A 60,948-nucleotide genomic window follows, 5' to 3' on the forward strand; every position below is an offset into this window, starting at 1 on the left:
AGCAAGCCTGCAGAAGATAGGAGCTCCTTATACACCAGAGGGCTGGGTTGCCACTCAGAAGGACCTCAGCAGAAACGGGCTCACAGGAACCTCATGGAATTCAACAAGAGGAAACGTGGAGTCTTGTACCTGGAGAGTAAATAACCTTAGGCACCAGACCAAGTGGTGAAAAGCACCTAGGCAGAAAATGCCCTGGGGGCTGTGGTGAGCACCAAGCTGAGTCAGCACTGCACCCTTGTGGCCTCACTAAAAGCTTCGTGGCCTGCAGTGAAGGGTGCTGCCAGCAGGCACCGGGAGGTGACCCTTCTCCCCTGTGCTGCTGTGACACATCTCAATGCTGTGTCCTGTGCTGAGCTCCTCAGTGCAGGAGGCATAGAGGTACTGGAGTGTATCCAGCAAGGGACCAGGGAGATGATAATAGGACTGAAGACGATAATAGGACTGAAGACTGAAGCAAGTGTGGGGGGGCTGAGAGCTGGCATTATTTAGGCTCAGAGGTGATCTTCTCAGTGTATAAGCATCTGGTGAGGCACTAAAGAAGAGAGAACTGGATTTTTGTCTAGTGGTGCCCCAATGAAAAGAGAGAAGGCAATGGGTGCAAGCTGGAATGTGGGAGATTCCATTTAAATTGAGGGAAAAGGCTCACTGGTCATCTCCAAGTTGTCCTTTTGGATTTTTCTGAACCTGTGTGATTTTTATTTTATTTTTTGTTTTCCCCTAGGCACCAGGGATTTTGATCTCTGGCTTTTCAAAGATCATGGAGAATGGCCTTGCAAGGACACTGGATGCAGACTGCTGGGTTCAGTTGTTGCAAGTAGTCCCTGACTTGATATTCACCCACTGGAGAAACTGGTTGACAAAATAACTGGCAGTGATGAAAAGGAATTTGTGCAACAAAGCATCCACCTTCCCAGAGCGAGCACTGAGTAAACCCTGTCCTTTTCAAAGGCAGATTTTGTGACCTGTACATTTATCAGAGCAGCAAGCCTGTGCTGAGAGCTGTACAGGACTCTGCAGAAGAAAGTTCAGCTAATTACGCCTCTAGAAGCTTACCCTTACAGATAAGCTAATGTAGCTCCACTGATAGTCTTCCTTCTGGGGGTGCTTAGTTCAGACTTCATGCAGCTTTTAAATTTAGGTTGGACATTTTCCAAACCCTCCTGAACTAGAGCTTTTTAAAAAATTCTCAGTGCCAAAGCAAAACATTCCTCTAGAGGGTCCATACTGACTGAAATCAGTGTGACCATACTGACTGAAATCCTCACCCTAACAATCCAAACCCCAAACCATAATGGCCTAACCCTAAAATCTAACCCTAAACCTAATGGCCTCACCCTAACCTTAATGACCTAACCCTAATAACCTAACCCTACCCCAAACACTATTCCTAAACCTAATTTTGTCACTAACCTTAGCCTTAAACCATACCTCTAGCCCTAACCTTAGTGGCCTAATAACCTAACCATACCCCAAACCCTAATCCTCACCCTAATGTTGTCACTAACCCTAACCCCAAGCCTAACTGGGACCTTAAAACCTAACACTAGCCCTAACCCTTAACAGTGTAACCTTAATGGCTTAACCCTAATGGCATAACCATACCCCAAACCTTAATGTTGTCCCCATCCCTAACCCTAAACCCTAATGCTATCCCTAACCCCTAACACTAATGTCCTAACAATAACATTAATGGCCAAACCCTAAAAACCTAACCATACCCCAAACCCTAATCCTAACCCTAACGTTTTCACTAACCCTAACCTTAAATCCTAATACTAGCCCAAACCCCAATGGCCTAACCCTAACTTTAATGGCATAACCCTAATAAACTAACCATACCCTAAGCCCTAATTCTAACACTAATGTTGTCACTTACCCTAACTCCAACCCTAATTCTGACCTTAAACCTGAATACTAGCCCTAACCTTACTGGTCTAACCCTAACAACTCATCCATACATCAAACCCTAATCCTAAACCCAATGCTGTCACTAAACCTAACTTTAAACCTTAATACTAGCCCTAGCCATAACCCTAATGGCTTAACTCTACCCCAAACCCTAACTTTAATGGCCTAACCCTAAAGCCTAACCATAACCCCTAACTCCTCATGGTTAGAAACCATGAGGAAGGTGCATCTTGTTATTTCTTTGAGCTGCAGCCAGGAGATCCAACACATGGGCAGATGAAGGTAGACCCAAAGCCTGGCTGTTAGTCACTGGTGCTACTTGTACTGCAGAGATGCTGTCCTTACCCAGGGTGTGGCTGTGGGCTTTGCTCAGGAGATCAACCCTAAGGTTGTGCTTTAAAGGTGAAGACCTTTGGTGTGTGGAATGTGGGAGTGTAAGTGTTCATGTACAGGAAAGGCTGTGGATCTCTGACAGGACATGGATAAGGTGTTTCTTGCATAGAAGAACTTCCAGGATAAGCCAAGCCAAGGCTTATGCCAAATTCCTTACTGCTGGGGAAGGTACATCATCTCCAGCAGACAGAAAGAGGATACTCAGAAGAGCCAGGAGGACACAGTCCCTTGGTTTGCTTCATGACTCCTGGGGAGTGATGGCATCTAGAGAATGCAGCTTAAAAGGTTGGTAACTCACTCTCAGGTCAGGAAGGACCTCAGGGAACTGCTTGAGAGAGTCCAGCACAGAGCCACAAAGATGATGAAGGCAGTGGAACATCTTCCTTATGAGGAGAGCCTGAGGGAGCTGAGGGCTCTGGAGCTTGGAGAGGAGCAGCCTGAGGGTGACCTCATTGCTGTTGATAAAGATGTGCAGGGGGAGTGCCCAGAGGCTGGAGCCAGGCTCTGCTGGGTGATGCCCAATGCCAGCACAAGGGGCAGTGGTGGAAGTTGAGGCATAGGAAGTTCCATGGAAACAGGAGGAAGAATTATTTCCTGTGAGGGTGACAGAGCCCTGGAACAGGCTGCCCAGAGGGGTTGTGGGAGTCTCCCTCTCTGGAGATATTCAAAACCTGCCTGCATGTGTTCCTGTGTGACCTGCTCTGGGTGCTCCTGCTCTGGCTGGGGGGTGGGACTGGATGATCTCTGGAGGCCCCTTCCAGTCCCTAACATTCTGTGTTTCTGTGATTCTGCTTCTCCCTGGCTCTGTTTTAAAAGCCAAAGGAGAAATCCTTGTGTCATGCTACATGATTGTGGGCCTGACCCTGCAGACTGTAAGGGAACCATTAATTTACTCTTGACCTCTACTCAATGTTTTCTTCCTCTGTTATAAACTGTTGGAACTGTTTTATCTGATCTGATTATCATACAGGCTGCTTATCATTGCCTATGCTCTCTGTTGCTGACATTAACCTTAGAAAGACATATTCCCATGCTTGTGACTAAAAGATTTACTCTGTGTTATATTTTACCTAACAGGTTCTTAATAACTAATGTAGGCTCTCTCCACAGCAAATCAGAAAACAGCCCCCAAATTAGTCACTCTTGTAAGGTGTTCAAAATATTAATGCATCTTAACTGGACCATGCCTTTGTTTCAAAAAGTTTCTGAAATGAAACAAGTAGGAAGGTAGCAGAATATTATAGGTTTTAATAGAAAACAAAGGGTTTGAACTCTCAGAATCCCAAGTTATCCCATGCTGTTCAACAACAACAACAACAAATATATATATAAAAAGTTTGGGAAGGGTGCACCTTCCTCTTTAGCAGGGGTATAAAGCTTTAATAGTGCTTTGCTTAGGCTGTGTAGCTGGAGCCATTCTGCAATAAATAGGCTTAAAACTCCTCTGCATTGTTTTTACAACGAGGGGCTCACAGAATCACAGAAACATTCAGGTGGGAAAAGCCCCTCAGGATCACCAAGTCCAACCATCAACCCTACTCTACAAGGGTCACCCCTAAACCACATCCCCAAGCACCACATCCAAACCACCTTTAAACACATCCAGGCTTGGGGACTCCACCACCTCCTTGGGCAGCTCATTCCACTCTTCCAGCCTGACCACTCTTTCCATGAAAAAATTTTCCTACTGTCCAGTCTAAACCTCCCCAGTCATAGCTTGAGGCCATTCCCTCTTGTTCTGTCACTGTGAGAAGAGACCAGCACCAACCTCTCCACAAGGTCCTTTCAGGTAGTTGCAGAGAGCCATGAGGTCTGCCCTCAGCCTCTTCTTTTTCACTCTAACCATTCCCCAGTTCCTTCAGTCTCTCTTGATCAGATTTCTTCTCCAGGCCCTTCACAGCTTCCTTGCCCTCCTCTGCACTCACTCCAGCACCTCCACATCTCTCTTGTACTGAGGTGCCCAAAACTGGACACAATACTCGAGGTGTGGCTTCACCAGAGCTGTTCACCCTGGAGCAAGCCTTACCCTAAGCCACAGAACAGCTCTGACAACATGGCTGTGACTCAAAAGGACAAAGCCTAGCAGCACAAGCAAACAACCATAGCAAAATATTTACTGCAACAAGGTAAGAGTACAGAGTGTGATCTTCTGCGCTATTTTGTACCTGGATCACAGTTGAGCTGTGTTGCAAATGTTTATGCTGCTGCTTTCCCTGGGAACAGCCAGGTGGATGCAGAAACTCTGGGAGAAGGGCAGTATGAAGTACACTCAGTAACTGGATTGATTGGTTTTAGGTTGGACTTGATGATCTCAAAGGTCTTTTCCAACCTAGTTAATTTGGTGGTTCTGTGATCCTCATGGCTTTCAGTCTATGCTTTATAGATCCCTGATAGATTCTGGGTTACTTCACAGGGGTCCATGACAGGATAACCAAGAATCATAGAATTGTTAGGGTTGGAAGGGACCTCAAGGATTGGCCAGTCCCAGCCCCCCTGCCATGGGCAGGGACACCTCACACTACAGCAGGTTGCTCACAGCCACATCCAGCCTGGCTGCAAAAACCTCCAGGCATGAGGCTTCCACCACCTCCCTGGGCAACCTCTGCCAGCATCTTACCACCTTCATGGTGAGGAATTTCTTCCTAACATCCACTTTGAATCTCCCCATTTCTAGTTTTGCTCCATTCCCCCCCAGTCCTATCACTCCCTGACACCCTCCAAAGTCCCTCCCCAGCTTTCTTGTAGCCCCCTTCAGATACTGGAAGGCCACAAGAAGGTCTCCTGGGAGCTTTCTCTTCTCCAGACTGAACAACCCCAACTCTCTCAGTCTGTCCTCATAGGACCTCAGCTGTGTAAATGTGTAAGGAAGGCTCTGTAATTCCCACCTTTTTTCTCTGGAATATATCTAAGAGTGGTAATTACAAAAAAAGGGAGCAAACTAAAAACAAAATAAAACAACCAAAGAAGCCCCAAAACCACCACCAACAACCAACTAACGAGACAAAACCAAAAAAATGAGATCCATTGCTCTAAAAGAACTTACTAGATTCCATCCCAAATACTGCTCAGCAGTTGTAGTATGTTTTTAGGAGCTTTAAAAACAAACTCCCTTTTGCACTCATCCCCCCTAAGGAGGCATCCACATGATGGAAGAAGATGTCCTGTGTGTTAACTCAGTTGGAAGTGTCTTGGTGTGGACTAAGTCACTTCAATTTTATCACCATATCAAAAGGTCAGCATGCTAGTTTGAATGAAAATCATAATTTCATTGTCTGCAGCAGAGTTTTATTGCACACTAGCTTCTTGGTATTTGTTTTTAATTATTTTTTTCTGTGCTGCTGACAATTTATGGAAGTTGCTGTCAGAGCAAAGAAGACTTGTGGGACCTGCTGCATTTTCCAGCTCTGAGGCAAAAACCCCACAAAACCCAGTGGCACACAACCTGCAGCAGCTCACATCAAAAGTTGTGGAAAAATGAGCAGTGTGCAGCCCTTGTGCTGGGATCTATTCATGGCAGACCTGATGCCTTCAGGTTTTAGGCTACTGTTTTGGCTTTGCAATATTTTCCTTTCACAGTGTGCACCTTCCATGCATCTGAAGGACGAAAAAAAAAGAGGGGGAAGTAAAGCTCTTTTTTTTTAACTAAAGGATGACAATGTGGCTATTTAAAAACATTCACAAAGGGCTTTTCAAGGTTGAAACAAATGGTGAAACAGAAAGCCTACACAGTGAGGAGGGTTCTGGAAGACCCAAGGGTGCATAAAGGATCCTTAGCATTGGGTTGAGGCTCATCTTGTGTCCAGAGCAAAAAGCTTTTCCCATGAAGTTCATGACTTGTCTGCTATCTTGGCACAAATCTGGAGGGAGAATGCAAAAATAAAGCTAACTCATGTCCTGCTGTTTCAGCTCCAAGTGGGAGCACTAAGCGTGAGCCATACAGACTCATGGCTCAGGCTGCACTTCAAAGTCTGAAGTTTCCAAGGTCACAGCGAGGCAAACCTAGTTGTAAATGAACTTAGTCTCTTCATACTCAAGAGTTATTTTTGCATGTGTCACCCTAGAATATGTCACATCTTTGTCTATAAACTGCTTTCACTTCTTTTTTGGCACAATAGCTTGCTCTTCAATTTAGAAATAGCATCGTAGTGCCCAGTCCTAGTGCTGCAGGTCTGGGCTGTATCTCAGGACTGCTCCTCAGACGTTATTAGCACAGGTATTTGCGTTTATAAGGACATTTTGCTCTGGTCTAGTAAGTCACCAAGTAAGGATTTGCCAGGCATCTGTTGGGTGGAGGTTTTCTAGAGAAAAAAAGGATGCTTTGTCTCTCCTCTCTTGCTAGTCCCTTCAGGAAGTTCCAGTTCTTTTTACAACGTTGGCTTATGGCAGGCTTTCAGCTTCAGCAAGTGAGTTCAAGGCCTGAGATTAAAGTTAGGTCAGGTTTGCTCAAATTCAGGACATCACCTTCTCTCTGTAGCAGGTGGTAAGGGAGGGAAATGCAGTTCCAGGCAACAGGATGTGTTTTGCTGGTGGGCTTCAGTGAAGATCAACTAAGAGAGCTACCTGCACATCTACTTTATGCATCTTGAACTGTGAGATAGATTTCTTGCATGAGCTGGTGCAATATAAGCAATTGACAAAGATTGTTTCTAAGTGCCAGTGGGCTTGAACAGCTGACTGGTTTGTGGTGGTTTGGTTTTTGTGGGTTTTTTGTTTGTTTGTTTGTTTGTTTGTTTGTTTTTTCCCATCTCTTTTTTAGCCACAACTTCTTTGTGACAGGACTGGAATGGGTGTTTTGCAGAGCTGGGGAGGCTGGGTAGCTGCAGTGTCCATCTTGCACAATCTCTGTGCAGGAAGTTTGCATTATTTGATTCTGTCCTGTACTTGGGCACTGGGGAGGCCTCACCTGGAGCACTGTGTGCAGCTCTGGGCACTCACTGCAGGAAGGATCTTGAGGTGCTGGAGCAGGTCCAGAGGAGAACAACTAGACTGGGGAGGGGGCTGGAGGGAAAGGCTGATGAGGAGAGGCTGAGGGAGCTAGGGGGGTTCAGCCTGGAGAAGAGGAGACTCAGGGGGGACCTTATCACTCTCTACAGCTACCTGAAGGGAAGCTGTAGTCAGGTGGGGATCAGGCTCTGCTCCCAGGCAACTTGTGACAGGATGAGAGGGCATGGCCTGAAGCTGTGCCAGGGGAGATTTAGGTTGGATGTTGGGAAGTACTCCCTCATGGAAAGGCTGATTAGGCACTGGGGTGGACTGCCCAGGGAGGTGGTGGAGTCACCATCCCTGGAGGTGTTTAAGGAGAGATTGGCTGTGGCACTCAGTGCCATGGTCTGGTTGGTGTGGTGGTGTCAGGTCATAGGCTGGACTGGATAATCTCAGAGGTCTATCCCAGCCTCAATAATTCTGTGATTCAGTCATTGCCCCCAGTCCATCAGGTTCTGTAAATATCCATGGTTAAGAGATGGCCCTTGCTGGCCAAACCGTGTGACCTATTAAACAACTGTTAGTGACCCTACAATAACATCTCTGCCTTTGGAAGTCTGTGTTGCCTTTTCTCTTGCCTTTTAAAATGGCAAAGCTATGAGAAGGTAATCACCCAAACCTAGTTTTTCATGCTTAATTACTATAATACATATTTGGAGGAGAAAAAAAAAATGTTTACATTTTAATAGCATTACATTTGGGAAAAGAAAAAGCAGAACTGAAAAAAAAAAAGAAAACACAACAGTGAGAGAGGTAAATTTACTTGAAGGCAGCTGTGGCTTCTCATGGTGCTGTTTTGCAGCACTGTGCCCTGCACTGCAGGAGAGAAGAGGGAGTAGAAGTTGTTTCTCATCAGCAAAGCAGCTGCAGGTGCCCTGTGTTGAGGTGAGGACCTAGCTGCCTGCCTCCATGTGGGCGTTGTAAAGAAATCAAGTGTGTGCCGGCAGCATTTTAAGTGCGTGGTGCTGCGGGGTTGTGTTGTGTTTGGGTAGCGTGGATTTGTTTTTTCACTTTTTAGGACATTTATTAAGCAAACTCCACATGACCCTTGATCTAGTCAAGGATGCCCCTGCTTACTCCAGAGGATGTTGGGCTAGATGACCCTTGGAGGTCCCTTCCAACCCAGACCGTTCTATGATGTTATTGGTGACCAAGAGGTGTGCCTGGCACTTTGGGTAAGCTTCATCATCCTCTCTTGATAGACAAAGGGAATGTGAGGCAGTGGGTACTACTGCCCTGGGGCCCAGAGGTGTGGCTGTGGGCATGGCTGACAGGTGTTGAAAGCTACTGGGCAGGAGACTGGGCCACCCATGGGAGGCTATGGAGGCTGTGCTCGAGGGAGGCTTGTTTTCTACTGGGATGAATTTGTTTGGTTAAATATGCTGCAAAAACGGAGGCGGAAGGAGGGAGCTCAGAGAAGGTTTTGGCGCAGAGCTGGGCGCCTTTGTGGGCCGTCCTTGTGCGCAGAGCTGTGTGACACCCATCAGCCGGCGGGCTGACGCGGGATGTCACGGAACTGCTCCCACAGCAGTGGGACGTGGGGAGGTCAGGAGGCCGGTGCCCCAGGGTACAAACGGGATGGCAGCGAGGGGCTGAGGGCCGACACCCGCGACCGGCAGGTGTAGCGGTGGGGGAGGGAGGTCCCGGCGGCCGGGGGGAGGGCGACTGTCCGGAGCCGGCCCCCGCTGGAGCCGCGGCGGGCGCGGGGCGGGGCGCGCGCGCAGCTGGGCCGTGTTTACATTCCGCCGCCCGCTGCACGTTGCCGCGGAGTGGCGGGCTCCCATTGGCGGCGGCGGCCGCTGGCCACGCCCCGGGGCGGGCGAGCGGGGCTCTGCCGGGCGAGCGGCGTGCGCGGCTGCCCCCGGCGGAGCGTGGTCCTGCGGCTTGATGCAGCGGGTCGGGATGAGGGTGCCGGAGGTGGTCCGCTGGCGAGGGGACGGTGGTGAGGGGAGAGCGGCCGGCAGCGCTCTTGCCGGCACTGCTCGCCGCTCTCTCGGGACGCCTCCACCAAGGAAACCTGGGTGGGCAGGTGGGACAAGGCATGTGTCCGGTAGCGGGCGGGATTGCCGGTTTCTCTAGGGCGGCCCCGCGGCGAAGGGGCGGCGCTGGGGCGAGCGGGGCGCGGGCGCCGGCGGAGGGCGGGCAGGGGAGCTGTCTGCCGCCCTCGCACATGCGCAGGGCGGGCCCGGGCCGCGGTATATAGCGACTTGGCGCCGGCGCCAGCTGAGCAGCGCGGCCCGGGCGGCAGAGGTGCGCTGGGGTGGCGGGAGAGGGTCCTGTTAATGAGAAGGGGGGGGGGGGGAGGGGCGGTGGTGGTGGTAGTAGTAGTAGTAGTAGTAGTAGTAGTAGTAGTAGCAGCAGCAGCGATGGTAGCGATAATGATGATGGTAGCAGTAGCGGTATTGGCAGTGGCGATGATGATGATGATGGTGGTGGTGGCAGTACCGGCAGATTCGTTGCCGGTATGAGGGGTGCAGTCGTGGTGAGTTATGAGGTGGCGCGGGACGGCGGGCGGGAGCGGTGAGGCCGGCTGCCCGCCCTGGCGGTTTTGGAGGGAGAGCGGCCGAGGAGGGCTGTGGGTGAGTGTCCGTGCCCAACTTCATCCGTCCCTGCGGTGCCCTCCCGCCCGGGGCAGAGAGCTGTGCGGGAAGCCGCTGCGAGGGGAGATGGCCCGGGCGGGTACCGCTGGCGGGAGGCAGCACGGCGGACTGGGGTGTCGGCGGGAACCTGCTATCGCCTCCCCCTCTATCCTGCCTCCCCACCTCGGGGCCGCCCGGCGGCCGGCAGCCCCGTGGGGATGGCAGGGGGCGGGCTGCCGGGTTTTGGAGGGAGCCGGGCGCGATGGGGGTGGGGAAGCTGGGGCTGAGCCGCTTGGCGGGCTGACCCCGATTGCCGGCCCGCGCTCACCCCACCCCGGCGGGTCCCGGCTGCCCCCGCCCCGGTCCTCAGGGCAGGGGCTTGATGAGGAGGGTGCCTCGTGTGGACCCCCCAGTCCTCGATCCTTGCGCTGTCCCTGTCCCGGTCCCAGCCCGCGCTGGAGGGAGTCTCCTGTTGCGGGATTGCTCCCAAGTGAGGGATGGTGTCCCTGTGTGCCAGGGTTCCCCCGCGCCTTTTCCCTCAGGTTTTGGAGGGAGGCTGGCTCGCAGCAAGGCGGGAGCGCGGGAGAGGGGGCGCCGCGGTCCTGCCCTGCTCCCTGCCCCCTCACGCATCCCCTCAGCACCCCTCAGCACCCCTCAACCGTGAAGGGGAGGGAGGCAGGCGGCTGTTCGGCCTCTGTTGGAAAGTAGAGCGAGGGCGGGCAGCGGCGCTGCCCCCCAGCCCAGGCTGACCTCCGTTGCGCCCCGAGGCGTCCCGCCGGCCCGGGCGCAGCGCAGGCCGCCGCCTCCCCGCTCTCTGCAAATTGGCGCGGAACCCGCGCGGCGGGAGCGCGGGCGGCGGCGGGCGGCCCGGCTCGGCTCGGCTCGGCACGGCCCATCCCGGCAGGTGTGGGGGGCTGCCCGCCAAATCCCCCCAGAAGGAGCTGCTGCACTAGGAAAACGCGTGTCTCTGCGGGTGACTGCTGGCTGCGGTGTGCTGGATGTAGAGGGAGTGTGTGTGGGGTTACAGCCCTAGGGGACCCCCCCACACCCCACGTCTTCTTGCTTGGGAAATCTCCCACCACAGCTTCCCCCCAGCCCCCTCACTGTTCCCCTCTTGGCCTAGGTGAGCCCAGCTACCTGTGACCACTAGCATACATCTCTCTGGAGTCCACTTTAGCAGTGTAAACCCCCAGAGGACATGGAGCTGTCTGTGGCTGTGAACCACAGACGTCCTCTGCTCAGGTGTTCCTCACACCAGTAAAATACCTGTGCCCTTCTGTTTCAGCTGTGTAAACCATGCTGCTCTTCGTGGTGTCTCACGATGCCAAGTGCAGAACTTGGTTCTAACTTCTTGAGAGTACATTAACTGAGCTTATCTTTATTCCTTTGATCCAGGTAGAGCTCTTGCAACCCGAAGATGTCAAGGCGCAGGTGAGCTGTTAGCATCATCATACTCTAAGCTTATCTGTACACAGCTAACAACTGCTGCTCTCCTCATGCCCAGTGTTGTGTTGCTCTTTGCAGTAGCCGTTTGCAAGCCAAGCAGCAGCAGCAGCCACTGTCATGTCAAGAAGAGTCTCCACAAGAGCTGCAGGCACCAGAACACCTCCAAACCAGAAAAAAGAGAACGGCAGAGGTGATCAGTTTGGGCAACTTGAAAAGTTTAATGACATGGAAAGTTCTCCAGTGTATTTGGGTGGCAGATGATTTATTCTGCTGAGTTAGAAAGTGGGGGGGGGGGCCAGGAGTAGCAACAGTTTGCCTTAGCTTCAGAGGTGAGTGTGCTGGTCACTGTCAGTGTACTGATGTGTTTCTCTCTTCTCAGCAGGAGATTAAGAAAAGAGAAGATGGGAAAATAGCTAAAAAACATCAATATGAGATTAAGGTAATTCAATCCTGCATACTGGCTCAAACTAGGTGAGAGGAGTCTGGTTTATGCTGATAGGTGTGAAGTGGTGCATTCCAATCTAGAAAGTATTGACTAGGGGAAGTGTCTACCTTTGGGCAGTAAAAACTATGGGAGCTCAACATTTGAGCATCTTTTTATGTTTCTGCTTTTTTACACATGGCTTTGTTGCAGATAAAGGGTCTCTTCCCTGTGGAAACCACTGCAGAGTAAGGCTAGGTATAAAAATATGAATAAACCTAAGTATTTCAGAATAATTCCATGTACAGAGCAGGTGAGGCCTAGAGGCAAGTTTAAACAAGATCATTGCACTTGTTATAACTGAAGGTGTGGTTTCACAGCCATTTCGCTAAGATGACTCTTAACTGTGCAGGCCCTCTTTCATTTAACAGTCCTTTTGATTATTTAAATTGATTTTGGAATCTGTTTTAACTGACATAGGCGGCTTCTAAACCAAGTGAGGGCTTTTACAGTTGTTTATTTTAGTGTGGATTTGTAAAATAATGTGACTTTCTTTTGCAAGCAATCTTGCTTGCAGTTTTTCTGTTTGTAAAGCAAATGAGAGTATCAGCTGTGGCGAAGCAAAACTCTCCTGATTGTGAAGTTAGTTGGCTTTGCAAACTTTGTGTAGGGGAAGAATGCCTTGTAAGTCAGTCAGCAGCTGTGCTTGGGGTGAAGCTGTGTCTCACAACTTAGCTTTTGCTGAAAGGGAGGAACCCTGCTCCTCTCTCTTCCCTTCCTTGATAGCAGGCCACGCACTCTATGCCCGGTGTTGTTCCAGTTTTGGTTCCCATCCAGTGAAGCAGTATGCAGGTTCAACATGTTGTAGTGCCAAATTAGCAAAAGTTAATGTTCTGCCAGGTTAGTGAGTTGAATCAACCCAGCAGAAGGTCCAACAGGCATCAAAGCTGACAAAAGCAGTGAGGAGTGGGACTTGGGTAGTGAGGATTAAAGGGGAGGAGCAAGGTCTTTTTCTCCTAGGTGTGTGCTGTTAAGATCAGTTCTTCTGGAACATCTAACATCAGTCTTGGGGTACTTTATTTTGGCTATAAATTGGTTTGGATACACTAAGGAAATCATTAATAGTTTACCTTGTGGAGCAGATAAAAGAAGAATTTCTGTGTTCAGGGGCAGATGTTGCCATTTGTGGCATTGAGTGCACCCTCAGCAAGTTTGCTGATGACACCAAGCTGTGTGGTGCAGCAGACAGGCTGGAGGGAAGGGATCCATCCAGAGGGACCTGGACAGGCTGTAGAGCTGAGCCCAAGCCAACCTCATGAGGTTCAACAAGACCAAGTGCAAGGTCCTGCATCTGGGTCGAGGCAATCCCAAGCACAAATCCAGGCTGGGCAGGGACTGGCTGGAGAGCAGCCTTGAGGAGAGGGACTTGGGGGTGCTGGGGGAGGAGAAGCTCAACATGAGCTGTAAGTGTGCACTTGCAGCCCAGAGAACCAAGCAGAGCCTGGGCTGCATCAAGAGAAGTGTGGTCAAAGCAGGTCAAAGGTGATTCTCCCACTCTACTCTGCTCTGGTGAGACCACACCTGGAGTACTGCATCCAGTTCTGGAGCCTCTATTACAAGAAGGATCTGGACATGCTGGAAGGTGTCCAGAGAAGGGCCACCAGGATGAGCAGAGGGCTGGAGCACCTCTCCTATGAGGACAGACTGAAGGAGTTGGGGCTGTTCAGTCTGGAGAAGAGAAGGCTCTGAGGTGACCTTCTTGTGCCCTTCCAGTATCTGAAGGGGGCTACAAGAAAACTGGGGAGGGACATTTTAGGCTATCAGGTAGTGACAGGACTGGGGGGAATGGAATAAAGCTGGAAGTGGAGAGATTCAGACTGGACATGAGGAAGAAGTTCTTCCCCCTGAGAGTGGTGAGAGCCTGGAATGGGTTGTCCAGGGAGGTGGTTGAGGCCCCATCCCTGGAGGTGTTTAAGGCCAGGCTGGATGAGGCTCTGGCCAGCCTGCTGTAGTGTGAGGTGTCCCTGCCCATGACAGGAGGGTTGGAACTGGATGATCCTTGTGGTCCCTTCCAACCCTGACTGATTCTAGGATTCTTTGTGAATGGGATTCCCCCTCTGACTCCACAGAACATAAAGTTCTGTGTCACCATTTTGAAGGCTGGCAGCCATTACAGCATTGCATATGCTGCATGCATTTGATACCTCCTTACATGTGTTGGTTATGTACAGCCAAACGAGTGTTAGCAAAACAAGTTGCAGAGTAAAGTAAAATCATCTAGAATTCCTTCTCTGAAGCTTTCTGCATGAATAACTTTGTGCACTTCTCCTTTTGAGTCATTGCATCCCATATGCCATTGCATTGGCAAGCTGAGAGAGAGTTCACAGCTGTTGCTCAGTGGGTATCTAGCTCTGGAGCTGAGCTGGGTGGCTCCTCTCTGGGGTGCTTAGCTGGAAGATAACAAGTTGCTGAATTTCCACTGAGATACAGCAGAACCTCCACCCTCTCCTTTCTTTTCCCTTTAAGTAGATAAGTAGATAGGACCAGCAACCTAGTGTCCTGTGGTGTGGTGGTGATGAGGAGGACCTTTGCTCTATGTACTGTAACTGAGCAGCTCAAACAGTGAATAGGTTACTTGTGGCCTCATAATGACAGTTGCTTTCCTCAAAGCTGAGTTTTCCAGGTTTATCAAATTTGTTTCTCCCTGCTCCATCTTGACTGCAGAAGGCTTTGCTGTCTTGGTTTCAGTACTTGAATAGGTGCTGAGGTCCAGAAAGACTCTCACAGGTTACATTTGCTGTTGTTACTGTATTCCCCTTCTTGCCTTTCTTGTTCTCTTAATAAAAATCAGCATTTAAGAGATACTTTGTTTTTGTTGCAGAGCTGTTGGCCACCCACGATAACAGGAGGCATCTCACCTTGCATCATTATTGAAACACCTCACAAAGAATCAGTCACCACTGACTTTTCCAGGTTCAAAAAATACAGGTTCAGAAACCTCTTCATAAATCCATCACCTTTGCCAGAACTCAAGTAAGTTTACCAGGTGCAGCAGTTGTTTATGTTTTATCAGATATGCTGAACTACTGTAGTCAAATCTGAGGTTGTACTGAGTTTAAGTGTGCAGTACTCTGCTTGGCTCTGCATCCCACACAATTTGATGTCCCAAAAAAGATGCAAGTACTATGGGTTCCCCCTGCCCCAATCTTATTAAACACACCACAGAATCACAGAAGGTTAGGGGTTGGAAGGGACTTCTAGAGATCATTGGGTCCAACCTCCAGCCAGAGCAGGATCACCCAGGGCAGGCCACACAGGAATGTATCCAGGTGGGTTTTGAAAGTCTCCAGAGGAGACTCCACAACCTCTCTGGGCAGCCTGCTCCAGGGCTCTGTCACCCTCACAGTAAAGAAGTCTCTCCTCCCAACTGAGGTGGAGCTTCCTCTGGTCCAGCTTGTACCTGTTCTGTTGTTCCTTGTCCTGTCAGTGGATACCACCAATAAGAGACCATCACCTTCATCCTGACACCCACCCCTTAGATACTTACAGATATTGATCAGATCCCCTCTTAGCCTTCTCTTCTCTGGGCTCTCCGTCTCTCTTCACAGGACGGAAGCTCAAGACCCCTGATCATCCTCATAGCTCTCTGTTGGACTCTTTCCAGCAGGTCTCTGTCTTTCTCGAATTGGGAAGCCCCAAACTGGACACAGTATTCCAGGAGTGGTCTGACCAGGGCAGAGCAGAGGGGCAGCAGAACCTCCCTAGCCCTGCTGGCCACACTTTCCTTGCTGCACCCCAGGATCCCATTGGCTCTCTTGGCCACCAGGGCACATTGCTGTCCCATGCAGAACTTGCTGCCCACCAGCACTCCAAGGTCTTTCTCCATGGAGCTGCTCTCCAGCAAATAATTCTTGCTTTTCAGACCTGCTCTTTTATGGTGGAGACCTCTTAAGTGGTTAAGAGGTTAAACTAAAAACATCTTTCAGTGCTATTAGCAGTAAGTGCCCAAAAAAAACAGAAAGCAAAGTTTTCTGTGAGAACATAGAAGTGTACAAATAGGCAAATAAGAGTGTGGTGATCTTGCAGTGCAGGTAACTTACTGACACCAACATGGTGTGCTTGGTGCAGCCACACTTGGAGAAAGCTTCCCTTCTGCAGAGGGAGGGATGGATGGGGTTGAGCAAGCAGATTTTTCAGTTTCTGACTCTCTTGGCCATTCAGGTGCTTTAGATGAGTACCTTTGGCTGCTCTCTGTAGTGGCCTGGTGTTCAGTGAGAGAGTTGATAAAACACTGCAGTGCATTAGGGGAAACTTCTGCTGGGGTGGATGAGAAAGGGATGCAGAAAATGAAGCATTACTTCTAAGATAACCTTTCTAAACCCACCATGTTTTCATTTGCTCTGGCCAAAACTTGATCAGACCTGGGAAGTGCTGTGTGGTGATGGCTTGCCTCAGCTTTTAACTTAGGATGGTAGCAGAATGGACCTGGTCTGGGTTTGGATATGCAGGTGATACCAGTGATCAGGACTGCTCAATCTGCTTCTGCCTGGGAAAAGATGAATGCTTAACTCTGAAAACTTCAGCAGGACATCAGCATTGCATTGATGTTAATGTGCTGTCCCTCTCAGTAACTGTAGGGTGAGAAGTGCATCTGACAACCACATCAATTCATAATGACAGTAGTTACAAACTGAACCCAGGCCATATTAATGACAAGGGCATCTTTTGGTATCATTCTTCTTCCTATTCCTGCATACCTGTAAGCAGTAAGGACAGTTTTTCTCCTCCTTTTGTGAAGGTTTATGTCAACTTAACAGTGCTTTGTGTAACTTCCTTCCATAGCTGGGGAAATTCCAAAGATGTCTGGCTCAACATCCTGAAGAAGGAGAACAGATATGCTCACTGCAAACATTTCACATCCCTCCACTCTAGTCTGCAGCCTCACATGAGATCAATACTGTTAGACTGGCTCTTGGAGGTATGTTCTTTTGCTTACTTTGTTGTGTGTTGTGCTGGTGAGGATCCAGGTCAGAGCACAGCTTTTCATAAAGTTCTAATAGCAAAATGTACAGTGATGACACATGGCCAAACTAGTTTGCAGCAAAAGGGTTACAAGCTACTGCTTTTTGATCCTCTTGGAGAGCTACAGTCAGGCCTTCCCTGGCTGAACCTTCCACACAGGGCAAGAAGCAGTAGTACTTAATTTTTGCACTTAGAAGCACAGAATTGTTTTGGTTGGAAAAGACCTTGAAGATCATTGAGTCCAACCATTCTCTGACTCTACCAAGGCTGGGGCTAACCCATGTCACTCAGCACCACATCTGTCTCTTTGAAATACCTCTAGGGCTGGGGATTCAACCACCTCCCTGGGGAGCTGCTTCTAGTCTTTGAGAACCCTTTCAGGGAAGATTTTTCTTCTAAGATCCAACCTAAACCTCCCTTGGTGCAACTTCAGGCTATTTCCTCTCATCCTATCACTTGTTACTAGGAAGAAGAGACCAACCCCTCCCTGTTCCAACCTCCTTTTGGATAGTTGTAGAGAGTGATGAGGTCTCCCCTCACTGAGAGGGGAGGTCTGGGGAGGAGAAGGCTACCACTGCATTTATCAGTAGGCTGGAGAGTACTTTTCACCACGTGCTTTGTTAAACTGAGATGATCTGGAAGAGGTGGCTCCTGCAAGAACTGCTGAAGGAAGGCATTGCTAGCTCATGAACCTCACTGGGCTGGGAGGTCTCATTCACTGTGGGCCCTCTGGGACTGCTAAAAGCACCCTCATCTTCCCAGGATCTCCAGCAGCTCTGCAATCTCATTGTGGTGCTCTGTTTTATAGGTGAACCTGTAAGAGATGTCACTTGCCACAATGCATGGAGGGAAGGAGTGAAATCTCTGAGACACTTGTATTGGGAACTGATAGAGACTCACTGGGTTTGGAGCTCTGACTTCACCACTCTCTGTATTCACTTGCCTTACCAGCCTGGCCCTGTCTCATGTCAAGAGCTCTTAAATGTCAGCCCCTGATGCTGTTTGCTGATTCATTAGTGCATTTTTTATGCAAGTCCTGCATTAGTGGCTGGCATCTGAAGGTTCTTGATGTAGACAGGATCTTGCTTGAAAAGGGTTGCAAATACATCACATCCAATCTGTGCTTAGTTGGGAGCATGGGAAAAAACTTTTTCCAGTCCCATGCTAACCACTGCATCCTAACACACCCAGGTCTGCAAGGGTTGGTGTGTGCAAAAGATCAAACTGTGTTACTGTTAAAGCCTGAGTACCCCACGTGTGTACATGGGCTTTGGTTAGAGCAAACTGATTATTTTTGTCCTCTGGCAGGTATGTGAGGTGTATGCACTCCACAGGGAAACCTTCTACCTGGCTCAAGACTTTTTTGATAGATTCATGTTGACACAAAAGAACATTAACAAGAACATGCTTCAGCTCATAGGAATTACCTCATTGTTCATTGCTTCCAAACTGGAGGTAAGAAGCTCTGTCATGGGGAAGAGGATATGAAGTTTGGAATAACTAAAAAGGCAGTGGGGACATTTCACAGCATCACAGAATCTTATTTCTTCTGCCTGAATCTGTTGAACTTGGTGATGGTCATGCAACACTGAAGGCCAGAAGGGGAAATTGTTTTCCATCAGTTGTGCAGATGTCAGTCTCTTGCAGTGAAGTCTCTGTTCCCCCCTCTCCTCAGCAGCAGGGAAGGAGACAGCATAAACTTCAAAGGCATGCAGGTGTGCTAGGATTAGCTGGGTTTGTTTTGTCTTCTTCCAAGCATGCAGCAGTTGGTAAACAACCTCAGGAATGGGTGTGAACAAAACCAAGCCCCAGCCTCCATCTGCTGTAGGTCAGACTGATACTGCAGTAAACCCACAGAGTGGAGTGGGCTTTCTCCTCTGGAAGTGCAGTGGTGGTGGTGGGTGGCACTGTGTGCTGCACCTAGGAGCCAAGAGTGGGCTTCTGTGTGGTGTGGGAGGCCAGGCTGAGAGGGAAATCTGGGATACTCCATTTTTTTTGTGCTTGGAATTCCCCCAGCTGGCTGCTGTTCCTGAAGCCAAAGCAGTGTGCAGTTGTCTGTCCTATGAAAGTGCATGGGGTGTCAGTAGAGGAGCAGTTAAGTGGCCCCAGCTGGGGAATGGCTTTGTTAACCCCCTCTTCCCCATGGACTTTGCCAGCTGCAGTGGCTGTGGGAGTTCCCCTCAGTGTTGTTCTGTCTTCTAAAAGAGAAGAAATCCGTGACAGCAGTGCTGGCACCACAGGGGCCTGGGTCAGCAAAGCCACTGCTGACAGCAGCGGGCTCTGGGAGAGTTGGGACCATGTCTGCTTCACATCAGATGGGATGGCTGAGCAGGGAGCAGGGTGTTCTGCTTGACTGCTCAGCATTTATTCCCCCCAAAGCTAAGAGAGTCACAAGCAGTCTGACCTCTTTACTGCAGCTGACATGTAACCAATTTGGGTTTAGCTGCTCCTCATCCTGGGAGTTTCAAGTCACTTCATGGGCAAACCCCTCTTCTAGCATAAGAAATGGTAATATTTCACTATAGGCTGATAAGTGTTTGCCAGTGATCTTTTCAAGCTTTCTTAGGACTGTGAGGGCCTCTGATCTTTGCTTCTCCTCTCCCTCTCTTCAAAGGAAATCTATGCTCCTAAAATACAGGAATTTGCCTATGTGACAGATGGTGCTTGCAGTGAAGATGACATTGTAAGGATGGAGCTCATTATGTTAAAGGTAATAACTGTGCTGGGCTTGCTGGCTGAAAGGCTGCCCAGCTGAGCCTTGTACTTTAATGTCACCCACTTGCTTTAGAAAGGACTTGGGGGTGTCAGCTGATGAAAACCTCTCCATGAGTCAGCAGTGGTCCCTGGCAGCCCAGAGCCAGCTGTGTGCTGAGCTGCATCCAGAGCAGGGAGAGCAGCAGCACAGGGAGAGGATTCTGCCCTCTGCTCTGCTCTGATCAGACCTCACCTGCAGCACTGCCTCCAGTTCTGGTGCCCCCAGCATAAGAGGGACATGGAGCTGCTGGAGCAGGTCCAGAGGAGGGTCATGAAGGTGATCAGAGGGATGGAGAACATCCCCTATGGGGACAGGCTGAGAGAGTTGGGGCTGTTTAGTCTCGAGAGGAGAAGGCTCCAGGGAGACCTCAGAGCAGCCTTCCAGTACCTGAAGGGGGCTACAAGAAAGCCAGGAAGGGACTTGTGACAAGGGCTTGTAGTGATAGGATGAGAGGGAATGGATTGAAGCTTGAGGAGGGCAGATTGAGGCTGGAGATTAGGAAGAAATCCTTGGCAGTGAGGGTGGTGAGACACTGGAACAGGTTGCCCAGGGAGGTCATGGACGCCCCCTCCCTGGAGGTGCTCAAAGCCAGGCTGGATGAGGCCTTGAGCATGGGAGGTGTCCCTGCCCATGGCAGTGGGTTGGATCTGGATGATCTTTGTGGTCCCTTCCAACCCAAACTGTTCTATGAATCTCTGTCCTTGTTTATGCTAAACAACCAAACCTTCACTGCATGTGCAGTAGACACCTGCAGACCCTGTCTGAGGTGAAAGGCTTTCTGCTGTGGGGCAGACCAGAAAGCAGTTGCTGTAATGTACTGCACTTGCCAGGGTCCTTGGCTGTCCAGACAGCCTCTAGGAGAGAAGTGGCTCTACTGAATGCTCCTCACGGTGGAAGGGATCCATCTTTGCTATCACAGAACTCCTTACACGTTTACCCTTCCTTAAGAGAGTTGAGCTAGCCTGAAGGCTTGGGGGAAGGCTCTCATTTCCCAGCTTCTGAAAGCAGAAAGTCTGTATCTGTGCAGTGGCATATCCTAGGGGTACCTGTTTGTGCTGCCTGGAGTCCAGACTGTTGAAAGAGCAGTTAGGATGCAATCTGAAGTGAATCTCCTTGAGACTACATAATCCTTAGTGTCTTTTGAGGAGCTGTGCAATAAGCTGAGCCAACTGGGAAGGGGAGGAGTGGGGAAACAGTTTGGAGCACAGAACTACCCTTGCATGGTTTAAGGTTCTTAACTCTGTTTAATATTTGCAGGCTTTAAAATGGGAACTCTGTCCAGTGACAATCGTCTCTTGGCTGAACCTCTACCTTCAGGTGGATGCTCTGAAGGACATTCCCAAAGTGCTGCTACCTCAGTATTCTCAGGAAAAATTCATTCAGATAGCACAGGTAGGTGTTTAACTGTATCAGGGAATGCTTTTTGGAGTGGTTGCAGCACACCTGATCATCCCCAAAGCCACTCAAAGGTGCCTTGTCCTTGTCTCACCTCGCCTGTTACTTTGTTAAGGAAAGTGCAAGTCTGACTCTGCCCCAGAACTTCATCCTCCTCTGGTGGACAAGGCCCCCTCTGCTTCTTGTCTTCTTGCTCATGCCTGGTTGAAGGCTTTTTTTGAACACTGAAATAGTAAATCCATCTTGGGGATTTTTTTTTTCCTAATCAGAGTTCTGCACACAGTGGCAGCAGCTGGAGAGAGGCTATGAACAGTTGGCTGCTCTCTGCCTCCATTGTCTGTAACCGTGTCTGTGTAGCTCCCCAGGAGTCTGAGCAGAGTTTTGACTGTTTAGAAACTTTCGTGGTTCTGTTTTTTTATGGGGGTGTTGTGTCCAGCCTCAGAGAGTCTTACTGAAGAGTAGGCTGGTGTCAGCCACTGAGCTGCTAAGTGAGGTTTTAAGACAAGAGCTTCCTGGTCTGCTTCAGTCTGTACAGGAAGAGTTTTTTTGTGTGACTCTAGAAGCACAAACTGGTTTGCAGCACCTCTCTGAGACCCACTTTAACTGGTGCCAAATTGAAACAAGAACCATGCAGTTTCTGCCACCTTCTCAAGCACCAACTGTAGGTGACTGTTGTAAGCACTGTACTTTGAGTATCCTCTTGTTAAAATCTGTAATGCTCATTTCCTCCACCCTTTTATTTCCCCAGCTCTTAGACCTGTGTATTCTGGATGTGAATTCTTTGGACTTCCAGTATAGGACATTAGCTGCTGCAGCCCTCTGCCACTATACCTCAATTGACGTAGTTAAGAAAGCTTCAGGTAAGAAGCCTTTGTAAAGCTTGGGTCTTGTCAGGCAGGGAGCTCTGGAAGCTGTTACATGCCTGAGGCTGCTTGGAGTGCCCTGGTTTGCTGCAGGAGCACCAACAGTATCTTCTGTTCCGTGGCTTGGGTTTGGCCTGGCTAATTTCACTTCCACTATTTTGGGTGTTACAAAGATGCAGGAAAGAGGGAAGCACTTTGAGAAGGCCAGGGAAGGGGAGACACTTGCAGAAACAGAATCTTTAAGGAACCAGAGCAGATTTATTTACCCTTCTTGCTTCTGGGCTAACACTGCTCTAGGACTCCCAGTTGTCTTGGGGATCATTAGCTGCTTTTTTTCCTAGATGTTACTAAGCAGTATCCTTGGCTGTCAGCAGCACTCAGGGAGCCTTTGTGCTATTTCTTAACCAGCCTTAGAAAGTAGTTAACCTAATAATAAAAACCCTTCTGTGTTGCCTGAGGTACCCTAAATTAGGATGGTGACAGCAGTGTAGTGTGTGACCCAAAATGTAACTCCCTTCAGCCTCCCCTGGTAAAGCAGCAGGAACACTCAGGGCCAGAGAGCTCAGCCACAAGCACAAGGAAATGCTGGGAGTTCCTGGGAGGGAGTTCCTGAGTTTTTCCTTGCAGTATTGCTTAGTGTTGGGTCTAAAATGAATTCTTGTTGACCATTCCGCAACTCCATGATTTCTGAACACGGTGCTGTGCTCTACCCTCCAGGTTTAGATTGGGACAGCATTTCAGAGTGTGTAGAATGGATGGTTCCCTTTGTGAATGTGGCAAAAAAAGTCCCTGTGAAGCTGAAGAACTTCAAGAAGGTTGCAGCAGAAGACAGGCATAACATCCAGACCCACACAAATTACTTGGACCTGCTGGTAAGTGCTCTGTGTGCCCGCTGTTGAGGCAGAAGAGGGCACTGCACACCCCTTCTCTCCAGGCACTGAAGTGTGGCCAAACACCTTCCTGCTCATCCTGTTCTGAGCTCCCCAGTTCAAGAGGGACAGGGTTCTGCTGGACAGTCCAGAGGAGGGCTACAAGGATTATTAAGGGATGGAGCACTGCTGCCTGGTGAGGAAAGGCTGAGAGCCCTGGGGCTGGTTAGTTTGGAGAGGTAGAAGACTGAGAGGGGATTTCACAGAGGTTGGAAGGGACCTCAAGAGATCATCAGGTCCAACCCCCTTGCCAGAGCAGCATGGCTTAGGATAGTCTGCACAGCAATGCATCCAGGTGGGGTTTGAAACGCTCCAGAGAAGGAGACTCCATAACCCCCCTGGGGACCTTTTTCAGGGCTCTGTCACCCTCACTGTGATGAAGTTTCTCCTTAGGTTGAGGTGAAATCTTCTGTGCTCCAGTTTGAACCCACTGTTCCTTGTCCTATCACTGTGCACCACCCAAAAGAGCCTGGCCCCCTCCCCTTGACCCCCACCCCTCAGCTATTGATAGACATTGATCAGATCCCTCTCAGCCTTCTCTTCTCCACACTAAACAGCCCCAGGGCTCTCAGTCTCTCTTCACAGGGGAGATGCTCAAGTCCCCTAATCAGCCTTGTGGCTCTAATTTAAAAAATGTTTGTAAGTATCTGAGGGTCAGGAGGGAAGGGACAGGGACAGGCTCTGCTCAGTTGCACCCTGGGACAGGACAAAAGGTAATGGATAGAAACAACAGCACTGAGGTTCCACCTCAACATGAGGAAGAACTTCTTCACTGTGAGGGTCACAGAGCACTGGAGCAGGCTGCCCAGAGAGGTTGTGGAGTCTCCTTCTCTGGAGACGTTCAAGCCCTGTCTGGATGTGTTCCTACATGTCCTGTGCTGGATTCTATGGTCTTGCTCTGGCAGGGGGGTGAACTCAAAAGATCTCCAGAGGTGCCTCCAACCTCCTAAGATCCTGAGATGCTGGTCTGGCTCACCTCAGTGTGGTCAGTGGCTCTGGCTCCTGCTTGATCTTGTCATGAGGGTGCTTTACCAGGTAAAGACTTGAGTAGAAGTACTGGTGGTGTTTCAAGGACCATGCCACCTTGTTTCTTTATTCAGCTGGAGCACCTGAACTCTACTAGCAGAGAGGAAGCATTGCTGAATGCTGGTGGTTGTCACCACAGGTACTCATTGTTGTTGTTTTCTTCCCCCACTGCACAGGAAGAAGTGAACAGTGGAGTAACACCCACTGCCCCAGGTCAGTTATCACCTGTGTCAACAGGAGGAATAATAACCCCTCCCAAAAGTACAGAGAAGAAATGAAATGTGGACCCACAACCATGATGAACAGTGCCAGAAACAAGACTTGGTGCTTCAGAACAAGACCACACTAAAGGTGACCTCATGCTCTTTACTGCTATTCAAGACTTGGGCAGTAGAAAGCACAGCAAACAGAACAGCAGCTGGAACTCGAGACTGTGTCCTCCTAACACACTTGAAAAAGACCAAGTCCCTCCACACTACTTTGGTCCATTCTCAGACACAACTCAGTTCAAGTCTGACCATTCCTAACCTACAAATGTCAAGAACTTTTCAAAAAGCAGCCTCGTGGCAGTTTGTCCACTCAGCTTCCCTGGCCAATGCTGGCCAGTCCTACAGGTGAACTTCATGGCAGCTTGTGTTACCTCCTCTTGTTTCCTTTCCTTGTTTAGAGTTGAAAGGCTGACAGCCCCAGGGAGCTCAGGTGCACTATCACAGAGGTCAGGGGCAAGCAGTTGCCTTTTCTGAAACCACTCTGCCCTTGCAGTAGTGCAGCCAGCCCTGCAGCCATGCCTAGCTCCACAGCAGGCTGATGCATTTCAGGTGGCCCTTTGAGGGCTGCCATAAACTTCAGTTCTAGTGTCTTGCTGACCTCAGGTGAGCGCACAGCCAAGGGCCCTGCAGCTGAAGTACCCATAACTGGAAGGAGCAGCACAGTCCTGGAAGGAGTTCTGCTTTGTAAGACCAAGCCACCAAGAATGGACATGAGACGTGGAGAGGGGATGGAAACAGGTGAGCCACTGGTGCTCTGCAACCACTCCCACCCTAGGAGCAGTATTTAACTGTGGAGCTTTGTCAGTGTTTGGAACCAGCATCAGCTAGCTACTGTTTGCCTTGCAGTGTTCACTACCTCTGCATCACTTCCATGCTGAAGGCACACTCCTGGGTAAGATGAGTATTGGTCTTCCTCTTTCAAGCTTCTCCTCCCTGTGCCCCACAGTCAGGGACAAGGTTTCCATGAACTTGAGCAGTCCATGAAGCTGTACTTGGAGCATCTGGTGCTACCCACATCCACATTCAACTCAGCAAACTTGAATTCTTTAAAACAAGCCATGGTGGAACGAGCTGAAGTTGCTTGCAGCCTTCTGTACAGTGTGTAAAAAGAAGGTTTATGGTGAGAGTTCATCTATTGCTAAGAAAGAAAGAGACTTAGACTGTAAATGTTGTACAAAAGTTTAAATGAATTTAAAAATAAAGCCTGGAGGTTTGTTTTTTTTTTTTCCACTTTCACAGCATTTAAGAGTCTTTCTTTCAGCATTAGCCTAGAAGTAAAGTTTTGCCATTGCTTGGAGAAACTTCTTTTTCCTTCTCTGGGCAGCAAGCTGGAGGACTTCCTCAGGGTTACTGGCATTCAGCTCTGTCTGGCCAATGGCTTTTATCTGGGGAGACAAGAGGAGCCATCTCTAGCAGCAGTGGTTCTAGTCCAGCTCCTGACAAGGCACTTTCAGGTCTTGTTCAAGGGCTGATTTATTTCTGTAATGTGCTGTGCACCCCCGCCCTACATCAACAACTTCACATCAGCACCCAGGCCCTTAGCCCTGCACAACGGATCAAGACTGCAAGTGGCAATTCCTTCCAAAGAGGGATAGGACAAGGGGCAAGGGCTCTGCAAGCTGGAGCAGAGGAGGTTCTACCTCAACATGGAGTGAAACCTTTCCCCTGTGAGGGTGACAAAGTCCTGGAATGGGCTGCCCAGAGAGGTTGTGGAGTCGCTGGACACATTCCAAACCCACCTGGATGTGTTCCTGTGTGACCTGCCCTGGGTGACCCTGCTCTGGCAGGGGGGGTTGGAGTGGATGATCTCTGGAGGTCCCTTCCAACCCCTAGCATTCTGTGATTGTGTGTCAGGGAAGGCCCCCAGCAGCCTGTGTTCACTTACTGCTATCTGCCGCTTGTCTGTCTCTCCTCGTTTGTGGTGGAGATCTGAGGTTGAGTCAAGAGAAGTCACTTGGACACAAAATGGACTTTTCTCCAGCCACAAACCTCCAGAATGAGCTTTGTGGTGGCATTCTAGTGAAAGGATACAGGTCAAATACTCCAAGATGGTGACATCCCAGATGTACTCGTAGTAAGAATCCATGGCATCGTGACTGCAAGAGAGCAGAGGTTCTGTAACACCACCCCTTGGGCCTGCCTATTGATAAGCCTCCTCCTACCACTTACCTGTTCTGTTCCTGCAGTGCCTTAAAGGCTGTTTTGTAGTCAACTTCTCTGAGGAACTGGCACAGAATAGCTACCTGTAAAATAAAAGAGCTGGCATCAACCCAGAAATAGCTACCTGCCACTCAGGGCTACCCAACAGCCTTAACTCCACACAACCCCTCAGCACCCCACCCTGTTCCTAGACCTCATCAAGTGCTTGTTTCCAGATTTGAGAGCCTGTGCAACTCATGCTGAAATACCAACAGTTGTAGCTAAAAGGAGGACAGAGGGGTTTACACTAAAACCTGGAAGCCTGACTCAGCATCCAGGTTGCAAATGCATTTGGTAGCTTGGGCTCTGATGTTAAGAGCTAAGCCTTGTTCCTTCTCAGAGGATGAGCAATCCCGCTCCAGAGTGGCCAGTGAACACCAGGCTAGCTTCCCAACACAAGCCCACAGATACTCTGTCTCACCACCACAGACCATAAAGAAAGAAAATCTATATCCTGAGAGAAAGATAGAACACCCCCTCCAGCCTCTACTTTTTACAACAGCTCCAAGCTACTTTTACTTACTCAACGGTTTTGGTTCTCTTAGTGTCCTAGAAGCAGCAGGGAAAATATCCTTGCAGGGCAAGTTGGATTCATGTTTCATTTTAGAAAGTTCTGATTCTTCCCTTACAAATACCTACAGCTGAATGTTTTACTTAACGCCACCTTTCACCTCTTACCTGGGTGTGACAGTTGAGTAAAGAACAACACTTGATCATTCTTTTTATCACCTACAGAATGATTAAAAAACAGGAAAAACAGAGAAGTTCTGAAATGGTTAAACTGGAACACAAACAGCAATTTTTCTTTTTTTTTTTTTTTTTAGCTAGTTGCCTGCATGCTCTAACCCCCCCCAGTTCCTGGGGTCTGGCACAGCCACTGCTCTCATTCACAGGGGTATCAGGTGTGCTACACAACAAGGTGCTGGGGCTGGTAAATGCTTCACCTCTATCTCAGAGCCAGCAGGTCAAGGAAGGTGATTCTCCCCCTCTGCTCCACTCTGGTGAGACCCCACCTAGATGCTTTGTCCAGTTCTGGAGCCTCTGGCTCTGGAGGTGCTGGAAGGCATCCAGAGAAGGGCCAGGAGGATGAGCAGAGGGCTGGAGCTGCTCTGCTCTGGAGACAGAGTGAGATGGTTGGGGTTGTTCAGTCTGGAGAAGAGAAGGCTCCAAGGAGACCTTCTTGTGGCCTTCCAGTATCTGAAGGGGGCTACAAGAAAGCTGGGGAGGGACTTTTGAGGGTGTCAGGGAGTGACAGGACTGGGGGGAATGGAGCAAAACTAGAAATGGGGAGATTCAGATTGGATGTTAGGAAGAAATTCTTCCCCATGAGGGTGGTGAGACACTGGCACAGGTTTCCCAGGGAAGTGGTGGAAGCCTCATCCCTGGAGGTTTTTGCAGCCAGGCTGGATGTGGCTGTGAGCAACCTGCTGTAGTGTGAGGTGTCCCTGCCCATGGCAGGGGGGTTGGAAGTGGATGATCCTTGAGGTCCCTTCCAACTCTGACAATTCTGTGGGTGACAGGAGTCATAGAAAAGGGCTCCAGCCAGCAACTCTCCTGGGCAGATAGGAGCTGGCCAGCCTGGCAGGCACAGCCAGCACTGACACAAGGTACAGCTTCAGCTGGACTGTGAACAGTCAGGACCCCAGGGAGTGGCTGAACCTCTCCCCTGCCATGTGGACAGGGATGTGAAAAGAGCAGCAGCTGGACAGGGCCTGGGTCCAGACAGCTCCTTCCTCTGGCCTATTGAAATGCAGTCTGCAAGCATCACAGCAGCTTCGTAATGAACAAGGCAATGCCTAGAGAAAGGCTGAAATGACCAAGATGTCACCAGAACATGCTGTGGATGGCACTGGAGATCCTCCAACACACTATGAAGGGGTTCTCCTCAAGGCACCTTTGGAAGTGACAAGCCACTTGTGACATCACCTTGCAAAGCACAGAGGGTGTGTGCAGTGCTGTAGCTGCACCCATCCCTAGAGCACCCTGCACAGCACTGCAGCTCAGCTCTGCCCACTGCCAGAGCCTGGGAAAAACACCAGTGTGTGTGAGGAGGAACTGATGTCTGGGTCTCACACATTCACAGATTGCATTGGGTTGGAAGGGAGCCTCAAAGGGCATCTTGTCCAACCCCCTGCACTCAGCAGGGACACCTCCAACCACAGCAGGCTGCACAGGGACACATCCAGTCTGAGCTTGAATATCTCCAGGGCTGGGGCCTTAACCACCTCCCTGGGCAGCCTGTTCCAGTATTTCACCACTCTCATTGTGTAGAACTTCCTCCTGATGTCCAACCTAAATCTGCCCTGCTCCAGTTTCAAAGCCTTGCCCCTTGTTCTATCACTCCAAGCCCTTCTAAACAGTCCCTCCCCAGCCCTCCTGTAGGTCCCCTTCAGATACTGAAATGCAGCTCTAAGGTCCTCCTGGAGCCTTCTCAGCAGGCTGAACAGCCCCAATTTTCCCAGCCTGTCTTCATAGCAGAGGTGCTCCAGCCCTCTGAGCAGCTTAGTGGCTCTCCTCTAGACCTGCTGGCTCCAGCAGGTCCATGTCTTGTGCTGGAGGCTCCAGAGCTGGACACAGCACTCCCCAACTCACTCCTCTTCTGATCCATACTCCCACCCCTCGCCTGTGTCAGCCAGAGCTGGCAGTACTGCAGAAGAGTTTAGACAATGCCTTCATTTTCACCTGTACCATGGCTGCTGGCTGTTTGCAACCAGCCCCAGCTGGAGGCTCAGGCCAGCACTGCAGCAGGGTGGGTGAGGCAGAGCCTGTGCTGCTTTGCTGTCCTGAGGCAGGGGCTGTCTGCCTGGGGCTCACCACACAGCTGGTCAGCTGCTCACTGCTGCAGAGTCCAGCACCAGCACTTCCCCAGCTGGCAGCACTGCACATTCCATCTCTACAGACTCATAGAACAGGGTTCTGTGCCTCAGCAAAGGAGAAACTTCAGATTTTCCATGGGCTTTGAGCAACAAGGATTCAAATCCCTCAGCGCACCAAGATGCAAAATCTTACAGGCTGCTAGGATGGCAGCTTTGCCTCTTTGTAGAACCAGGATGCTTGGCTGAACCCAAAGAGGTATTTTCATGCTTCTAAATCCCATCTGAACTCACCTGGTCTGTGTACACATCTGGAGGCACCATCTTATTGAAGAAGTCTGAGCACACAGCTCCTGCCTGCAGGTAATAGTGAAGGGCTGCTGAGTACTGATTTGTTGCTGCATTAAAAAAAAAAAAAGAAAAGGCAAAACAAGGTCTTAAAAGTGAAGCCAGCAGCTCTAAGACTCAGATCAACTACTGAATTATTCAGAGACTTGTCTCTCACAGCAGAATTCTACTGGGACAGTGACCTGCGTGGCACTGTTTAAAAAGCACAGACACACAGGTGGGGATAAAGCAGAAACAGACACAAAATGACACAACCAGGAACTGCAGCAACAGGCAAAGTGCTGCCTTTTCACTTCAAGGATTTGATCTTCAACCCATCAGCCTGAGAGTGAAAAAGAAGTCTGTCTTCGTTGAACTTTGCATGCAGGAGGTAGTGAGGGACTTTAGACAGTTCAAAGCTGATGCTGCACATCTCATGTCTCAGCAGCGGTTCTGCTCCCACTAAGTTCTTAGTAAGCCAACAGGAAGAGACTTCAAGGGGTGGTGAGAGCAGTTTGCTTGTCCACACAGCTTCTCAAACACACACTGACACATGCCAGCAAGGCTCCAACCACTGTTCTTTCAGGTACCAGCTTCTGAGGCTCCCTATAGAAATGCCATCCTCGTAGGATGCTGTTCCCCTCTGTGGCAGCAGTGAGCAGTGCCAGTTTCTAATCCTGAACCACTCTCCCATTATCTCAACTGCCCTAAATGCTGGATTAAGATCCCTCCCTTCACCCCAAGGGCTGCAAAGCATCTTCTAGACAAACAGGCCAGGATTTCTACACTACAGCTTAAAAAAAACCCAAACAAGCCAAAGAGACTCTTGGGAGCATGCAGCTGGCCTCCTGTGACAGCCCAAAGCAGCAGCAAAGAGATGAGAGAGGCCCAGCACATACCCTGCCTTACTGACACAAAACAACCACCTGGCTTGAATGGCAAACCTCACTGGAGTGCACCCAACAGCTCACTGAAGTGGAAGCAATGTCCAGCTGTCTTTGGGGATAGCTATGGCCATGTCCTTCTCTAGCAGTACCACACCTGCCTGGCTAGCTTCTCTGCACTCTTTGCTAGCACTGCAGAGCCAGCCCCAGGAACTGCCTCTGGAGCGGGGAACAATTTAGCCAAGCCTCTATCACACCCCAGGCACCCACTGCCCTGGTACAGTCTGGGTGGGTGTCATGGTGCCCAGAATCAGAAACACTTCATGTCCCAGTTCTGCTGGCTGCTCCCAGCTGAGCAACAAGAAGTGTCGGGGAAGTGGCAGGTGAGGACATCAGGAGGAAGGAGCTTTCCACCACAACCAGTACCAGATCAGGAGCTCCTGCTTTCTTGTTTACAAATCCTAGATCCTTCCCTAGATCCTCTCCCCTCTGTTCCTCTTCCAGTGAAGCTGGAAGCAAGCACTACTGGCACAAATTCCATTCCCTTAGTAAAAGGCTCCAATGCTGGGGCCTTGCATAATGACTCCACCCAAGGACCAACTCCACTAACAATAATGTCTTAAAGTTCACCTGACCCTACAACCACCACAGCTCAGTCTGTGTGAGCTTAGACAACCTCAGAGAGAAATTCACCAACACTACTGCATCAAGAGATCACAGAACCACAGAATGCTAGGGGTTGGAAGGGACCTCCAGAGATGAAGTCCAACTCCCTGCCAGAGCAGGATCACCCAGGGCAGACCACGCAAGAACACATCCAAAAGGGTTTTGGAAGTCTCCAGAGAAGAAGACTGCACAGCCTCTCTGGGAATCCTGCTCCAGGGCTCTGGCACTCAGCATAAAGAAGCTTCTCCTCATGTTGAGGAGCCTCCTGTGTTCCAGCTTGTACCTGTTGTTCCTTGTCCTGTCCCTGGGCAGCACCAACAAGAGACCATCACCTTCATCCTGACAGCCACCCCTCAGCTATTGATAGACACTGATCAGATCCCCTCTCAGCCTTCTCCAGACTGAACAGCCCCAGGGCTCTCAGTCTTTCTTCACAGGACAGATGTTCAAGTCCCCCAACCATCCTTGTAGCTCTCTGTTGGACTCCCTCCAGCATCCCTGCCTCTCTTGAGATTTTAAACTCCTGTATCGCTTAAGCTTCCTTTCATCAGAGGAAATACAACAAGGAGGGTTATGGCAAGCAAATCTCAGAGAAGCAAGGTTCCCCTACACACCTGCAGAAAACAGACACTGGTTTCACTTACCAAAATAGATATCTGCCTGAATGATTAACCAGAAGTGGTTGTTGGCATTGATAGTCAGTGCATAGCTGACCAGCTCTTTTACTGTGACAGCCACAGCTTCAAAATCCACTGATTGAAGACTGCAGGACAAAAAGAAAGAAAGACAAACAGTTCCCAAATTATTGTTTTGTTTGTGCTTTGTTGTTTGGGTTTTTTTCACACCAATGTGATTTCCTCTCTAGGTTAAGGCCCAAGCACCTTCCATGATTAAGTGCCACTCAAAAAACAGCTCCAGGAAACATTTAGTACTAAGAGTACTGCTGAATTGTTTCAGTACAGCGAACCTGGCAGAATCAAAATGCCCCTCTCAGACTCAGGCAGAAAGTCTGAACTTTATCTGTGTCTGACCCCATAAAGAGTTCTGTGCAAGAATACAGGTTCTCAGTTGGGAGAAGTGGGAAGGCAGCACCTGAAACCACTACAGATTTATCACAGCATCTGCATGAATGGCCAGACAGCAATCTCTGGAGACTTGTGGAACTAGCTTGGAAAGGAAGGCTGGGAATGGTTTGGCACATTGCTTGGAGGGCCCTTTCATGTGGAATCTCCAACTTTAAACTCATTTCTTCTCACCTTGCTGCTAAGTTCTGGTAACACTGAGAACAACTTTCTCCTGCTTGATCTTGGACCATACACTGAAGCCTGTACCAGTAACAATGAGGCTGCTCAGCCAGACCAGTTAAACAGCAGGTAAGCACACCAGGCACTGCACACTCAGTCAATGCACAGAAATAATCTAAAGCAGTGAGGCTGTAGCCCCACAGAGCTGGAGATACACAGCTCAGTCCAGCCAGAACAAGGCAACACAGCCCCCGTGCCACTCAGGACCTGGGCAACTACTCAAACACTCCTCCCAATAATGAGGAGCTGTTTTGTTAACAGTTCACACAGCTGCATATAGCTCAGTACAACTCTAAGGTCCCTCTGGAGACTTCTCTAAGCTGAACAACCCCAGCTCCCTCAGCATATCCTCACAGCAGAGGTGCTCCAGCCCTTGGATCTTCATCAAGATCATCAAATTAGGAGCAAAACCATTCAAGCAACCAGGGCAATCTACCACCAGAAAGAACAGGGGGCAGTGACACCCTTACCTGGCAGAAATGTCACCATCACTGGGCCACTAACACACAGCAACTGGAAGCAAACCAACCACATCAACACAGTTTGACAGTTCTACTTTTGATTATCTTACTTGGGGATGGATGAGGGCCAGATGGAAATGTGCTCAGCTGCAATATCATTCACAATATCTTCCTGGAAAGAGAAAGATGGTGTGAGAAATGACAGTGAGAAACATTTCAACAAACCCCAGTAAGATGTTTGAATCACAGAAAGGTTCACATTGGAAGGGACCTCAGAGATCATCTACTCCAACCTCCCTACCATGGGCAGGGACACTTTACAAGACCTCATCCAGCCTGGCCTTGAACACCTCCAGGGGGGAGGCAGCCACAGCCTCCCTGGGCAGCCTGTTCCAGAGTCTCACCACCCTCACACCGAAGAGCTTCTTCCTAAGCTCCAGTCTCACCCTGCTATCCCTCAGCTTCAAACCATTCCGCCTTGTCCTGTCTCTAGACACCCTCAGGAAAAGTCCCTCTGCAGCCTTCCTGCAGGATCCCTTCAGCTATTGGAAGGCATCTCTAAGATCTCCCCAGAGTCTTCTCCAGGCTGAACACCCCCAGCTCCCTCAGCCTGTCCTCACAGCAGAGCTGCTCCAGCCCTTGGATCATCTTTGTGGCCTCCTCTGGACTCACTCCAGCAGCTCTGTGTCCTTCTTCTGCTGGGGACACCAGAGCTGGAGGCAGGATTGGAGGTGAGGTCTCAGCAGAGCAGAGCCAAGGGGCAGAATCCCCTCTCTTGCCCTGCTGCCCACACTCCTCTGGCTGCAGCCCAGCACACAGCTGCCTGCTGGGCTGCAGGAGGGCACTGCTGGCTCCTGGGGAGCTGCTCAGCCACCAACACCCCCAAGTCTCTTTCTTCAGGGCTGCTCTCAGCCCACTCTGCACCCAGCCTGGATTTGTGCCTGGGACTGGCCTAACCCAATCTCTTTCTATACTCACCCGCACATTATGGAGCTTGACAAACAGGGACAATATTGTGGTTAAAACCAGTGGTTCCTGCAAGGAAAAAAATAAAAACATCCCCATGAACTACTAAACTCCACTTTCTTCCCTAGGCTTTAAAGCTATGTCAGCAGTTTTGATCATAAGTATTTTGTTAAGGATCCTGCAGCACAAGGAAACTGTGATAAAATTTCTGTAGGAAGTCCTTTATTATTCCAGATCTTCCTGAAGAACTCCTTGGATATAAACTCAGTTTTAAATATCTTTATGTTGTTTCTGCAGATAGAACCTAACCTTGAGCTAGGCATGCAACTTCCTATGCATTCACAAACTCACCAGCTGTAAACAATTTCCTGTCCTCTGACTTCTGCTGCTTAGTTATGAAGCAAACAGAGCCTCCAAAAGGGATGCTTTGCTTTGTGACAGCTGCAATAAAACACACTCCTGATGTGAACAGATCTACCCTGAATTCTGGCAGTGGAGTTCTCTTTCCAAGCTACCTGCAATAAAACACACTCCTGATGTGAACAGATCTACCCTGAATTCTGGCACTGAAGTTCTCTTTGCAAGCTATTCCACGCTGCTTCATAGCAGGTGTAGCAAATTCAGATGTTCTTCAAGCCACACAAAATACCTCCACAGCTGATAGATTGTCTGGAATTTAACAGGAGAAGCCCAGCAAAAGACTTAACCAAGGGGAGCTGTGGTTGCAGACAGGTTCTGAAGACCATTTACAACTCACCCGAAGCTTTTTGATGAAGGACAGCAATTCACTCCTGAGTTAGGGAGACAAACACCCATGTCAGTAATCATCCACAACAAGGAACACATGCAGACAATACACTGGGAAAAAAGAGGCAGCAAAGCAAGCTCTTCACCTGCCAAAATACTCCTTCACCTCTAAGTTTACAAATGCAGGCTAAAGGAGTGAAAATGTTCAAGGCAGGTCATTCACTTTTAATGGCCACTAGCAAGTTTTACATTTAAAACAGGTTGGCTAAGAGGTAGCTGCTATTCATCACCCTAAAAAAAGACATGAAAACCACTCTGAAGTTAAGTCAGCCCCTGACTCTAAAAGAGAAACCAACTGACCTGTAATTCCCCAAGCTAGGACTGCAACAGTGACCCATGGGCTCATGGAAGAGGGTCCCCAGGGCTCACTTATAATGTACACTGACTTCTTTGTCATGCCACATGAGAAACTGTCACCATAAGACATGCAGAGTCTGTTTGGAAAAGGTTTCACTGCTTCTCTTCCATAGCAACAACAGGGTCACTGCCCTTCACTGTTTGAATCAGAGGGGTCAGAAAAGGTTCAGTATCAGAGTGCACCTGTACTGCTTCCTCTTCCTGAAACCTGCAGCAAGCAGGTAGCCTCCCACCCATATCCCACAGCAGTGCAAGCAAAAGCAGCTGGCTTTTAGGCACACATTAACCTGATCAGCTCAAGCAAGGCAAAGAAACAGTCAGGAGTCTGACAGGGACACCTTTTCCAAGTTTTTAACATGAAAGCTGTCCAATATAATCACACATTTTAGAATTCACCATAGCAGGCAACTTATAATCAAGCTTAAGAAAAGGCTGAAATCCCTTACTGAGTGGACAAATAAAGTTGAGGTGACAGTGAAATTACTCCAAGAATATTTTCTTCCTCTCCCCATTTGAAGCAGAAGTTCATTTCAGGATTGACTAACACTTAGCAGAGCAATTCTCCTCAGTGCAGAGCAGACACCTCCAGTCCTCAGCTAAACTGGCCCCTGGATGCTGCTGCCTTTACTGCAGGCTTACACTGCTAAGGGCAGCACAGACATCAGTGCTTTGGTGTCTGTGTGTTCACCTGGATCCCACACACTCCTTTTCTCTCTCTGTGAAGGAGTCAACACGTCACTGTTAATCCCCAACACCACCAGAATGTTCACTCAGTAGAGATCTTTAGCTGCCACCACCACTGCAGACAATTTTTGAAGGGAACATGGGGTCAAACACAGTTTTAACAGCCATACCTGTACATAATGCCCAGTGTAGACTCCCTGTGTTTTATCAAACTGACTCTGCCATCATTCCCACGTTTGTGCTGGTTGGAGACACTGCAGATTTGTACAACCACTTCCCAAAGGTCTTTAGCTGTTCTTCTGCTTTCTTTGGGACCTGGAAGTTCTTTGCATGTAGCAGCCAGTAACTGTCCCAGCTATGAAATGCAAGAGGAAAAAAAATATATACAACAACTACAGCTTCTCTGAATGCTGACTACAGCAAGGGAACTGCTGGCAGTTGAAATGGCTAAGCAAGTGATTTTGAGTTACAAACTGCAAAGCAAAGTGACTAAAGTTTGCAGCAGGGACACCTAGGAGGAACCTGGAGGACAGGAATTAGACAACAGATGTTTTTCCTCTTTATTAGTTTCCTTAGGGTGTTATTGCCTTACCACATGCTCCAGAAACCAAGCTTTACACTTTACTGAAGTATGCTGCATAAAACCTAAATCCAGTTTTACAAATGCAGTTTTATAAAGGCTGGCTCCCTAGAATTCCCTGAACTAATTAACTAATTAATTCCCTACACTAATTAACCTGAACTGAAAGTGGCACCCTCTGCTATAGAGAAAAAGCTGAACCTCACAAGGGAAATTAGGAAATGCAACAGGTAAGCAGGGCAGGCCCAGATTGAATATGTCCTGGATTCTGATCCACGTTCAGCTTCATTGCCTGACTCTGGAGCAGAAATGTTGCTGCCAAACCATTTTGAAAGCAAAGTTCCAAACCGGGCAGTGCTGGGTAAGAAACTGGAATCATTACAGTGCATCTGGGGGAAAAAAAAGTCTCAGGAACAGTAAAAAACAAGCAGACATGAAGCCTGAGATCTGTGCACTTCTCATACAAGAAACTTAGGCCAAGCTCCAGCTAAGAGATGAGTCCTCTGTGGAAGAGCTATAGAGTTTCAGTCAGCTTATGGAACCAAGCTCAGGTGCCAGTCAGCAAGGGCCTTATAAAATGCAGTCTGTTCATCTCTTCTTGTGGCACAACCTGCAGGTCTTTTGTCACTTAGCCCTGCTGTCTTCCTACACCAAACTTAACTGTTAATAGCAACACTCCTGAGACACAAGGCAACATGCCTTTAAAGGTACAGAAGACTTCAGCAGGGAAAAGTGAATTACAGCTGGCAAGGTTTGAGACTGAGCACTCATTACCTTCACATAAGGATTAGTCTGAACCAGAGGTAGTGGAACTTGCATGGTCAAATACTCATTCTCACACCAGTTTAACAGGAAGGCAACACATTCTTCAGCTATCACTTGTCGAAGAGGAATGTCTGGAAGAAAAGAGGTTCTTGGCTTAAACCTTTATTATTTTTTCCCGGAGAACAGTGTTAGATGAAAACAAGCAACACCCATTCCCTCTAACCAGCCATTTCTGTTCCCTAATTACCAAAGACAAACAGAATCATAGAATGGTCTGGCTTGGAAGAGATCTCATCCAGTCCAACCCCTCTGCAGTCAGCAGGGACATCCTCAACTACATCAGGCTGCCCAGAGCCCTCTTCAGCCTCGCTTTGAGTATCTCCAGGGATGGGGCCCCAACCACCTCCCTGGGAAACTTGTTCCCAGTGTTCCAGCACCCTCATGGTAAAGAGTTCCTAACATCCAATTTAAATCTGCTCTTCCCTAGTTTGTTCAAGCCTCTTCATGTTCAAGCCTCACCTCTCAACGTCAGAAGCAACATCAGCTTCCTCTAACCACAACATTACTCCCCCAGTGTGCAACCAGCCAGACTGCTTTAACAACTGGCAGAGTTTATAGGTAGCAAGGTAGAGATCTTTATCCTGTTCAAGTCCTTTAAGTGGCACTGTCAGTGTTTTGCAACATGCAGGCAGCACGACGCTGCTGTTCCCTCAAGCCCCACTAAAGCCAGTGCCAAACTTCACTCACTTTCTCACAAACGGTGAATGTCCAACACAAAGTTGTTTGTTTCCTCTCTTTCTCTGAAGCTTTGCACTTCACTGTGTCTCAGGAGGGACAGCAAGGTACTTACCAGGCACTCTCATTTCCAAATAGCCACGGACTCTGCTGATAAGGTCAGAAGGAGGACGCTCCCCAGAAGCACCAGGCCCAGCTTCATGAGTGTAAATGTCCAAAAGCAGCATCTCATTCAGCATCACCTGACGGAGCTTGGGAGAGAACTCCGTCACCAGCTCTAAGCAAGCAGCAAAAAGCTGTTTTGCATGGACAAAATCCTGCAACAAAAAAGGATGTGCAATAATGATTCCCAGGGGGTTCATAAAGGAAAAGACTAAGAGCTCAAGTGCTCCATCCTGACTGAACAAGCCTCCACATACATCAGCATCAGAACTATTTTAATATTGAAATTTGCACCCTCAGTATGCTAAACAGCATGCTAAAAATATATGACTACGTTGTTAGTCAATTCTCCTCTCAAATCATGCTAAATATCACCTTGAAGGCAGGGACAGCCAGGGTTAGTGTATAAAATCCATGAGAGGAACATCTCTTGCTGTGCAGCATCCATAACACTAGCAGCAAGAGATGCAGCAGATGGGAGGGAAAGACAGAGATGAGGATGATTGCTCCTTTTCCTCCACCCAAAATTCATTCAAAATTCTTGGTAAGAATTCCATCTTCCATATGCAACTTAACTTTTGCTGCATTTCTACTATATATTGAACCTGATGAAAAAGGTTTGTGTCTCTGACTTTGCCAGATCTTATCTGGGATATATTAACCTGAGACAATCTGAGGCCTTCACCAGATTATTCTAGTGGAGGGCTTCCCTGCCAACACCAGGGGGTTGGAACTATTGATCTTCAAGGTCCCTTCCAACCCAAACCATTCTGTGAATCTTACTCATGCATCTCACAATTACTATCTACATTTTGGGGCCTTTAACAGCTCACAGAATCACAGACACATTCAGGCTGGAAAAGCCCCTCAGGATCACCAAGTCCAACCATTAACCCAACGCTACTCTACAAGGGTCACCCCTAAACCACATCCCCAAGCACCACATCCAAACCACCTTTAAACACATCCAGGCTTGGGGACTCCACCACCTCCCTGGGCAGTTCATTCCAATCCCTGACCACTCTTGATGAGAAAAACTTCTTCCTACTGTCCAGTCTAAACCTACCCAGTGGTAGCTTGAGGCCATTCCCTCTTGTTCTGTCACTAATTACCTGTGAGAAGAGACCAGCACCAACCCCTCTACGATGTCCTTTCAGGTAGTTGTAGGTGGCAATGAGGACTCCCCTCAGCCTCCTCTTTTCCAAACTAAAGAGCTCCAGGTCCTTCAGTCACTCTTCCTCAGATTTCTTCTCCAGGCCCCTCACATCTTCCTTGTCCTCCTCTGCCCTGGCTCCAGCACCTCCACATCTCTCTTGTACCGAGGTGCCCAAATCTGGACACAACACTCAAGGTGTGGCCTCCCCAGAGCTGAGCACAAGAGGACAATCCCCTGCCTGCTCCTACTGGGCACAGCATTTCTAATCCCAGCCAGGATGCCACTGGCTTTCTTGGCCACCTGGGCACCCTGCTGGCTCCTATTTAGTTGCTTGTCAATTAGACACTTTCAGGCTGAACAAGGAGTTTAAGCAAACCCATAGCAGCAGTAGCCACTGGCACTGGGTGCAGTTTGGTTTGCCTTGCAGTATAGAAAGCTACAGTATTACCAGTTACAAGGAAAATAAACCAGTGAGACAGCCAAACAGAACAGCACTTCACATGACCAAGGCAAATCACTGCTGGGTTTAGATGCAACAAGACCTAGTACATTGTAATCAAAACTTTGTATGACAGAAATTAACTCCTGGCCTAATTCATTGGAAAGCCACCATCCTTGTTCTACTGATGGAACTTAGAGACAGAAATGTTTAACCACTACATGACACAAGCAGCTTGTTAACTCATCTCTCTCACCTCTTGGTATTTCAAGTGAGATGAAGTTCAACAAGGATAAGTGAAGAGTCCTGCAGCTGGGGAGGATCAACACCATGTACCAGTGCAGCTTAGGGGTTGACCTGCTGGAGAGCAGCTCCTTAGAGAAGGACCTTGAGGTCCTGGTTGATAGTAAGTTATCCACAGGACAACAATGTGCCCTGGTGGACAAGAAGGCCAATGGTATCCTGGGGGTGCATTAAGGAGACTGTGCCCAGCAGATCAAGGTAGGTTCTTCTCCCCCTGTACTCAGACCACATGTGAAATATTGTGTCCAGTTCTGGGCTCCCCAGTTCAAGAGGGAGAGGGAACTGCTGGACAGAGTTCATCAGAGAGCTATGAGGATGGTTAAGGGACTGGAGCATCTCTCTCATGAAAAGAGGCTGAAGACCTGAGGCTGTTCAGTTTGGACAAGAAAAGGCTGAGAGGGGACCTTATCAATGTCTACAAATATCTGAAGGGTGGCTGTCAGGAGGATGGATCCAGGCTCTTTTCAGTGATACCCAGTGACAGGATGAGGGGCATTGGAGTAAACTCAGCCATGGGAAAATCCATCTCAGCATGAGGAAAAACTTTTTTACTGTCAGGCTGCTGGAGCCCTGGAGCAGGCTGCCCAGGGAGGTTGTGGAGTCTCCTTCCCTAGAGACCTTCAAAACCTGTCTGGACTTGTTCCTGTGTGACCTGCCCTAAGTGGTCCTGCTTTGCAGGAGGATTGGACTGGATGATCTCTGGAGATCCCTTCCCATCTCTAGCATTCTAGGGATTTCTTTTCTCCAGTAGGGTTTTCCATATTTTCAGTATTGCTAAAATTCAGTTGTCCCAACTAACTCACCAGTAACTTCAGGTAGCTTGCTCACCTTAATGGCACAGCAGTGCAATCCCTTGGCCATCAGGATGTAGACCAAATCCCTAGTCAGACTGTCTTTGATTCCTAAAATAACATTGCCGTAAACATTTGGTACTTCCCACTGGGAGAGAAATACACACAGGACATTTGCACAGGAACAGGTTTTAGAAGTCACATTCACTGCTTCAAATCCTACAAACAAAACTCAAAGATTGAAAAATCATTGACATTTAAAGAGACAGCTCTTTCAGTTGTACATGTAAGCAGAGGCGATTTGTTGCCTATGCAGCAGCACAGTAAAAGCAGTAGCTACCCTAATTTGTTCTTACTTTGAATGTACAATAAATGTGAGGAGAAAAAAAAAACACCAAGAAATAAACAATGAATCCTTATTTCATTAAAAGAAAAGAAGAAAAAAAAGGAAAAATCTTTCTGCTCCCAGCTCTTAATGACACAAATGTAAACTGATTTTGCTGACTAACCAGAATAGTGAAAGAAATGTAAACTGATTTTGCTGACTAACCAGAATAGTGAAAGAAATGTAAACTGATTTTGCTGACTAACCAGAATAGTGAAAGAAATTTAAACTGGTTTTGCTGACTAACCAGAATAGTGAAAGAAATTTAAACTGGTTTTGCTGACTAACCAGAATAGTGAAAGAAATTTAAACTGGTTTTGCTGACTAACCAGAATAGTGAAAGAAATTTAAACTGATTTTGCTGACTAACCAGAATAGTGAAAGAAATTTAAACTGATTTTGCTGACTAACCAGAATAGTGAAAGAAATTTAAACTGATTTTGCTGACTAACCAGAATAGTGAAAGAAATTTAAACTGATTTTGCTGACTAACCAGAATAGTGAAAGAAATTTAAACTGATTTTGCTGACTAACCAGAATAGTGAAAGAAATTTAAACTGATTTTGCTGACTAACCAGAATAGTGAAAGAAATGTAAACTGATTTTGCTGACTAACCAGAATAGTGAAAGAAATGTAAACTGATTTTGCTGACTAACCAGAATAGTGAAAGAAATGTAAACTGATTTTGCTGACTAACCAGAATAGTGAAAGAAATGTAAACTGATTTTGCTGACTAACCAGAATAGTGAAAGAAATTTAAACTGATTTTGCTGACTAGTCAGCAGACTGAAAGCAAAAGCTACAGAAATTTGTCTTCTTACAAGGGAGCTGGTGATGCATCCATGAATTCCTTTAAACAAAGGTTCTACATCTTCTTTAGATAGGTATCATTACACAACCATTAAGCAGGGTGGGGAGGGAGGGGGGAAAGTCACATTGAGGATCTATGACAAAGCTTTTACTGTTCATGGCAGCATTACAGCTGATCAGTTGCTGAATTCCTCTCTCCTCAGCAGATGGAATGAATTACCTTGTTTGAAACTGTCCAGAACTGGCGTTCTGAAGTCATACCGTGCAGCTCGATCAGGATCTGGCGAATCCTCCGAGGGTCTACTGACAGGATGAGCTGATGCTCAAGCTGGCCAATATTGACACTTGCTGAAGCTAAGAAGAAAAGAAAATCAGGTCTCCAGTGCATTCCTTCAGAATACAATGCTTACATCTCTTTAGTATATAACACACGAGGCTCTGAGGTGACCTGATTGTGGCCTTCCAGGATCTGAAGGGGGCTACAAGAAAGCTGGGGAGGGACTTTTTAAGAGTAGTAGGTAGGGATAGGACTGGGGGGAATGGAGCAAAACTAGAAATAGGGAGATTCAGATTGGATGTTAGGGAGAAATTCTTCCCCATGGGGCTGGTGAGACACTGGCACAGGTTGCCCAGGGAGGTGATGGAAGCCTCAATCCCTGAAGTTTTTAAGGCCAGGCTAGATCTAGTGTGGGCAGCCTGATCTAGTGTGAGGTGTCCCTGCCCATGACAGGGGGGTTGGAACTGGATGACCCTTGAGGTCCCTTCTAACCCTGACAGTTCTATGATTTTAAATGTAACGACAATAGCAGATATAGCAATGTTTTCCTGGGCCCTGTACAACCTTTTGTGCCCTTTCACAAACACCTTGTGCTATCTTGCTAGCTCCTTAGCTCCCCTAAGCTAACGGGCTGCTTGCAATGCCCCCTCCTTTTCTCACACCAGCAGCATTAAGTATTCCCTTAGTCTTGCTACAGTAAAGCAATAGGTTCAAAACCTGCACCACAAAGTCTGCTACAATGAAAGTATTGACTGGCTTAAGTTAATGCAAGACCATGTTAGAGCTGGAAAGGGAAGTTCTTTCCAGCTTCAGTCGCTACCTAGCACCTCTTACGTCAGCTTTGACTTGTGTAGCTGTACTAGGAAATTAACTGACCACTTCAGTAGGTTTCAAACTTCACCCAGATGGTACTCCTAATCCAGCTCATGACAGTCATAGGAGCCTTAGTGCTGGTGGAAGTCCACAGGTAGGGTGCTCCTTTCTGGGAGCAGCTGCCACAGCCAGACTTGGTTCAAACCAACTGCCACAACCTCTCTCACTTTGTCAGCTAGGTCATATTCATTTGAGCTTATCTATTATAGTCAGTTGAGATACAAGCAAACTACAATCAAGGAAGAGCCATCTTGAATAAGTAGGACATTCACCAACTAAAAATGGAAAGGAACAACTTCTTTACTTAGGCACAAGTTCTTTACCATGAGGGTAATGGAACATTGGAAAGAGGTTGCCCAGGGAGGTGGTTGGGGCCCCATCCCTGGAGATATTCAAGGTGAGGTTTGACAGGGCTCTGGGCAACCTGAACTATAGTTGAGGATGTCCCTGCTGACTGCAGAGAGGGGGTTGGACTAGATGACCTTTGGAGGTTCCTTCCAACCCAGCCCATTCTACGATAAGTATTCTCTCTAAAAATATTCTCTTCTAAACTTTGAGAACAGACCTGCACATAGCACGGAAACAGGTAACTGCCTGCATACAAGTTACTGGAAGTGCTGTGAAGGTTACCTGGAATGTCATAAAAAGAAGTCACAGGTTTTGTGCACAGGTTGATTCGAGGAGATCTCTTCCGCATTTGATCAATGAGCAGCTTCCGTTCGTCATCTTTCAGCAACTTTATGAACAGCTCATGAGATGAAATCATGAAGACAAGCTGAAGATCTTCCAAACCCAAACACAAGTTTCTAAACAAATCAAAGAAAAAAAAAAAAAAAAAGGAGAGAAAAAGATTAGTATGTGAGCAGGACAAAGCCAGTTAATTTTCCAGTAATGAAGCTCTCAAAGCATTTCTGGTGCTTCATCAGATGGCTCACCAAGTGTAAACTGAAGTAAACTGAAGCTATCTTAAACTGGGTACATACTTGAGAAATGCTGCCATTTTTCTCTTCAGCTCTTCAGAAGCATTTTCCAAGTCTATTGATCTGGAACAAACCTGTGAAAGAATGCAGAAAATAATTAAGAAGCCCCTCAGAACTCTCTCAAATATTTAGCTCCAGAGAGTGCTATGGCCCAGTCTTCTGACTCCCAGTTAGCATCAGCCAGAAATCTTCTCTCAAGGGAGGCAACAAAGTTACCTGTAGCCATCATAGATGGGTCATTTCTGTCAACCTGCACTCAAAAGAAGCTGTTTCAGACAACTGTGATCTCCTCCCCAGGCACAATTCACACTCCCTCTTCCCAGTTCCTCTGATATTTAGGTGTTGCTGACAGGGAGTGTCCCAGTGTCACTCAGCCTCACAAGATCATTACGTACATAATAACAAAGCCCTTCTGCATGAGCTTAAAAACGAGCCAACACTGAAGTGCAAACCAGTAAGATCCACCAGGGATTCAAGCTGTGGTTTGGTTTTGTTTTCTAAAAAGCAGCAGTTGAAAGGTAATGAGATAGATGAATTTAATTGCCAGCTTGCAAGGAGTTTTTCTGAGAAACAAGTTCCAGTCCTAGTATGGAAACAGCTTCTACTTGCTCTGAAGCAGAGCACTGTCAGCCAATTTGTGTCACATACTTGAAGAGACAGGCAAAAGAGAAGGCACAGATTTGGAAAAGAATGCTAGAATGGCTCAGATTGGAAGGGACCTGAGAGATCATCTCCTCCAACCTTCCCACCAAAGGCAAGGACACCTCTCAACTACATTCAGCTGCTCAGCTCCTCACCCAACCTGTCTGTGAACACCCCCAGGGAAGAGGCATCTACAACCTCCTGGGGCAGCCTGTTCAGGAGTCTCACCAGCCTTCTACTGAAGAGCTTCTTCCTAAGCTCCAGTCTCACCCTGCTCTCCCTCAGCTTCAAACCATTCCCCCTTGGCCTGTCTCTAGGCACCCTCATGAAAAGTCCCCCCTGCAGCCTTCCTTCAGGTACTGGAAGGCAGCTGTAAGGTCCCTCCAGAGTCTTCTCTTCTCCAGGCTGACCATCTCCAGCTCCCTCAGTCCATCCTCTAGCCCAGGGATCATCCTCGTGGCTCTCCTCTTGACCCACTCCAACAGTTCTGCATCCTTCTGCTGGGGACACCAGAACTGGACACAGTATTGGAGGTGGGGGTCTCACAATAAGATGTGAAAACAACAGCAAAGCAACAGAAGCAGGAAGCTTAGTTTGAGCAGTAACAGTTTCCTACAAAGCTTCACTGAGAGTAATAATTCAGGTCTCTCACACACACCAACCCAGGGTCATTCCACAACACCCTAGTTTTTACAACAAAGCTTTTCTTTTTTCTAGTATCTCTGCTTATCTTGGGGATTTTTCCTTTGTTCCTTGAAAACAAACTTTCCATAATATTTCTATATAATTTAATGATGTCAGGGAGCAGCAGCAATTTCAAATCCAAGCTGAAACAGGAAGTCAACACCAGTTCCTCCCCAACAGATGGAAATGGAGCTATGCAAACAGACATGAGACTGATCACAGACTAAATGTACTAACTGCAAAGACACTGAATAAACTTGGAGAAATTATCTCTACAAACTATTTTCCTCAGCTTCAGAAATTTGAGCACTGCTTGCAGCAGTAATACAGTTGCACGGGGAAGGAGATCTCACTAAATCCCATCTCCCCTTCTAATTTCAGATGGTGTCTTACCTCAAGGAGGAAATCTATTTTCTCTTTGTTGGGTTTCAGGAACAGTTGACAAAACCTGATATCGATTGTTTCCCCCTGTAATACATCACAGACTGTGTTGCACACACAGACTTTGAAACAAACTTCCTCCAGAGCATCATTCCTGCATGAACACAAAAGCAAATATCACAGAACAAGCCAGTGCCAGAGCCCCAGACAAGTATGTTTCACCTGCCTCTGTCCTCACAAACATTTTACTCAGGGTCTAAGTCAGTTTACCCAGGGCCTCACTTCCTTTGAAAGAAAATTCCCGCCCTGTCCACAGCTCTGTTTCACAAGTAGATTTCACTATCACTTCAGCCTGGGCACCACTGGAATTCTAACAGGAGCAGTATGACTGACACACAGTTGCATGGCTTATTGGCAAGCATGCCCTGAGCATGGCTGTCAGCCCAGGAGACTTGAAGAATATTTATGCATTTCATGACTCATAATCATTGGACTAAAACCAAGACAAATAACCAGGAACTCTGGCTTAATCCTTCTCTGTTTGCCTTGACTAGCTTGCAAAGTCACACTCCCTCCATCCTTCTCTGAAGGTGCTCCACAGGAGGCATATCAGAGATGAAAACACCCCCACACAGTGCTAAACTACACCCTCAAATATCCTCTTCCAAGAGATGTTTGGCTCTTGCTGACTGAAGTGAAAGCTGACCTCAAGCTCTTACACGAGAAGCTGTCATCACCAATGCTTCTTTTTCCTCACCCAAGCATTTGCAAAACTGAAGCCCTCTCACGTCAAGACCTGCAGGCACTTTCCCTTCAGAGAATTATTACCACCACCACTATATGGACAGATTATCCACGTAGCCCTGATTCAAGTGCCTAAGCTCCAGAGGAGGTTGAATTTTTGATGCAGCCACAGGATTAGCATTTCTCAGATGAAAGCCATCCACAAGCTGCCCTTGTAGCGTGCCTGATTCACTTACTCTAATTATTTTTTTAATGAATGTCCCATCCTAATCCTTCAGCCCAAGGCTAGTTCATTTCAGCAGGACACAAGGTTCCTAACCACAGGCATCTACACTCCAGGTGTTCCTGACGAAGGACATCTCCTACAATATTACTGCTTAGTATGGTCAGCCTGACCAGCCTTGGCTTCAAAGTTTAGAAACCTCTAAAGAGGCATTAACCAGCAGATCCCTGTCTCTCTTGAACTGGGGAGCCCAAAACTGGACACAGTATTCCAGGGCAGAGTAGAGGGGTAGGAGAAACTCCCTGGGCCTGCTGGCCACACTTTTCTCAATGCACCCCAGGATGCCCTTGCCCTCTTGGCTACAAGGGCACTTTGCTGCCCCATGCAGAACTTGCTGTCCCCTAGGGGCTCCAAGCCCTTTCTCCATGGGTCTGCTTCCCAGCAGGATGTCCCTAGTCTGTGCTGGTGCCTGGTGCACTATTAATGACTCACCCTTGCTGAGCTTTTCGGAAGAGTTCTCTCTGCACTGATTGCCTGAACTGGACAGGTAAACTGAGGGTTACATTATCTTCAAGGAATATCTTCACCAAGTCCTGTAACACAACCACAGTTGGATAGTCAATGGATAACCAAAACGACAGAGAGGAAGTCATTTTCTGTCTGGTAAAATGGATCAAACTCTCAGAAGCAGCTTGCACCCATATGTAATACTGACATTCACCAAACAACCAGAAAGGGACCAAACAACAGAGTTCACCAGAGCACCAAAAAGTCAAACCACAAACTTGCCTCTTTCAGCAGCAACTTTCCCTGAAACCTAAAGAGCTGAATTCTACCTGAAAATTCTACACATTGGCTAGCAGGAATTATTTACACTGTATATTTTCTGAGACATTTCAATCCAATATATCCAACATCTGAGACATTTACATCCAGTATCCAGTCCTACATACATGTGCTCTGAAACAGTGTGTTAATGGTTAACTGGAGCACTTACATTTACTAAAATCCCAGAGAATGGGTTGGGTTGGAAGTGACCTCCAAAGGTCATCCAGTCCAACCCCCTCTGCTGGGACATCCCAGGTTGCGCAGAGCCCTGTCAAGCCCCACTCTGAATATCTCCAGGGATGGGGCCCCAACCACCTCCATCATCCACCTGGAATGACAACCCCCATCCCATTAAGTACATGTGGGTCTGCTGAAGCACCCTACCTGATAGTTGCCAGACTTCATACAGCTATGGATTTGACTATAAGGAGTTGCCTGTTGAGATGCATCATCAGAAGACGAGGTAAGAATTCCACAAGCTTGACAATACCCAGCTAACCTTTCTTCATCTATGGTAAAGTGAAGTGATGAGGAACCATTCTGGAAAGTTGAGAGTGAATCAAATTTTAGTGGCCAAAGCGTTAGGAAACCTAAGCTTCAATCAGAACCACAAATGGAGACTCACAATTTCCCCAGGTAACAGCAAAGCAACAAAATGTGTGTGTTTGTGTGTGTTTGTGTGTGTACACGCACTTTTCTAACCTCCTCTTTACAGCTCAGACCATTTTTCGTCCATTTAAATAAAAATCTGAAGCAAAATAAAGATGAAAGCATAGAACTGTTTTGGGTGGAGAAGACCTCTATGATCACTGAGTCCAACCATCAACCCAACACCACCATGGCTATTAAACCATGTCCCACAGTGCCATGTCCACAAGTTTCTTGAACGCTTCCAGGACAGTGGCTCCAATGCCTGATCTCTTCCTGTTTTCTTGAGCTGGGAGGGGAAGTGAGAAATAGAGAAAATCTAAACCAACAGCTGGGTCCAACACAGGTCTCTTGGTGTCCAGCAGTTCTGGGGACACAGGAGATGCCCTGAAGTGCCTAGCACTGCAATGAGGTCTATGCCAGGTCTCACCTACATGCTCCTTGTTTGTTCTGGCTGGGTTTTTCCTTTTCCTTCCCTTAGAGTATAATTTGACATTTTGGCCACCTAAGCACTCCCCATTAGCTTTGGGTGAGTCTGCCTCTGCTCTTGCTTAGGCTGAAACGAACTGGGATGGGGGCTGTGAAAAGCAGGGAGAAACTTCATTGGGATGGTGCCAAGAATCCAGTTCTGGATGGTTATGGATGGAGGGGCTGCTTGTGGGAAAATGCTGACTGCTTCCTGATATGGGATGCTGAAACTTTTCACTAAAAAGATTCAATACAGCTTCAGAAAACAACACACCTTAACTCTGAATTTAAATGGTGTATTTTCCAACAGGTCAGAACATGACAATCTGATGTCCAAGACAGATAAATAGGCAGGAAGTGCTGCATGGGTGGTTAACTTCCTCAAAAATGCCTCACCAGAAACAAAATAAAGCAGTAGACACTTCATCCAAGTTACTAGCACAGGAGATGTTATTCTTGCATCAATACAATTTGTGTAAGAGAGTATTAATTTCAAAATCCAGAACAAAGCAGCAATGAATTGCAGCTGATGAGCAGAATTTCAAACAAGGCACCAGGGGAAAAAAGCAAACAAAAAAACCAAAACACTTGCTGTCAAAATCCCACTGAGATTCTTATGGGTGCCATTAATAGTTATTAGACTGCTAAAGAGGGAAGCAATAATTCAAGCAAGTATTTCTAGCAGAGGAGATGCTCATAAGAGACTCATTACCTTTGCAACCAACTCCTTTGTTTTGAAAAACTTGTCTTTGGCATTTTGATGAACAGCTGCATTTGTAGATCCTTGTTGAAAATAGATTGCACCCAAGTCATAGCAAACCTGCAAATGGCATGGATATAAATATGCAAGAAAATCTGTTTGAAGTCAAGACTGAGTATTTCAGGTCAAACTGCACATGGACTTTAAACCATCCCTAGTTTTATCTAATGTACTGACATGCTGCATAGCTTTACCCTATGCACTTCATAGAATGGCTGAGGTTGGAAGAGAGCTCAGAGATCATCTAGTCCAAACTCTCTGCCATGGGCAGGGATGCCTCTCAACTAGACTGAGCTGCTCAAGGCCTCATCCAACCTGGCCTTGAACACCCACAGGGAGGAGGCAGTCCACAGCCTCCCTGGGCAGCCTGTTCCAGAGTCTCACCACCCTCATACTGAAGAAATTCTTCCTCAGCTTCAGTCTAACCCTGCTCTCCCTCAGCTTCAAACCATTCCCCCTTACCCTATCTCTAGACACCCTTAGGAAAAGTCCCTCTGCAGCCTTCCTGCAGGATCCCTTTGGCTATTGGCAGGCAGCTCTAAGGTCCCCCTGGAGTCTTCTCTTCTCCAGGCTGAACACCCCCAGCTCCCTCAGCCTATCCTCATAGCAGAGGTGCTCCACCTTCATTTGTATCCTCTTTAACTGCAGTCTCAATATAAGTTAAGCCTGCACCAGGCATCACCAAATTGTAGAAGGATTTCCACAAAAAACAATGCAATAAGCTGACCTTGTCAAGGCTTACAGGGAGAAGTGAGAGTCTGGAGATGGGGGGAAGCAACAACATTTACACTGCAGAAAGAAGCTCTAATAATGCAAAAACTAAATCAGTAATGTCTCACTGCATTAAAAAGAACACATGAAATACACATAGAAATCCCTGCAATTTATCTCCAAAACATTATCTAACACTTTAGATATAAAGAAAGAGATAAAAAGTGAAAAATCCAGTACAGAATGTGAGCTACCTGGCACTGTATCTCCTCTGCAGTGATTTTCAGCCCAGCTGTGGAACTCTCTGTTTCTCCATTCACCATACCAGGCTCCATGGCTAATAAATCCAGAGTTCTTATAGTGTGAACATAAAGATCTTTGTTTAATTTAAGTGCTCCTTCTAGGACCAGGATGGAATCAGCAGCTTGCTCCTTCAACTGTAAGAGTTCAAAAACATAGAAGAAAAATTAATCTTTTAGTTTTGAGTTTATTCTGGTTTTAAATTAATACTAGAAACGTAAAAAGAAAGTAAAGTAAAAAGAAAGAAAGTAAAAAGAAGTAAAACACCTGTTTTATTGCTGTGTACAATCTGCCCCTGCATTTTATAGAATAGCTTATGTTGGAAGGTACCTCAGAGATCATCCACTCCAACCCCCCTGCCATAGGCAGGGACACCTCTCAGCTAGACTCAGCTGCTCAAGGCCTCATCCAATCTGGCCTTAAACACCCCCAGGGAGGAAGCAGCCACAACCTCCCTGGGCAGCCTGTTCCAGAGTCTCACCGCCCTCAGAATGAAGAACTTCTTCCTAAATTTGGACTAGATGATCCTCGGTATTCTATGAAACTATGAAGATCCAGCCTGATCCTGCTCTCCCTCAGCTTCAAACCATTCCCCCTTGGCCTGTCTCTAGACACCCTCAGGAAAAGTCCCTCTGCAGCCTTCCTGGAGGATCCCTTCAGGTATTGGAAGGCAGCTCTAAGGTCCCCCTGGAGTCTTCTCTTCTCCATGCTGAACACCCTCAGCTCCCTCAGCCTGTCCTCCTAGCAGAGGTGCTCCAGCCCTTGGATCATCTCTTCTACAATAAAGAAAATGGTGATTTTTTTCTTCAGCTACTCAAAGGATAAAAGCCTTTCAGCTAAACCAAACATTTTTCTGTTCCCTCTACACTTTTTTTGGCCATTTCTGGAGCATTATGTCATGCAGCAACCACATTGTGAATGTTGAGTTGTTTCCCAGCTGAAACAAACCCAGCTTCTACAGCAGGATTTTTTTGTCAGAATTTTGGAAATTGGCCAAGCAGCTACACACTTATCCTTGCTCATCTGTTTGAAATAAAAAACCAACTAAAAAGCAAAAAACCTGTAGAAAATGTAAAATACAAATTCATCAGCAGAATCCAGGGACTGGAGCCCTGTGAAGAGAGGCTAAGAGCCCTGGGGCATTTTAGTCTGGAGAAGGCTGAGAGGGGATTTAATCAATGTTTATAAATATCTGAAGGCTGGGGATCAAGAGGGAGGGGACAGGCTCTGCTCAGTTGCACCCTGGGACAGGACAAGGGGCAGTGGATGTAAATTACAGCACAGGAGGTTCCACCTCAACATGAGGAAGAACTTCTTCACTGTGAGGGTCCCAAGAGCACTGGAACAGGCTGCCCAGAGAGGTTGTGGAAGTCTCCTTTTCTGGAGACTTTCAAGCCCTGTCTAGATGTGTTCCTGTGTGACCTGCTGGTCCTGCTCTGTCAGGGGGTTTGAATCTCCAGAGGTCCCTTCCAACCCCTAACATCCTGTGGTCCAAGTAGAACAAAAGGAGGGAAGCGAGCTAGGCTACTTATGGAAGTAGAGAGCTTGTACTTCCCTCCTTCTTGTCTCTCAAAGGAAAGGCTTCAGGCACAACTGGCATCCTACTGAAAGCTACACACAGAAACCACTAAGCTACTAAACCCTTTTAAAACATCCTGCAGATTGAATTTTGCTGCCATATGATTTTACTTAATCACTAATCACACACTGGTTTTGTAGAGGCTTCCTCTATTCAGTGATGGGTCGAGAAAAGAGTATTTCAATCACACAAAACAACCCCCAGTGCAGAGAGAACAGCATCCAAAATCCACAGAGTGGAACTGTGGCAAATATAAATGGACTGAATTCAACAACATTTCCTGTCCATTCCTATTCACATGTAAATTCAAGCAAAAAGAAGAGGAAAAAACCCTCACCACTTTCAGAATATTTTCAGTTAGTTCCTTTTCTTGCTGCATTTGGCTCATCCTGGGAAACAGAGAAGAGGTGAAGATTTCAATTACAAAGCAAACCTGTCTGTTATTTTACTTCATGTTCTAGACCAAAGCAATTCATTCTTAGTGAGTCTTAATGACATTTTAAACATCTTTATACAGGACCACTGACCTATCTCTAGCTGATACAAAGAGTTATAGAATGAAAAGGTAGTTTGGGGTAAGATTGTAACTTCCATTTTATTGACCTACAAAGTTTTCATTGCTCTCTCCTATAAAAATCAGATTGTTAGTATTAGCAAAACTATCATGAAGAAAGCAGTTTCCACAGCTTCAAGTCTCTTGAAGCTTCACTATTTAAATCTGCTCAAGCACATGCCAGAAGCAGAAATGTCTTCATGTAAAAATTAAAGGTATTTTTAAAATTGTTTCCCCATACAGAGTTTTTGATTCAGGATCAAACAGGTAGGACAAGCTGGTAAAATATGGGTTTGATGGATGGCCAACTTGGTGGGTAAAGAACTGGCTTGATGGCTGCACCCAAAGAGAGGCTGTCAGTGGGTCCATGGGCAAGTGGAGGCCAGGGACAAGTGGAGTCCCTCAGGGATCAGTCCTGGGACCAGTCTTGTTCAACATCTTTGTTGGTGACATGGACAGTGGCAGTGAGGCTCCCTCAACACCAAGCTGTGTGGTGCAGCAGACAGGCTGGAGGGAAGGGATCCATCCAGAGGGACCTGGACAGGCTGCAGAGCTGAGCCCAAGCCAACCTCATGAGGTTCAACAAGACCAAGTGCAAGGTCCTGCAGCTGGGTCAGGGCAATCCCAAGCACTGCTATAGGCTGGGCAGGGACTGGCTGGAGAGCAGCCCTGAAGAAAAGGACTTGGGGGTGCTGGGGGAGGAGAAGCTCAACAGGAGCCAGCAGTGAGCACTTGCAGCCCAGAGAGCCAAGCAGAGCCTGGGCTGCAGCAAGAGAAGTGTGGCCAGCAGGGCCAGGGAGGGGATTCTCCCCCTCTGCTCCACTCTGGGGAGACCACACCTGGAGCTCTGTGTCCAGTTCTGGAGCCCCTGGTACAGGAAAGATCTGGAGGGGATGGAAAGTGTCCAGAGAAGGGCCATGAGGATGAGCAGAGGGCTGGAGCTGCTCTGCTCTGGAGACAGACTGAGAAAGTTGGGGCTGTTCAGTCTGGAGAACAGAAGGCTCTGAGGAGACCTTCTTGTGGCCTTCCAGTATCTGAAGGGGGCTACAAGAAAGCTGGGGAGGGACTTTTGAGGGTGGCAGGTATGGAAAGGACTGGAGGAGGGAATGGATCCAAGGTAGAGGAAGGGAGATCTAGGTTGGATATTAGGGAAAATTTCTTCCCCATGAGGGTGGTGAGACACTGGCACAGGTTGCCCAGGGAGGTGGTGGAAGCCTCATCCCTGGAGGTTTTTGCAGCCAGGCTGGATGTGGCTGTGAGCAACCTGCTGTAGTGTGAGGTGTCCCTGCCCATGGCAGGGGAGTTGGAACTGGATGATCTTTGTGGTCCCTTCCAACCCTGACAATTCTGTGAGTTTGACAACACAAGATTTATAGTGAAATCAGTAGTATTTTTAACCAACATACTTAAGAGACTCTATCAAACAAGTGCAGCTTAATGCTAGAGACAACCAAACCCACATGAAAATCACCATTGAGATACTCCTAACTTTACTGGAGAAATCTGTAACATATAAAGCACTTCCAGGTTGTAACAACTAAAAAGCACTTCCAGGTTGTAACTAAAGCCACAGAACTTCTAGCATACAAAATGAATACTGACTTTAAATTACAAATTTTTGCTTCATGAAGCAGATGAAAACATTTCCTTACTTCTTTGGTTATGATACACCATGCAGCAAATCACTGTAAAAGCACAATGGCATTAAGCAAGCTGCTGTAAGTTAGAACAGGATACAAGAAATGTACCCTGTCTAAGCTAGAGAAGCAGCATTTTCCTTTCTCCCAGGACTTTTCATGCCTCTACAAACTCAGAGAATCATAGAATGGTCTGAGTTGTAAGGGATCTCTGAGGATCATCCAGTCCAACTCCCTTGAGTATCTTCAGGGATGGGGCCCAAACCACCTCCCTGGGCAACCTGTTCCAGTGTTCCACCACCCTCATAGTAAGGAACCTGTTCCCAACATCCATCTAAATCTCCTCTTCTCTAGTTTGAAGCCATTGCCCCTCCTCCTGTCACTGCAGGCCTTCGAAACAGTCTCCACCCTTTGGCTACTGGCAGGCTGCTATTAGGTCTCCCTGGAGCCTCCTTTTCTCGAGGCTGAACACCCCCAGCTCCCTCAGTCTGTCCTCACACGAGAGGTGCTCCAACCCTCTGATCATTTTGTGGCCTCCTCTGGACCTGCTCCATCAGGTCCATGTCTTTCCTATTTTGAGGGTTCCAGACCTGCACGCAGCACTCCAGGTGAGGTCTCAGCAGAGCAGAGCAAAGTGTCAGAATCACCTCTCTGGCTCTGCTGGCAATGCTGCTTTGGATGCAGCCCAGGATGTGCTTTGCCTTCTGTGCTGCAAGCTCACACTGCCTGCTCCTGTCCAGCTTCTCATCCATCAGCACCCCCAAGTCCTTTTCCAGAGGGCTGCTTTCTACCTCCTCCTCCCCCAGTTTGTATTGATAGTGAGGATTGTTCCAGCCCAGGTGCAGAACCCTGCCCTTGCTCTTGTTGAACCTCATGAGGCTCACTTGGGTTCACCTCTGCAGCTTGTCCAGGTCCCTCTGGCTGCCATCCTGTCCCTCTGGTGTATCAACAGCACCACTCAGCTTGGTGTCATCTGCACACTGCTGATGGTTCATTCAATCTCACTGCCCATAGCACTGATAAAAATATTAACCAGCACAGCTCCCAGGGACACCACTGCCACTGCTCTCCAGCTGCAACCATTGAGCACATGGAGATTCATTTCATGGAGATTATAACATGTTGAAAGAGTGGAATGACAAACAAGTAAAGACATTACCAATCATGTCTGATAGGAAAATAAGAAGATACTCCAAATAAATCAAGTTTTCCATGCTACAACTAGCCACTTTAAGCAACTTCATGTCATTAATGTGACTTAATCCACTTTGAAAATGAAATTTCTGATCACAAAATCCAACTGTAATGTCTGTAACTTACACATTTAGCTGAGGTGGACCAGGTTTCACTTGCTTTACAGGAAAACTGCTTTGAACAATTGTCCTTATGGCCCTACAGAGAAAAGAATATTTAATGAGAGAATGGTATCAGCCTTGCAAGTGTAATAAGCAGGCTACAGAGCTCTTCACAGTATCAGTTTACCATTTCAAATACATTATCCCATGAGAATACAAGAGAAAATCTAGTATTTCAGGAATGCCCTTATAGCCATCAAAAGCTAAAAGACATCAAGATTTTTATCTTCATAAGGTGATATATCAAACTACTACCTTGACTTTTGTTTTAGGGAACAAACCCAGCTGTAGAATAGCTTTTCAGACTCAGCTCCTCACCTACTTACAGCTCACAAATTCATTATTACTCTTAGATCCTTTCTCCTATGTACAAGCATATAGCAGAAGAAAACATTGCTTTGTTGTATCATGATTTTAAGATTAGTGCCTTAAAGCAGTTTTACCATCTGTTGTAGAGTATTATTGCCATTGCAGTGGTTGGGGGTAAGCTGGACAAGTCTACATCCACATGTTTAGTTCCTGGGGGAACTTTGCTGATACACAGAAGTTCATTCAGTAGCATGTTCAATACAGGAACTGACAAGCTATTGGAAAAAAAAAAAGAAAAGAATCAGATACTTTCTACAGTAATCCTACTTCTGGAATGTTCAGCTGGGACTGAACCTTCCATGTGAAAATGAGAAGGGATGCAGGCTAGACTGCATCACTCCAAGAATAATTTAACACAATTACTAATTTAGACATCTTTGGAAATTTGAAGTGATCAGCTCCTGCCTAAGTACTTTCAATCTTGTGAAAAATCTGAATTCTCTGCAATCAGCACTGAAAGCAGGCAGGGAAATAAAGGTGGTTTGGGTGTGGTGCTTGGGGATATGGTTTAGGGGTGAACTTTGTAGAGCAGAGTTATAGGTTTGACTGGGTGATCCTGAGGGTCTTTTCCAACCTGAAGGTTTCTGTGTGATTCTGTGAAACCACACTTCTAGCAACTAAAGCCAGAATTCCTGGTTAGCAGATTTAAGTTCTTGTGTTATATCAAACTACCAGGAAAACCAGTGTTTGTTAGTTTAAAACATGTGAAGCCCAGTACTTTCGTTTTCATTGGCAAGAGTGCACAATCATTCCACTCTGTGAAACAGTGGAATGTTTAGGAAAAACAGCTCAAGCTCTTATTTTTATTCCATTTTAACTACCATAAGTGAACCTTTGGGTATAATCAGTTAAAAAACAAAAGCATGCTTCTTAATTAAAAACAATCTCAGGCCTCATGAGCCAACAGAACAAGAACTACTATACAGAGATGCTAAGTTACAGAATCACAGAATGTTAGGGGTTGGAAGGGACCTTGAAACATCATCAAGTCCAACCCCCATGCCAGAGCAGCATCAGCTAGGGCAGGTCACACAGGAACACATCCAGGTGAGCTTTGAAAGTCCACAACCTCTCTGGGCAGCCTGCTCCAGGGCTCTGGCACCCTTACAGTGAAAAAGTTTTTCCTCATGTTCACATGAAACCTGCTCTGCTCCAGCTTGCACCTACTGTCCCTTGTTCTATCCCTGGACATCACTGAGTAGAGCCTGGCTCCATCCTCCTGACACTTGCAATGTACATATTTATAAACATTAATAAGGTTAATGAATGAGTTGAAATGACTTCAGATTGGTTCTCAGTAAAACACCACAGATGGCCAACACTATGCTATCAAAACCCACAACCAGTTCAACAGGCACAGAGCAGGGCTGATCAGGATTCTACCACACAGTTTAGTGGTGGACTTGACAGTGTTAGGTTAATGGCTAGAGTTAATGATCCTTAAAAGTCTTTCCCAACCTAAATGGCTCTAGGATTCTATGCAAGTTACAGCTAGAGCAAGCACTGACCCACCAAGATTTTACACTGCTGAGTGCAGCTGCTTAATGTGCTTAGCACTGCCAGAGTAAAGAAGTTTCCAATTGTTCTACCTCAAGCTATTCAGCAGCCAAAATTATTTGGGTTTAAGAAATTCAAAAGATAAATGCAAAAGTGAAGTTTATGTTTCAACCTCAGCCTGTTCAGTGGTCTAGCTCATAGAGTACAGAACTCTTTACATCACCAAAACTGAAGCAAGACCTCCAACTTGGAGCATGTCAGAATGGGGAAACTTAAGCTAGTTTTGTCACTGAAGAAAACGTAACCTAAAATCCACCTTTATGCAGTTTAGATGTGCACATCTTACTAAGACCCACTACTCTTCCTTTCTATATTACAAATAGTATTGATTTGCTCACAGACATTGCCTCTACCAACCCCCTTTTGTAACTCACAGATTGAATCAAACTTGATTTCAGTTGTTACACCCAAGATGACCTTTGAGGGTCCCTTTCAACCTGATGCAATCTGTGAATCTGCCATCGGAAAAGGCAGCAACACAGATTCCCATTTGTTAAAACAAAATCTCAAGCCACTTATGTTTAGCAATTTCAGCATGAAGATGTACAGACCTTTTCTCTAATACATCCAAATCCCATCTCAGATGAGCAGCAACTTTAAGGGCAAGAAGTTTCAAGATGCGGTTTCTTTTGTTATCAGGTGGAGGTTGGACTTGGTTCTGTTCATTCACTGAGGGCTTTGAAGCTTGTTCCAAGAACTGGACAATCAGCTGCACTGGTGGGGGATCTGTAAGAAACCACAGACATGCTTCAAATTCTCTGTAAGCAGCTATGAACAGGGGTCCAATTCCCTTATCATTTATACAGCTTGGACACCGTCACTTGGCAGAGTCTAAGCCCTAAGGGTATGTGGTGGGTTGAAAATTGCCCCCTAAACATTAAACTGCCAGACCAGCTCAGCTGGAAGCAAATGAAGCCGTATTTACAAGAAAAACTACAATCTAAAAAGAAATGCAATGAATATCACAGAATCATAGAATCACAAGGTTGGAAAAGACCTCAGAGGTCATCAAGTCCAACCTATCACCCAGCACCTCATGACTAACTAAACCATGGCTCCAGGTGCCATGTCCAATCCTTTTTTGAACACCTCCAGGGACAGTGACTCCACCACCTCCTTGGGCAGCACATTCCAATGGCAGATCACTCTTTCTGTGAAGAACTTTCTCCTCACCTTGAGCCTAAACTTCCCCTGGCACAGCTTGAGACTGTGTCCTCTTGGTCTGGTGCTGGCTGCCTGGGAGAAGAGACCAAACCCCTCCTGGCTACAGCCTCCCTTCAGGTAGTTGTAGACAGCAATGAGGTCTGCCCTGAGCCTCCTCTTCTCCAGGCTAAACACCCCCAGCTCCCTCAGCCTCTCCTCATAGGGATTGTGCTCAAGACCTCTCCCCAGCCTCGTTGCCCTTCTCTGGACACGTTCAAGTGTCTCAATGTCCTTCTTAAATTGATGGTCCCAGAACTGGACACAGTACTCAAGGTGTGGCCTAACCAGAGCTGAGTACAGGGGGAGCTAATAGCTTCCCCTTCCCTGCTCCCTACCCCTGCTCTGTACACAAGGGACAAGAGAAAGCAGAGGGTTGTTTGTTAAGACTTAGCCACAAGAAAGCAATGCAGCCAAGGTCAGCAAAGCCAGCAGAAAGCACAAATTAGTGTCTCCCAGAGCGATGAAGCCAAAAAAAGAGAATGTTAGTTTACCTAACTAATTCTTATGGTAGATGGGATTATTCAGAATTATCGTTATTTTCCTTTTTACACTCTGGTGATTTATTTACATTCTACTACTTTCTGTTCAAGATCTGTGAAAAATTTTCAAGGCACAGCCTAAAACCTTGCTTATGTTCACCCAAATTAGATTATCAACCTGTCTTTAACTCTCAAGTCTACCTGACCACGGTAACCACATCCCCATAGTTTTATCTTTACTATTTAGCACTAATTATGCTTCAGTACTGTCACATATACCAAATAAATGTTGCCTGCTGAAATCACAAGTTAGTTGTTGTAAACCTATGTACCTGCTTGTAATTTCCCTCTGCATTTAAAATATATTTACAGGCAATTATCGGTACTTCTAAAGACATTTAGAAGGTACTTTCAGACCGATTTCTTCTCAAACAAGAATGTGCCCACGAATCTCTCCCTTACAGTAAGATGCAGACTCTCCAGCACCTTTGAGTTTGAAACATTGAAGCTGTATAACTATAATGCTCTCACTGAGCTTTGTCAAACATAAACCAAATATTAAACATTTTTAATTTCAAAGTAGCAGTATATGATCTAAACACTGAAGCTGTACCATAACTATTATGCTTTCACTGAGCTTCGTCAAACGTAAAACCAGTATTGAACATTATTTTTAATTGCAAAGTAGCAGCATATGATCTAAGCACAAAGACATAGCCAGACTACACTTAAATTTATTTTCTGTAGAGGCAATACTGCCACAGGATTTCCTCTTTTGTCCACCTGCTTGTAGAATTCAGACACTGACAAAGACGATTCCCAGAGGAGCTACTTTAAAATATGGTGGTGTTCTTATAACCCATCAGACTCGGTTTCTATTCATTCCAGCTCTATAGCTAAGCAATTCCAGCACTCAACCTTTAGAACTCGTAGTTCCAGCCCCTAGCAAAACCTTAAGGGGAGAAAAACAGCTGCAAGTTGTAACGATCTTTGCACGAACACCACTTCACGTCGTAAAAACAACCAACTTGTTACCTTTCCACAAACACAAACTCACACACCCGTCGCAGAAAACAGATTAAACAATGAGGTTAAATAGGAAAAGATGATGCTGAACGAGTAGAACACATCGTCTGCGTTAACCAGCTCTGCCGCACACCTACCGGGCTCGCCGTCGCTGTCTCAACCTGCGCCCTGTGACTTCCCCACCACCGAGCCGCGGGGACCCTAGCATACAAGCTGCAGACCGCCCCTTATCACCACCCCTTGAGGCTCCTCCTCGCCCCAGCCTGCGGGTTGGTCACCGAGTTACCAGCTCCGGGCAGCAAAATCCCGCGGCGCCTATCCGGGGGAGAAAGTCAGAAACGAGGGAGGGGGCGAGGGCCGGCGGCGACACTGCAGGCGAACGGGAAGCGCTGCGCGGCCGGCAGCGCCAGGAGCAGGCCCTGGCAAAGAGGAGGCAGCGGCCCAGCTGCAGGCCGCAGCGGCGAGGAAAAGACCCCGCAGAGAAACGAGCAAGCATTTCTTTCCCGGGGCCCGGGAGGGGCCGGGGAGCGACGCCAGGCTGCGCCCAAAGCCGAGGCGAGGTGGCGGCCAGCAAGGCAAGGCCGCGCCGCACGCACCGGGAGAGGGCTTCTGCAGGTGCTGCTCCAGCAGCGCCTCCTCCAACAGGAACTCGAACCAGGAGGTCTGCGGCGGCGTGCAAGGCCGGCTGGAAGTGGCGGCTTCCCGGTCCGCCGCTTCCGCGCTCATCGCTGCTGCTGCCTGCCCGGAAGGCGGCCGCGCAAGTCGCGCTCTCCGGAGCAGCGGTGGCGGCGGCGACAGCAGCAGCAGCAGCAGCAAGATGGCCGCGGCCGCCGCCCCCGTTGCGCAGCAGAGGGGCGGAGCCCCGCAAGGCCGGGCCGGGCGCAGCAGGGAGCGAGCGTGGGGGAAGGCAAAGGAGCGACAGCTGTTCGCTTGAGCACCCCCGGCATCACCGCTGCCTTCCTTCCACCTGTGCCCCCACAGTGGTATTCAGCGCTGAGTCCCAGTCCCATCTGCAGAGGTAGCTTTTGCTACCCACCCTCACGACAGCAGCCCGCAGGTTCATAAACCCTCCCTTATCTTACCTCGC

General features: G+C 47.7%; 2 protein-coding genes across 3 annotated transcripts; one reads left to right on the plus strand and one right to left on the minus strand.

The window, feature by feature from the left end:
* Window positions 1-11,280: 11,280 nt before the first annotated feature.
* CCNE2 (cyclin E2) lies at window positions 11,281-23,998 on the plus strand. The gene is made up of 11 exons (XM_054385470.1): window positions 11,281-11,294; window positions 11,391-11,499; window positions 11,692-11,748; window positions 14,612-14,763; window positions 16,573-16,708; window positions 18,061-18,207; window positions 19,367-19,462; window positions 20,765-20,899; window positions 21,651-21,762; window positions 22,483-22,637; window positions 23,897-23,998. Exons 1-11 carry the CDS (start codon window positions 11,281-11,283, stop codon window positions 23,996-23,998), a joined length of 1,215 nt encoding a protein of 404 aa, XP_054241445.1.
* An 882-nt stretch (window positions 23,999-24,880) lies between these two features.
* On the minus strand, window positions 24,881-60,587 carry INTS8 (integrator complex subunit 8). 2 transcript variants are annotated; one of them, XM_054385639.1, is made up of 27 exons: window positions 60,458-60,587; window positions 57,705-57,879; window positions 55,671-55,811; window positions 55,193-55,264; window positions 52,020-52,071; window positions 50,058-50,240; window positions 49,045-49,152; window positions 47,601-47,756; window positions 46,881-46,981; window positions 45,434-45,575; window positions 43,718-43,788; window positions 43,365-43,540; window positions 41,805-41,938; window positions 40,426-40,536; window positions 37,653-37,854; window positions 36,812-36,933; window positions 35,628-35,812; window positions 34,367-34,400; window positions 33,622-33,678; window positions 32,754-32,815; window positions 31,523-31,641; window positions 29,296-29,399; window positions 26,867-26,917; window positions 26,159-26,232; window positions 26,021-26,085; window positions 25,875-25,918; window positions 25,201-25,374 (listed from the first exon to the last, which is right to left on the minus strand). In XM_054385639.1, the coding sequence occupies exons 1-27, from the start codon at window positions 60,585-60,587 to the stop codon at window positions 25,258-25,260; spliced, it is 2,988 nt and encodes a 995-aa protein (XP_054241614.1). In that variant the 3' UTR covers window positions 25,201-25,257. The 2 variants fall into 2 exon arrangements, with proteins under 2 accessions (XP_054241615.1, XP_054241614.1); XM_054385640.1 differs by lacking the exons at window positions 25,201-25,374; window positions 57,705-57,879; window positions 60,458-60,587 and adding an exon at window positions 24,881-25,080 and having other exon boundaries at window positions 25,875-26,085; window positions 55,671-55,805.
* Between the last annotated feature and the right edge of the window lie 361 nt (window positions 60,588-60,948).

Source organism: Indicator indicator, chromosome 12 (genome assembly GCF_027791375.1).
Source record: "Indicator indicator isolate 239-I01 chromosome 12, UM_Iind_1.1, whole genome shotgun sequence".
Lineage (NCBI taxonomy): Eukaryota > Metazoa > Chordata > Aves > Piciformes > Indicatoridae > Indicator > Indicator indicator.

Coding starts and splice junctions, on each gene's coding strand:
- CCNE2 (XM_054385470.1), top strand. Junction 11,500..11,691: donor GAAAAAAGAGAACGGCAGAG/GTGATCAGTTTG, acceptor TCTTCTCAGCAG/GAGATTAAGAAAAGAGAAGA. Junction 20,900..21,650: donor AATTCATTCAGATAGCACAG/GTAGGTGTTTAA, acceptor TTATTTCCCCAG/CTCTTAGACCTGTGTATTCT.
- INTS8 (XM_054385639.1), bottom strand. CDS start 60,587: ATGAGCGCGGAAGCGGCGGACCGGGAAGCCGCCACTTCCAGCCGGCCT. Junction 49,153..50,057: donor CAGAGGAGATACAGTGCCAG/GTAGCTCACATT, acceptor TGCCATTTGCAG/GTTTGCTATGACTTGGGTGC. Junction 33,679..34,366: donor CCTTCATCAAAAAGCTTCGG/GTGAGTTGTAAA, acceptor TTTTCCTTGCAG/GAACCACTGGTTTTAACCAC.